The sequence below is a fragment of the Lissotriton helveticus genome, chromosome 10 (genome assembly GCF_964261635.1).
Source record: "Lissotriton helveticus chromosome 10, aLisHel1.1, whole genome shotgun sequence".
Classification (NCBI taxonomy): domain Eukaryota; kingdom Metazoa; phylum Chordata; class Amphibia; order Caudata; family Salamandridae; genus Lissotriton; species Lissotriton helveticus.
In genome coordinates, this window is record NC_136071.1 from 683,967,679 (window position 1) to 684,039,767 (window position 72,089).

Here is a 72,089-nt window from a genome sequence, read left to right on the forward strand (position 1 = left end):
TTGTAGAAGATGACGAGAGTGATGACCTGCAGTCCTCTTCGTCCTCAGACCCCGCTCCACCCCCTCCCAAAAAGAGGAAATGTAAAGAACATTTTGTTGATGCTTCAGCCCTGCCTCCTGTGCTTACTTTTGAGCCGGCGGACATTGTCCACCCTCAGTCCACGGCTTGGCTCCCTTCCCCGGAGGTAACGGAGTACGTTCAGCAGCACATACGTCAACCCTTCGAGAAGGAGGTACGTGCTCGCCTCCGTTCCGAATGCCCACGCCCAGATTTGGCTGATCACTTGGCGGAGACGCCTGAGGTGGATCCTACCATGACAACGTATTTGCGCAAATTTGCAAAAGATCCAAAAAAGGGTCTCGACAGGTCTTGGCGGGCTTGCCAAGACAAGGTTTTGGATCTCTTGGGGCCCCTCACCAAGATGTTAGACCTGGGCTTTCTCGCAAAGAGTACACACAGGATGGTTGATCCTGATGAACTCATTAACTGGGCTCAACGAGCCATTTGCCAGTTGGGTAATGCCAACTGTGCGCTCTCTAGCGAGCGGCGCCGTTCCATCTTACTCAAATTAGACCCTAAGCTGTCCGAACTGGCGACTTCTGAGTCGGGACCTGCAGCGCAGGGTCTGCTTTTCGGCCAGCCCTTTCTTAAGGAACTAACCAACTTCGTAAATACCTTCAGTGGCCTGGATAAGGCACAGGCATCTCTGCGCCGGACCCTTCGTCCGGTTTTCAACAGGGCCGGAAGAAGTAGGGGACGTTCCTCCGGCCGTGGTCAGCAACAGCCCTCCCAGAGGGGGTACCAGTCCCATCGTGGAGGCCAACAGGATTCGGGATATTCCCAGCGTTCCAACTTCTATCCCTCACGAAAAGGTCGTGGCCAATTTAAAAAAGGACGTGCTGGTGGTTCCTCAGGCGGATATCACGATTCCGCCACTTCAGGTGAGAATTCTTCCTGCATGCAGTGTTGTTCTGGGGGGCAGGATTCGCCATTTTCTAGAGAACTGGCGCTCAATCTCCAGCGATGCATGGGTGCTGGACACGGTTCAGGGCTTCAAGCTCGAATTCTATCAGCCTGTTCGTCAGTCCCATCCTCCCTTTCCTCTCCGCTTCTCAAAGCAAAGTCAAGAGTTCATCACAGACGAACTCCGATCTCTGGAGCAGAAAGGGGCGATTGTGCCGACAGTACGCCATCCTCGGGGCTTTGCCAGCTCAATCTTCCTGGTAGACAAGAAGGGAGGGGGATCGAGGTTGGTCCTCAATCTGAAGGAGTTCAATGCGGGAATAGTATACCGCCACTTCAAGATGGAGGGCATCCATCTGTTGAGGGATCTCCTGAGGGAACGGGATTGGATGGTCCGTCTAGACCTCAAGGATGCTTACCTCTCTGTTCCGATTTTTCCGCCCCATTGCCGCTTTCTTCAGTTCCAGTGGCTGGGGATTTGGTATCAGTTTCGGGTCCTTCCCTTCGGCCTTTCTTCAGCACCGTGGTGCTTCACGAAACTGTTGCGTCCGGTTGTAGAGTCCCTCCGCAGTCGCGGGGTTCGCTTGATCATTTATTTGGACGACATCCTCCTCCTGGCGGACTGTCCAGTCAAGCTTATGACTCATCTGTCGTGGACCATCGATCTTCTTCAGTCTCTGGGTTTTTTGGTCAATGTTCCCAAATCTGTACTTCTTCCTACTCAGGTGATAGATTTCTTGGGGTTCCAAATCAATTCCCTCTCTTGCCAACTTCTGTTACCTCGTCAGAAGATTCGATACATCAAGAGGGAATTGACTTCTGTTGTCTCGAGTCCGACGGTGTCATTGAGATCGTTGGCACGAGTTGTCGGTCTTTTAGCATCCTCTCTGCAAGCCATCTTTCCGGCTCCGCTGCATTATCGAGCGTTGCAACGCCTGAAAATTCAACATCTTCAGAGGGGCCTTCGTTATTCCGACCACATCCCTCTGTCGGAGGATGCGAAATCGGAAATGAAGTGGTGGTTGACTCACATGGAGGCCTGGAACGGCAGAGCCCTCTTCGGGTCCTCTCCGGAGATTGTGATCGAGTCGGATGCCAGTCAGTGGGGTTGGGGGGCCCGCTGCGGCTCGGTCATGACGGGGGGCCGGTGGTCCCCACAAGAACTTTCTCTCCACATCAATTGTTTGGAGTTGCTGGCGGGATCGTTCGCGATCAAATGTCTATCTCCGCTTCAGTCCCGCTGCTGTATCCTTCTCCGGATGGACAATGTATCGGCAGTCCGTTACATCAACAAACTCGGAGGGACTCGTTCGAGGTTGTTGGCGGAGATCGCCAGGGAGTTTTGGCATTACTGTCTGCACAACAAGATCACTGTTATTGCGGAATACCTTCCGGGTTGTCGCAATGTTGTGGCGGATTGGAACTCCAGATACCTGAGGGATTTCAGCGACTGGAGACTCCATCCGCGGGTGTTTCGACAACTTCAACGGACTTGGGGCCCTTGTCAGATCGACCTCTTTGCGTCCCGGCTCAATACCCAGCTTCCCCGGTTCTTCAGTTGGAGACCGGATCCGGAGGCTCTGGCGACGGATGCTTTCCTTCAACCGTGGCCGCCCTCCCTCTGCTATGCGTTTCCCCCGTTTATGATGATCCCCAGGGTTCTGGCCTACGTGACCCGTTTCCAGGCGGAGCTGATTCTGATCACTCCTCTGTGGCGGGCTCAACCGTGGTTCCCTGTTCTGCTGGAAATGACTTGCGCATTGCCATTTCTTCTGCCTCGGAAGCGGAATCTCCTGTTAGATCCACTTCTGAATCCGCATCCCCTAGTTCAGTCAGGCTCTCTCCTTCTCCTGGCGTGGCGGATTTCGGGGAACGTTGGGCGGTGTCAGGCCTTTCAACGGACGCTACCAGACTCCTCAGCAACGCCTGGGCCCCGGCTACTCACAAACGTTACAGAGGTTCATGGAAACGTTGGAGTGATTGGTGTGCTCAACGACAAGTTGATCCAACATCGGCTGATGTCTCTTTGATTGTCAATTTTTTGGCTTCCCTGTATTCTGCCTCTGGCTTGGCGTACCGTACCATCAACAATTTCCGCTCTGCTATTTCGGCGGGCCATGTTCCTATTGATGGTAAACCTGTGGGGGAGCATCCTCTGGTGTCCAAGATCCTTAAAGGTGTTCGTATGGCTGTTCCTCCGCGTCCCAAATATGTTGCTTTATGGGACGTTTCGGTTGTTTTACGTTTTCTGGAAGCCTGGCCTGTCAATGCTTTGCTGTCTCGCAAACAGCTTTCGGCCAAGCTTACCATGTTGCTATGTTTACTTTCTTGCAAACGGATTTCGGATGTTCATGCATTGGATCTTGCTGGACGGAGTTTTACTCCGGAAGGGGTTACATTTCGCCTTTCCAGGCGCACCAAAACTAATACTGATATTATCTCTTACCCTTCTTTTCCGGCTCGTCCGAACCTTTGTGTGGTCCAATGCCTTAAAACTTATGAGGTGAGTACTTCCAATCTTCGTTCTGATATGCAAGGTCAATTGTTGATTGCATTGTTGAAGCCTTTCCGCCCGTTACCCCTGCTACATTGGCTCGCTGGGTACGGTGGCTTATGGGAGAGGCAGGTATTGATGTTTCTGTTTTTGGTGCTCATTCTGCTCGTGGGGCCATGGCCTCTAAGGCCTTTTCTTTGGGAGTCACCTTAAGTGACATCATGAAGGCTGCTGATTGGTCGACTGATTCTGTGTTTAAGACCTTTTACTTTAAACCTGTACCTACGGTTGCTTCTGTGGTGTTGGACGAGCTTTGAACAAGCATAATCGGAGCCTCCTGTCCTGCAATAGAATTCAAAATTTGCAAACATTCGTGACAAGAATTTTCAATTCTATTAAGGACTAGGAGGCGAGGATTATCCCACCCATGGATTGTACATTGTGTATAATGACACTGGTTTATGCATTATTCTGTTTTTCCACAGTATCTATTGCCTTCTTTTCCCACCCTTGTTTTGACATGTTCCTGTTATACTGGACGTGTATTACGGCTTTGTGTCTCTTTTCAGGCTCTGATCCAAAGTGATGTCTCTCCGGTTCACCGTAGGAGTACCTGTTTTCTTCTCTGAAGATTGTTCCTGTTCTGCCTTCGGCTGTTTGGGTTCTCAACTGCCGTCTTTTCCATGGACTGCCTTTGCTGTTACATTGACTGTTTCGAACTCTTTTGCTGTTTCCTGGATTCTCCTCACCAAAGAAAGAGGATGTGGTATTGTCTGTGTGCCTATTTATACTACGAGACTCTATGGTTATCACCCAAGTGTTTCTGGGTAATGTAGTTTTTACTTGGCTGCTGGGCATTTCAATAAAGAAATGAGACTAGCATAATCCTCGCCTCCTAGTCCTTAATAGAATTGAAAATTCTTGTCACGAATGTTTGCAAATTTTGAATTCTCCATGCTTTTATATGGAATTTCACATTTCTATTTCTCCGCATGGTTTTCTAATTCGTAAACGGTTTTGTAGCGCCACCTACTGTTCATTTAGAAATATACAGTGATGTACCCAATTTACAAAGTGAGCTTTACTCATCTATGAAAAATGGAGTATAAATAAAGTTAGACTATAGAAATATAAAAACAAACTTTAAAACATTCTTAGCTATTTGGTCGCTGAGAGGCAATGAGGCAGTTAGTTACAGGAAAATGTGGAGCAAAACCTTCTACTCTACGCCCCGGAGAAAAATGGCGGTTATGCTGATAAAGATCGGAGAGAGGAAATACTCTCCGCGCAAATCTAGAACTCTAGGTCGGTATGAACGACCCAGCGGTCTACCAAGTGTGGCAAAAAAGTGGGCGCACCCACACGCATCATGTCATGCAGCGAGTCAGAGAGGTTACCAGGTCACCTCTACATTCGAAATCTATTTCCAAAATTAGCAAAAGGGTATGAACTGAACTTCCAAATGGACACCGAAGACACCCAAAGGCCCATTTGTATGGAGAAGAACAGAGGACGATCACGGGAACTAAGAAATATGAGCACATCACCCCGGCTCTTAAAGATCTGAGATGGCTTCCTATTAACCTACGAGCCAGCTTCCGCACAGCTTGCCTCACACACAAAGCCCTGCATACAGGAAAACCGGAATATCTGGCCAACAAACTCAATAGAGCCGGTCAGTCTAGGAACCTCAGAAGCTCCAACACGCTACTACTCATTCCTCTGAAATCACAGAAACGCAAAACATCTAGCAGGTCCTTTGCGGGTAATGCTCCCAAGATATGGAACTCCATCCCCCCCACATCAGGATGACCGCCTCCTTCCCGAAATTCAAGATACTACTCAAAGCCCTCTTTCTTGAGCGGGCTGGATCGTCACAAGAACCCCTCGTCTTTGATAGATCACTATCTCTATGCTCCCAGAGAGAGCCGGATGACTCACCCTTGATCTCCGCCATGTTGTGCGCTCTTGCTGATATTGTATAGACTTTTACTTCCCCCTGTTCTCCCTGCCCTGCTTTCGACCTACTTGTCTTGTTGATGCTTATTTGTATTCGATGTGAAGCGCTCCGATACCTTCGGGTCCAGCTAGCGCTATACAAAACTTAAATAAATAAATAAAATAAAATAAAAAATGCCTAGATAAGATATGCTACTGGAGGTAGAAAGTTTAATCACCTATAATTGATCACAGCCTATGATCCTTGTACAGGGGGTGGTCCCTTAGCAATCCCTTCTAACCTCATCACAGGAACCAAACCCCATTCATTCTATGCAACGTAGACCTGTCATTCATACAGTCACTGAGCACCATGGTTCAAAGCATTAATCTAACTGTACATGTTATGGAATATCTACCCACTAGGGTAAATAGATTCACCGGGTAGAGTTAAGGAGGGATCTGGTAAAAATGCCCTGGATTACTATCAGGGGCAGAGAAAAGGGTTTCAACTCTCTAGGTAAAAGCTACTTTTACCACAGGGACCAAAATTCTCCTCTCCATTGTGTGCATGGCCTTGTCCATTCATGTGCTTCAATGGCAATCCCAAGAAGCATAAAAATAGATGTACTCTCCGGAATGATTAGCAACAATGACGGTATCAGGAAGGATTAGCAGTAATGACCGTATTAGGCAATCTTTAAAAATCAACCACATCTGTCATGCCTCACAGAGCGACTCTGAGAAAGTTGGGATGGTGGGGCAGACTGACGAATAAAACACCACTGTGGTCAAATGGGGGTCTGCCTCAGTTAATGGCCTTGACTGGTTTCCGAGGGTGGGACAATATAGGGATTTCCACCCTGGGAGATGTGATGCGGGGTACAGTCCTGAAGTCTTTTCAAGATCTTCAACAAGAATACCAGATGCCCAAGACCTAGTTCTTTCGATACCTCCAATTTCGGCATGCCCTACTCCCTAGTGTTACAGGACTGGAATCCCTCCCTGAATTCAGTCCCACTGAAGCGAAACTGTTTATGGGAATCTTACAAGATCACAAAATCTCCAAAATGTATCAATCATTAGTAACGAATAGCCCACCACACTTGATAAACTTAGGGTGGTGTGGGAGGGAGATCTTGGCCCACTAGACGGAGATGATTGGAACAATGCAGGGAGAAAGGGTTTACCCATCTTGAATTTTGAGAGTAAGCAAACCCCAAGGAACCCTCCTCATAACATTCACAGAATCTGTAGAAAATCAGAAGAAGACTGGAGCTGCTGTCTGTGATCCAAGAGGAGCCCTGAAGGACTGGATCAGCTCAGTTTGTAACCAGGATAGAGAAGTGATCTCCAATGGTCAGTTGCCCCACCTCCTATGTGGCTAGAGGGAGAAAAGCTTTAAGAGGCCTATTACCTTAAGTGCCAAACTAACCAGACCTGGACTGGATTCTTCCTGACACCCAGAAAGTCTCTACGTGCCTTCTCCTCAAGTCCTTGGGCCTTAGGAATGTACTTCTGTGGTTGTTTGACCACCAGAAGAAAGTCTGAAAACGTTTGGAACTTTTCCAGCCAGAAAACCTATCTGACTGACAGTTTTACAGCATCAGAGAGGATTGATGTAAAATAAATAAACATAAAATATATTTCCAAAAACAAATAGAAAATATTTTTTAAATTATATACTTACATAAATGAATATAACTAAAAACATGAAACTAACATACACAATTAAACATAAAATTATATAAACACGTATGGCAATTAAGCTATTTAAAAAATAGATTTAAAATACTTTTCCCTCACTTCCTCTAAAATTCCAACGACAACAAAAACAAATTATGGTAATAAAAGAAAAAATAACAATTCACCTTATTTTAAAAGATACTAACACCATAAAATAATTATCATACACAAATCTTAAACATAACATCATTAAATAATATGGAACTTATTAAAATGATAAATAATTAAAACTGCAAGCAATTATGCAGCACTGCACTGCATCATTCTAAAAGTGCAGGAATGCGCCGTATATATACAAGAATACAGTGCATTCCTTTACTGACACATGTGCTAAAAAAAACAGCCTAACGCCATGTTGCAAGGTTGCCTGTGTATGGTTGATTTTGTGCATTTTGTGCAGGAATGGACACCTTTCTGCACAAAATCAATCAATGGAGGCGATTCCCTCCATCTATGTGTGCTGCATAATGCAGAACACATAGAAAGAGGAAAAACAAGAAGAAATAGGGATATTCCTCCCTAACGCCACCTCTGGGATGGCACTAGAATCTGACGCATCATGAGGTCTGCGATACCTTGTAAATCTGAAAATGCTTCAGATCCAATGGGTGTTGCAAGGGAACGCCCACAGCAACATTCATGAAACACCCCTTTCACGCAATGTTCTTTGTGAAAGGGGCACAAATTTACAAGGCCCCGATAACGATAAGCCACGTAAAGTGGCTTTGCATGGCCTTGTAAATATGCTGCGGCACATCGCACCACCAGAGCGCCAAGTAAGTAATGCTCCGGTGGTGCAAAAGTGCCACTAGGGCCTTGTAAATGAGGTACTTTATTGCTTGCCATCCTTTCTTGAATGAATTCATTCACCCACGCCTCACCCATCCAACTATTCATTCAGAGAGCTTTGCAGCCCTGGCTCCTTCCATCCATTCAATGATTGGACAAAGTTCGATTACAAAAATAAAACGCACTATATTTACAATTTTATTCACATTTTTCTTGAGGAAGGAAGCCCCGTCACCACCCCCAGACCTCCCCAAAACCCTCACTTGCTACATGCAGCAGTAAGGGAGATGGTCTGACAACATTTTCTAGGACTGCTTTGGGTTACAGCCCCTCCTAAAAAAAAAGAACCTCCCAAAAAACAAATAATATAAAATAAAAATTAAAATATATTACCAAATCAAAAAAGACACACTAAAAGAAATTAAACATATTAATCATAAAAGTGATATCAGCTTATAAAACAGCCAATAAAATTCAACAACAAAATTTTTTTTTAATGGTCTTACGTGCACCTATTTAATATACTAATAATATAAATGTCTTTAAAAGTAATTCTTCCCTTCCATAATGTGTCTCACGATATTTTTGACACCACAATATTTTTGACCTAATATTTGTGTTTCGTAATAGTTTTGATAAGATATTTTGACAGAATACCGACAAGGCGAGGTCCTAAATATTTAATCTGTACTCTGACCTGATCGAGGTCCACTGCTGTTCGACTGTCACAAATCTCTTCACAGTATTTATAGGTGTGGCATTTTTGGACATTTGTGCTTTGTATTGCCAGAAACAGATCCACCTCATATGCAAGGCTACTCACTGAAATCATTTTTCCTTGATTCTGATAGACAGGACACCAGAGTGAGAAGTGATGTTAATCATCCCATATAGGTTAGCTTTAAATTGAGAATTCTGGCTGCACGGATGTTCGAAATTTCAAAAGGAAATTAGTACATGTTCAGTTTTATTTATTTTCTTAACTAGTGGTGCATATTAACTAGTATCTTCTTTGCAGAGCAGTTGACTGCAAAGGCTGTTATGGCCACACTCCTGGTGATTTCTAAATGTTCAAGCACTGTGTAAACAGATGGTGAATGAGGGGGCGGGTTGCATCCTCATGCACTGGAAACCATTCCCAACAGGTCCTCATTATAAAGACCGTTCTACAGTTTGCGGACATTTGCAGTGAGCCAGGCTGAGTTTAAACTTGTGCCCTTTCTAGTTAGACCAAGCTCCATCTTGGCTGCTTTCTTGCTTGCTGATGTCTATGTGTGAGCCTGCAAGGAAACAGCAAGCGACATATTAAACATTAGTGTCTTAGGGCAGCAAGTCACCTTGCTGCACTGCCTTGTGTCAGGAATGCACCGTATTTATACAATATGGCATATTTCTGTCCGTTCCCCTTGCGCTAGTGCTGTTTTGGCAGCTTAACGCCAATGCAGGAGGCACGCTTGCACCAGGACCGGACTGGGAACCACAACCGGCCCTGGCAAAGTGCTCGGCCGCCATTCCCCCCCTCCGGGAGGTTGGGGTGCCGCTGATGTCTTTGCCGGGGCCGGTTTTCGGCTAATTTTGGTACAGGGCCGTTTTGCTGCAGAAACGGCCCCGTCACAAAACCGGCCCCCACCCGTGTGGCGCACTGGGGGATTGCCCCGTGCTGCTATGGCCAGTCCGGCCCTGGCTTGCACCATGGTACCAGGGTTCCTTTGTTGTAGGCAGGATCGTTTGTGTGGAGGAAGGGGCACCTTCTTGCACAAAAACAATCCTGAGCTGCCCTTTCCTCTTTCTATATGTGCTGCAACACATATAGAACCATATCGCTCTGGGTTGAAAAAAATATGAGATGAAAAAACACATGTAAAACTAAATGTTTCAGTAATGGTGTTATATCTCTCCGAAAAGAAAAATTCAAGGGATTTCTGGAAACTAGTTAAGGTGTTGAACTGAGCACCTGCCCCAGTTACCAGCTCTAATCTAACAGAGGCCAGCTGCATTAAGATCTTGACAGAGCATTTAAAAAAAAATCCTATAGTAACTGCATTTCATCCTCATAAACAATTTTATGTTACAAGGTCGCCACCACACACCCAGGATTAACAAACACACAATGCTATCCAAATGTGAAGGCAGGATAGGGCCCCTGGACCAAATGGTCTGCTGCAAGTACTTTTGAAATCAAACCCAATGTTTTGGGCTGCTACTTTAACAACAGTATTTAACTGTGCATTGCAACAATAAATGATGCCCGATATGGGGAGGGGATCAATAATTAATCCAATTTTTAAGAATAGCAATCTGCACCAACCCAAAAGCTCCCAATCCCTGGCTGAGGCCAAAAAACTGTGTTCAGACCAATCACAACTAACTGTGCTCAGACCAATCACAACTCTGCATTGCAGCGTTGTGATTGGTCAAGGGAGCCTGTGTGGTGCTTCCTGATCCTGCCTCCTGTTAAGCAGAAGGAAGGAAGCGAGGACACAGAGTACCGAGGAGAGGCGGCAGCGGACGGCCAGCAGGTAAGTTGTTATTTTAATTTTTTTTAACTCCCCCTCACCTCCACTTCCCGACTCACTAATGCCATCGGGAAGCAGCCGCCACTAGTTCCATGTACAATTCAAATGTATTATATGCAGATGATGTGATCTTGTTCAGCCAGACACACATTGGGCTGCGATGATTTACAGATAAGCTAGTCTTATTCTCTTCAACCAATGGCATAACAGTAAATTTAAAGAAAACAAAGACTATGAAAGTTTGTTGTAGGACAAAGAAAAGTTACACATGGTTCCTAAATGGTGAGCACCTGGAGCTGACAACAACCTATGGATATCTATGAGTACTTTTTGATGATAGGGGCACTTTTAAACAGCACAGAAAAGATTTGATGAAGAAAGGTAACGCTTTGATCCTGGCCTTTCATACCCTACAAAGAGCTCTGGATTGACAAGGTTTTTTACCTCTACTGAAAGTAATAATGGCAAAACTTATTCTGAGTGTCACATACAGAAGCAAAGTCCTCCGGGGCAGAGATGCAGCACTTATAAACTCAATCTCATCTAAAGCATTTAAGATTGATGTTCAGCCTCCCTCCAAATGCCTTCCCAGCCCAGAAAAGACTGGAGTATGGTCTATTAAATCGGTTAATAGCGAGGAAAGGTTATTGTGTAAAATCCTGGAAAAGAACAGATCCACCTCAGAAAGTCAACCGTGCCAAGTTATTTGCCAGGAACTGGAAACGAATGAAAGAGAACCTGCCCGCCGTTACCTCGACCTGGCCATTAAAGATCTAGGGATTCACACAATAGGAAAAAATCACCCTCTCCAACCACCTTAAAAAATTATCCACGGTCTCTATGAAGAAAACATCAGTGCTCAAAGACAAAGATTTGCTATCTCATAGATCACATGCCTGGTCAGTTCTTAATGAATATGTCACTTTAATACCAATCTTACTTAGAGGCCGGGTGGTCAATGCACTGAAAAATTGATTTCATGCATTATCGCTTTGTCCTTCGCCCAGGAGAAATCAATAAAAAATCGTGGAAAAAGGTGATTGCAAAGAAGTGTTGCAGATTGGGTAACTCTGGAATAGAAAAATATCATACACATTACTTGGTTATGCCCAGCCTTATTACAATGCTCCGCACTTACACTTTCCTATGATATAGTCTTCTAATGCCTAAATGCTAAAATTACGCATTACGCACTTTGGTTAGATGCAGCTCTCATTAACTTATAGGGCTACACAAAAGGATGCAGCACCAGATATTGCAATGTGTCAGAAATAGGCTTGGATAATCACCTGGCTTTTATATAAAAAAAATTATTTATAATATTTCCAAATTGCTCTAAAATTATCTATACTGAAGGATTTTTAAAGGAAATGTTTTAAAATGTTTTTCTTTAACGAATTCATTGTAAAGGTTTTTAATTAACTGTACAATAAATAATTTGACTTGACTTGATAGAATCGAAACACCAGTCACTCTTTGTGCAGAACTCTGGTACTTGTCAACGGAAGTGGTAGGCACTATACCAAAACTAGTAAATTGCAATACATTGTCACAAACCCTCCATGTTTTACATGGAATTTCACATTTTTATTTTGCTGTGTGGGTTTATAATTCCTAAACGGTTTCCTAGCGCCAACTACTGACTATTTAGAAATATACAGCGATGTACCCAATTTAACAAAGTGAGTATTTTATTCAATTATGAAAAACAGCAATGGATTCTGTATTATAGTGAGACTGTATAAATATAAAAGTAACGAAAGGGTTGAAAAAGGGCGACTGCTGTTTAATGCACGATTCATTACTTGATGGGTGACAATCCAGATAAATACTAACTTTAAAACATTTCTAGCTGTTTGGTTAATGAAAGGTAATGAGGCCGTTACAGGAAAATGTGGAGCAAAACCTCACTTTACGGCCAGCAGCCGGACTTTCCGACCTAGAGAAAAATGGCGGTTATGCTGACAAAGATCAGAGCAAGGACATAATCACCGCTCAAATAGCAAAGCCGCAGAGATCGTTCTAGAACTCATAGATTAGCATGAACGACCCGGTGGTCCGCACCTTTCGGTTAACGAGTGGGCGCGGATAACTGATTCCATGGAACGGACACAGGCCTCCCACTCCCATGGAAGCCAGGAAGTGTACATTGGGTCAGTGAAAGCACCCTCACATCACTTGTTATGCAGAGATTTACAGGGGCGACTCCTCCGCTACGGCAGAGGAGCGTCGCTCCACTGCATTTCAGCACTGCAAAAAAGGAAAAAATAAAATGATAACGCAAGAATATTATCATTTTATTTTCCTGTGTTGAGGCAGTTTTGTGGGCGGGGTAGGGCTATGCAGGGCAGCACAGGGAGGAGGAGAGGTGGCACTCTCTAAGTGCCCATGACTCTTTGGCCAGCCATCTTGGGTGGCCAAACAGTCATGCGCACGTTGCATGTTCTCCACCCAGCCTGTGTGGAGAACATGCCCAGGCTCCCATTCTCTGTTTTAAGCGTGAGTTACACATCACTCAGACCAATCACAACACTGCTGGGCAGCGCTGTGATTGTCTTAGGGATCCTGGATGCCTCTTGCTTCCTGTTTGCAGAGTGGACGGAGGCGGCAGGTTAGTGATCTTATTTTTTTTCACATCCCCCACTCCTCCACTCCCCTCTCCCTGCCCCACTACCGATTCACGGGAGCAACCGCCACTGATGGACTACACTCGGGAGACTGTTTTGGGCCCGGTCAGGCACATTTGAACAACCTTAAACTCAATCCTGGGTAGCTATGAATTCGAGCAGCAAGGCTTATCAAAGGAAATTAGCGTAAAGCATTTGACAGTACCAAACACCGAAATAAGAATGATACACAACAAGAAAGAAACCGACACCAATTTACAAAATAGATGATATTTTTAGGAATGTTTAGAGTCCTTGTTGAGCAAAATCCCCCAGAGGGTTTCAGAGATACAGATTTGTAAAGGTTTGTATTGGTTTTTGTTCAACAGCAGACAAACATTGGTCAATCAAAAGTGTACAAACGTTTGAAAAGTTTGTGAAAGGTAGTTCCTTCACTCTGGCCCAGCTTGGATGATCAAATCTGACAGGGAGAAGGCCTGGGGACCAGTGGGGTAGTTCTGGACAGTCACCTTGTCAACAGAGCCTTTTAACAGTGCATTTCCAAGCTTTATGGCACAACAGCCATAGACATTATTGGAGAGGTCCTGATGCTGAGAATACAGAATGAAAAGATGCTCAAGGATGCTCCGGTTGTGGTGCGGTCAACGGGGTTGCCCTTGAGGTAATTCCTTAGTCCACCGGTCATGTGGGGCAACTTTGGCCACAGAGATCGGAGTCCCTCAAAGTCCTTTTTGAGACTGTGGAAGGCCAGCTGCGGCTCAGCTACCGCTCTTTCTACACAGCGGTCCTTGAAAAAACCTTTAGTGGGGGCTAGTGTCCCTCTTGGGTAACCAATCTGTACTTTGATGACACTCCTGTGTCCAGCGGAATTGGGGGCAGCTTTTAGCCTTTGAGGATCGGTCTCTTGGGGCGCCCAATGGCAGCTAGTAGAAAATCTCCTGTGACGACTAGCAACTTGTCTGTGTGGGCTTCTTGAGCTGTGCTGACCCTGGTGCTGGTTTCAGTGGTCAGTCCACGGTAACCTTGAGTCACCCCTTTGACCTGGGGCACGACTTTTCCCAGAGCCAAGAGTCACACACATAGTGCTTTCTTTGCTTCACCAGGGGCAGCAGGTGCAGTCCAGCAGATGGTGCAGCCTCTCCTTGTGCTGTCCAGGGAGCAGCAGGGCAGGCCTTCTTCGGCTTCAACTCAGAGTCCAATACTCTCTCCCAAAGGGACATCCTTGCTGAGCTGAGCCTATCAGAGACTCCAATAACCAGAGAGAGGCCAACATCATACCTCTCCTGCTTTACCTTCCTTACAAATGAACAGACCGACAGCTATCTTCTCAGCTTGAAATCAGGTTCTCCTTTTAAACCATGTCCTCACAAAATTCTACAGTTGGGAACTAATACCATTGCCTCATATCTCACAGCACCTGGAATAAGGCGTAGAATGTTACCCACAACTATGGAAAAAAGTGGCTATTAAGCCATTTCTTAAAAGCCCTAATCTGGACCCTACGGATTAAAAAAACTACCGCCCTATTTCCCTGCTGCCTACCCCTGTCAAAATCATGGCAAAGCACCTGAACTCCCAGTTGATGGCCTATCAAGGAACAATATGAATGTCTCACAGTTTAGGTTCAGGAGTAACCATAAGACCATATCAACAGTCAATATTATCAGAACCATGGCTGATGAAGGGCAGGCTGCAGCATGGATCCTTCTAGATCTTTGTTGCAGCCTTTGACAAAATCTATCCTACCTTGCTTGTGGGTCAGCTGCAGGAACTGGGGGTCTCAGTTTCAGCACTGGAGCTCTTAACATCCTTTCTCAGTGACAGGTCACAGACAGTAATGGTGGATCAATTCTGCTCTGAGTCCATCACTCGGCCATGTGGGGTTCCTCAGGGCTCTTCCCTGAGCCCTACATTATTCAATCTACATGCATCCCCACTGGCTAAGCTTGTAAGGTCTTTTGGGCTACAGGTTCTTTTATATGCTGATCACACGCAAATAATTGTGTTAATTACCAAAGATACGAAGGCTATTTTCACCAACTTAAAAAACTGTTTGCAGGCAGTAGCCTTCAATGTGGGGAAAAACGACCTCAGACACAATGGAGACAAGACAGAGGTCTTGATCTCTGGCAGTCAACCATCCCTTTGGACCAGTTCCTGGTGGCCAGAAATTGTGGGTACATTACCCACTCCCGCAGGCTACACAAAAACCATGGAGTACAGGTAGACAAAAACCTGTGATTTTGTGATTTGACCTTCAGGGCAGGTCAATCGGATAGTCCTAACCTGTTTCTGGGCGATCAAGTCACTCAGGAAGGTTTTTCCATACATCCCCAATCAGGGGCGCAAGCAAGTGGCTCCTGCACTGATATCGTCAAGTCTGGCCTATTGCAATGTGCTCTATTTGGACATCAACAAGACTGCAACAGCTAAGTTGCAGCTGGCTCAAAATGCAGCAGCAAGACTGGTGCTTGCTATTCCTAAATATGACAATCTCAGCAGGGATATCTAAGCTCAACTGGTTACCTGTAAACAAACGAATCATCTTTAAATGTTATGCATTGTCCACAAGCCTTTACAAAACACTGGGCAGGTAGGAATTAAAACCTTTTTTCACTGGTATTTTCATTCCAGACAGCTTCGATCATCTAGCCATAACCGAGTAACGTTTCCTAAATTCCAAAAGGCAAGATGGGGAGGAAGAGCCGTCTGGGTGACCGCATTCAAGCTTTGGAACTCCCTCCCACGTTCCATTTACAGCCTCCAGGCCCATACCTCATTCCGTAAGGTTTTACAAACCTGGCTCTTCACCCTTTAATGGATGCTCAGAGTCTGTAAGATTATTGATTGCTACTTCCGCTTTCCTTCTCATATTGAGGAGCAACCGCTTCAGTGCCTGAGGTTCAGGCTGCCAGGGGTGCCTATGTATTCCCAGAAAGTGCCCTAGGGGTATTCGGTAACTAGCCAATGGGCTACTAGGTCACCTCATGCTTGGTGAGGACTTCTGGCTATGTGTGGCCTCTAGCAATCCCAGAGTGCACTATTCTTTCCCCTCTCAAAATGTCCGAACCCTTCCTTGAATGTTAGGAGCTTGGTAGCCCACCCTAGAGGTGTAGCTACCTGAGGGCTACACGCCCATGGTAAAACCGGTTTGGGCACTGGGCTACCCCCTCTGTCCCTATGTCCAGCCTGTCGACCTGATCAAAGGGCAGCCCCTCAGGAGTGTAAATGCCATCTGCGCCCAAAGGCGGCTTCGCTTTTAAAGCTTGCCTTTTGGGCTAACACTCTGAACAGCTTCCTGCAAAGGGGAGGTAACACCTTGCCCTATAGCAGGCTACTATTGTTCTTAAGCCTGGGAGTCATTCATACAGCTCTCCGGGCAAGCAGAAGGCTGTCGGTCAGCCAGTGCCCCTGTGAGGCCACTGGACATCTGGTGCATAGAGTGGCAACTTTCTAAAAGTTGCATTTCTTTAATAGTGGTATTTAATTTTGCCCATCAGGTGGGGTTTAATGCCATGATTAATTGTATACCTTACTGTACCCTGCTAGGTAGTCTCATTCATAAGTTAGCCAGGCTGAGGGGTCAGCTGGTAACCCTGTGTTAGGAAATGGGGGTGCTAGCCTTTCCACAGCAAAACAACAATTTAGAAGCGTTGCTGTTAAGACATATGTAAAATACATGTCCTACTTAAGAATATACAGATCCCTGCCTTAGGGCTCTATAGGCCTTGTTTAGGGGAGGCTTACTTATATTGTTAAGGGAAGTGAGGGCTTTGCCATCAGTTTAAATGGCAAAGTTGAATTAGCAGTGTTACAACTGTTCTTCCAGACTGCAGTGGCAGGCTGAGAGTCGTTTTGTACTTTGTCACACACAGGGTGGCACAAACAGTGCTACAGCTCTGGGTGGACACTCTGCCTTTCATGCCCTCCGTACCCTGGGTACCATATAGTAGGGACTTATAAGTAAATCAGTCCCTGACAATGGGGGATAGTCAATTCCACATATACTTTGTAATGGGTTAGGACACTGGCACTGAGGTCTGGTTAGCAGGTTTCAGTGCACTCTTTGAGTCTATCAACCAGCAGGATCTGTAAGTCATTTCCTTACAGAGAGATTATTGAGGTTTGGCCTCTTGAGTGCAAGAAGTGACAATAGGCACAGTTATATTAGTTCCCATAATGATGATCCACTTGCTATATCCATAGATACATCAATTTTCTGCTTCTATGGGGCATTTTGCACGGTCCAGTATCAACTTCAAATTGTTCTTTATTCCACATCCCACTGTGAATGTACTAATAAGGACTATAAGTTACCATATAAGCCATTTTCACAAACATTCACGCCGTATAGGGATTAAGGTGTTTTGGCCAATTGAGTATCAAAAATTACTTCAAATTAAGCTATGTTATCTCCCACAGTTCATATCCACTTGCTAAAGCCACAAATAGTTCAAGCATGCAAGATTTCAATACAGGTCCTTTTTAGTCAATTTGAGGCATATTAGAAGCCAGTATCATCGATTTCCGTGAAAATGTGGGCAATTTCCATGGAAATAATGTGACTGCATATGCTGATTGTTTCACACCCCATAGAGAACAAGTACTCCTTGATGCCTGTACGAGATTAATAAGCCATTTCCAGTGTTTTCTCGCCATATAGAGGATACTATGGGCCCTTATTTGCATGCCCCCTGCGTCACTGGAGCAAAACCATTTGCAAAGCTCCGGTGGCGCTGTATCCTGCTCCCTATTTACCAGGCAACGCTAAGCCACTTTGCGTGGCTTAACGCAGTCTAGTAAATATCGATCCCTTTGACTACGTTTTCTACCTTAATGGGGCATACAATGAGTGTTGCTGTGGGAGTTCCCAGCAATACCCATGGCATTTTGACACTGGCCCAGATTTACAAGGAAATGTAAACCCGAGCAGCGCCAAAAACTTACACTTTAGGGGAGGCATAGGGGTGGCGCAACAAGGAGAAATACTTGTATTTTTCCTCGTATTTTCGCTTTTTCTACTTGTTATGCATTCTGCAGCACACAAATAAGAAGTAAAACACCAATAATTACTGTTTTGTGCAAGAAGGTCTCCCTTCCTGCACAAACACAATCATCCCTGCAACGCAGGCACCCTTGCACCTTTGTGCAAGGGTATGTGCCTTGACGCATATCTACTGTTTGTGCACCAGCGCAAGAGTGCGTACAGGAATGCGCCGTATTCTTGTAAATGTGGCGCATTCTTGCACATAGACAATGACGCAGCTTGGCGCAGAAAAATTGCTTGCGGAACCGTGCTGCACCATGGTCTTGTAAATATGTCTCTATGTTTTGGCCGATTGAGTGCCAGAAGTCACTCTAAATGCAGTTATTTTTTCTCGCAGACTCAAGGTCCACTTGCTGAAACCATAACCAGCGAATAGACATGTAATTTGAAAAAGGTCATTGTTTTGGACTGTTGAAGTGTTTCAATAAGTTTGGTATCATCGCTTTTCATCCAATTTTGGGTGATAGCACATACATTGAAAATTATTCCAACAGATGTTTATTTCACAGTCCAAAGTTAATTGCCAGTTCTTTAGACTTCCAAGTGATTCAATACACCATTCCATACACTTTGCTTGATATACATATTGTTGTGTTTTCGCCTACTGAATGCCAGTAATGACTCCAAATGCAGTTATTTTATCTCCCACGCTGATGATTCACGTACTACAGCTGTAAATAGATAAGTATTTGAAAATTCACCACTTTTGGACATTTTAAGGAATTTCATAAAGTCCAAAGCCATCAATTTTCATCAAAAATTGGCGATTTCACTTGAACAGAACATGACATCCATTGTTGTGACCCCAGAGATAGGCTGCAGGCACTAAATGGCTAAGGCAGTAAAATGCCACCGTTCTAATAGTGGCATCTTCAAAATTGAAATTTAAAATAAATCGTACTTCACCATAAGTTAGAATTTTTCATTACAATTCCAAGGGCGACAAACATGAATGAGTTACCTGTTCCCATTTGGAAGTAGGAGGTTATTAAATGTAATACTGTTACTCCAATGTCGTCCTATGGGAGAGGTATGCCTTGCAGTAGTGAAAACTAATTTGAGAGTTTTTCACTACCAGGACATGTAAAACTTAAATGTAGATGTCCAACTTTTTAACAACATTGTGCTTTCCCTAGGGGTGACTTATATGTATTAAAAAGGAAGGTTTGGGTCTGGCAACAGGTTTTTTTGGCAGGTCCAAATGGCAGTTTAAAACTGCAAACACAAGCTGCAGTGGCAAACTTGAGGCATGTTTAAAGTGCACTTAAATGGATGGCACAATCTGTGCTGCAGGCCCACTACTAGCATTTAATTTACAGGCTATGGGAACAGGTACTGCCACTTTAATAGGGATTTATAAGTAAATTAAATATGCCATTTAGGTATAAGCCAATTCCACTATGTTTTAACGAGAGAGCACACACACTTTAGCACTGGTTAGCAGTGGTAAGTTGTGCAGACTCCTAAAACCAGCAAAAGCAAAGTCAGCAAAACAGGAGGTCTGAAGGCAAAATGTTAGGGGGAAAGCCATGCCAAAGATGACGTGTTCATGATCATTTGCCATTTCAGTTCCACCACGAAAATTGTTCCCAGAGACTCTGCACGAAAAGTGAGGTTTTTAGTTTTTCATTCTCCCTGTCTCATGTCCCTTCATCCCAGTTCTTTTAGTACCTTGTAGTTCATAATTTACTGATTTTTCATTTTGTGCCCAATGCCAGGCCCCAAAAATCAACATTTTATTGAGGGAGAATTGTCAGTCATGGTGGATGACATCCTTACATTAGAGCCACAATTGTTTGGAGCCCAAGTCTAAAAGACACCCTTATAACAGAAAGGCAACTGTGGGGCAGAATAGTTGACAGAGTAAATACTGTAGCTAACAACCTGCGCCCATATGAGGCAATTAGGAAGAGGTGGAACGACCTGCGGGCGAGGGTGCGCTCCCCAGCCTCCACACGTTACGAGGAGGCCAACAGGACTGGTGGGGTTTTCCTAGGCCCGCAATACCATTCATGTCCTGGCAGGAGATGAGGTTCTGTGGTTTTCGACTTCGCTTTGTATTTAGCTGCCATTTTGTGTCCAGCCGCCATTTTGTGTTGCCTTCACTCAGGCAGCATGACGAACGTAGTGTTTTTGCTTTTTCAGCTGCTATGCGTCTCTTCTGTTAAAAAGTAAGCCTTTGTCCTTGTTTATGAAACCGATGTCAGGGTCTGGCCGAGTTTGTTAATCCATGTCTAGACTGATTGATCCTTGTCTTAGTTGACTGTTTGGGTCCCACCATTCTTCCCTTACTTTATCTTATTTGACTGGCCTTCGCTATTCTCTCCTTGTATTCTCCTATTACCCAACTATCCTTTGAGGCATGTAGATACGTCCTGCCACCTGCAAATTGGATTACAGGCACTAGCACTGATTAACTTGAGGGGAGGGGAGAACACGGGGTCTGAAAGAGGGGCGTATTCAAGATACTTGATAGCTTGTTTTCAAACTTTTCCTATTTGTCAGTTTTGTATATTTTGGGAGTAGACGTTGTAAATATGTGTGTTATGAAAGATTGTGCGCCACTGAATTAAGACCTGTGTTTTCCGAACTTGTCTTTGCACACCATAAACAACACGCACAATATGGATGATACCCTTAACTCACAGGAATCTCTATTGATGCAATCTTTTTCAGACCTACCGAGGTCGCATGTCAAGGATAGTATGCCAAAATCCTCTTTCACTGGTCCTACAGCGAATACACTGGAGAGTAGTCCCACGCTTTTAACTAATTGTGGAAACAACATAATTTGTGTACAAACATCGTCTCCAGATCTCAAAGCCCAATTAATCGAGAGCCACACTTCGGTAATCCACCTGCCAGAAACTCAAACTCTCAATCAGGCCAGGAACTCTAAGAACATCAAGAAAAAACGTAAAATTAAACATCGCATGAAAAAAATCCATCTTCTATCAGACAAACCGAAACGCTCAATAAGAGATATGTGGCAAAAACTAACTCAGAGGATACCCACTGAACTCACTCCCACGGGGTCTCCTCTGTCTATCTCTCAGGTCTCAGATGTATCCAGAAATAATAAAAACAATTTGGAGAGGATCCAGGTCAATGAGCAGACAGGGCATATAGTTAAGACAGCTACTATTAAAACTCCCTCAATGAGTGAGATCGAAAGTTTGGTTAAATCTCTCTTACAACCTATCAGTCAACAGATTGCCAATATCGAGAAGGCTCTAGGCAAATTCGAGAGAGCGCAAAATGAAATATCGTCTAGCATCCTCAAATTGCTAAAAATGCCGAATACAAGTCCTACCTTTGTCCCAGCGAGCACAACTCTTAACGCAAAAAAACCAATAGCTGCAAAAAATTCATGTAACCCATCAAATAATAATGGTAAACAGACAAAGACACAGCAACAGGGTCCTGTCCCCAATGACCCATTATTAAATTCACAAACAACACACACTCCAGCGACGACTGTAGTTCCGTCCAAAACTAACACGCAAGTAATACATATACATGAGGATGAAGACATTAGTGAATGGGCTACGGAGGTTCTTCCTTCAGAGGCAATTCTGACCTCTGTTGACACATCAAGACACCCCACTATACCAATAGTGAATGCCTCTACTAAAGCAACTAGGGTGCCGCAGCCCAGATCGACCTCGACACGAATACCTACCCATATAAATCTACCACCTGAGTCCAACCCCTATACAATAGTTATGATTGGGGTACCTAAAATGGCGGAAAATAGGGGGGAATCCTATGTAGAATTAAAAAACAAGGTGATGCAATGGCTAACCACCCACAGGCCACTTCCCCCCAACATAATAGGAACTATTTCCCAAGTGAAGCGAGTAGACTGGGTGGGCACACGCTTCAAATCCACAGAGGGTGACTGTATTGTGGTCACTTTTAAAAGTAAAGGAGCGGCGAAATTTATTGTAAATTGGAGGAACTCTGCAACAAATAGCCTGATTCGAACAATGGGCCTAAGCTACTTCTACCCCCACTGTTCAGACGGCCATAGAAATAATAATAAACACTATTATGGCCAAGAAGGGCTTCCTGTCCCGCAACTTTACCCTCAATTTCGGCCCACCCCCTCTGAGTTAAATCAAAGGATGCCTACAGACCCTGATATATATACTAATGCCCACCCATGGGAAGGCAGAACACACAGCCACCTACCCCAAATAATACCTGAGAGACCAGGAACTATCCAATACTCACAGTCACGAGATTACAGATATTTTAACTCGCCCTATAATCACCATCTTGGGTTCCCAACCTCAAATAGATACGACACTCTATACCCTTATGATAATCTGGATGAGGTGGATAGACTGTCATTTATCCCATTCTCTGATCCCTCATTTGTCCAGTCAAATACCCAAGTTTACTCTAACATAATATGCAAGGACAATCCCGTAATAACATCTGACCTCTCAGGTGTTAGTGTACCCAATACAGTAACAACGGCGATAACACTCTCCCCAGAGAGTCTTCCCATAGATTACGCTTCTATTCCTTCCACACCTGAAGCAAGTAGTTCTCTTACCTCTACAGTCCTTCATCCCTTATTCACAACTAGAAGCCAATTGATTGACACAGTAAGTTATGCTATCTCAAAACTGCAGCCTATAACTAATACGATCACAGAGCCTGTGATAGATCTCAACGTGATCCACTCCATCAAAATCCTGTCATGGAACATCGCAGGTCTAGCAGCTAAAGTAACCGACCCGTTGTGGGTAACTTTGGTCAGAAATTATACCATACTGTGCTTCCAGAAGACCTGGCTCGTAGATAACAGCATCTTTATCGAGGGATACCAAAGCTTCTTTGTCCATGCATCTCCCTCATCTAGTGGAAGGGCAAAGGGAGGCCTAGCAATATTCATCAGTCTGTCCCTTCTATCTCAGACAAAAAACATACAGCAGGACAGCAGGAACATTCAGATATTGGAGCTCAGGAAGGGCAATAAAACTTTAGCTCTGGTTAACTTTTACAACTCTGTTACATCACCAGGAGAATGTAATATCGTTAAACTCCATAACTATCTCTACGACATTTCAGCAAAGTTGCCCCGGGATAAATAATCGTCGGCGATTTTAACACACATATCTGTGGCGACCCATCAACGACATCTTTGGGTTCTTTGGGTTGTGGAAATAGGCCAGGTCCTCACTTTGAACACTGCCCCTGAGGAACAAACATGAACACTTTAACAGATGTCTTAAACCTGTGCATCGCCCTGTCTCTGAAAGATGATTCATATATCTTTAAAACACCAACTTACAAAGGCTCAGAGTCAGGTTCTTATATAGATCACATGCTCCTCTCAGCAGAGGTGACAAACCTGGTCTTAAACTTCAACATACTTGAAAGCACTTACAGTGACCACAACCCACTTTCACTTGACCTCCAATGCGGCCCTTTTGTACTCCGGAAAAACCATAAAGACCCTGGAGTTTTAAAACTAGTTAACAAAAATCGCCGCCTGAAATGGTCCACGATAAACAGCGATACTTTGCAAGAGTCTGTTATAAAGAGTTGTGAACATGAACTCAATCTTTGTGTCTCCAATATCACACCTCCCGAATCCATCTTATCTGCCTTTGCCGTGATCACAAAAAGAATTGATCAACTGCTCTCTGTGTCAACAAAAGGATCAATTGCACTACAACCACGATGGTTTGATCACACTTGCTCACTATCCAGTCGAAAACTGCCCTTAAAAACAAACCAAGAAATCTTGCACTTATTAAAGCATTACGTTCTGAATACAAAATAGCCCTGGCATCCCGGAAAAAATTCATAAAGAGGAATACTTGGGAGTCTTTACTTGATCCCTCAATCTTAGGAAACAGCGCGAAGTTCTGGAGCATAATTAACAAGCCACTGTTTGACGATCCTAATGCTACCAACCTCGGAACTGTTATACCTGAGAACGAATGGATCTCCCATTTCAGCTCAATCTTTAAGAGCGACGTCCCACAAACAACACAAGTTCTTAAATTGTCTGAAGGTGCACCATTGCACTTTACAGTCAAGGAAGTTGAAAAAGGGATCCGTGGTCTAACCAGTAACAAGGCCCCGGGCCCGGATGGCCTTCCCCCGGACTTATTCAAATCAAACATACCCTTTTGGGCTCCAATTCTTACAGCGGTTGTTAACGCTGGGGCCGCAACAGGGGTTCCAAAGGCCTGGGGAGCCTCCACCATCGTTCATGTATACAAAAAGGGCGACCGAACTAACGCAGCGTGCTACAGACCAATCTCCCTGATAAATTCAGTCGCCAAAGTAGTGGGAGGGATCTTCTTAAACAGGTTGTCCACATGGGCCAAAAACAACAACATAATGGCACCCGCTCAATATGGCTTCAGACACGGGCACTCAACAACAACTCAATGCCTGAATTTATATCTAATCAGTTGCAAGTACACCCTGGCCCGCAATGGAACACTATACATGGCCTTCATGGACCTTTCATCGGCCTTTGATTGCGTTGACAGAAGTAAACTTTGGGATGTTTTAATGAATATGGGAGTTGAAACTAACTTGATTAATTTTCTGGCTGATCTCCACAATGATACACGTGCAAATGTTCGCTACACCAAAGACCTGAAGGTAACTAGTGATTTTAAAATCAATCGGGGGGTTAGGCAGGGCTGTATTTTAGCACCTTTTCTTTTTAATTTATATATAAACGGTCTTGAGGAGCATCTTTTAACAACTGACACGGACTACCCCTATATAGGAAGAAAGGGCGTTCCTGTTCTGCTTTACGCAGATGATGCCGTTCTTATCTCCAGAACTGCACTTGGCCTTCAAAAACTACTAGATTCCTTTCTTCAATTTATGAATTTGCGGGGCCTGAGTATCAACAACTCAAAATCATTTGTTATGAAGATAGGTTCTGGAACTAAAAAGTCCTACCCATTTTCCATCAATAGGGAAAAAATACAAACAACCAAAACCTTCTCATACCTTGGAGTACTGTTTGACTCTAATCTTGCATGGGGACCCGCAATAAAGAAAAAGAAAGACGAACTAATAAGGACCAATGCAGGAATAACGGACTTTGCGCGAAAAATGGGCAACACACCAGTGGTTGCCCTGATGAAACTATACCAAGCACAAAGTATCGCAGTAGCCTGTTACGGAAGCAAACTCTGGGGCTTTGCCCCTGTGGGCGTCCTTACAATTACCGAAAATAACTTTTTTAAACAGGTCCTGTGCCTACCACAGTGTACTGCTCAAACTCAAGATACCCTGGCTAAAATAAATAAGAAACTGCCTTCAAGATCTGGGCAGGCTGGATCTCTTTTTAACACCCCAGAAAGTATCCAAGAATGATGTAATATACGTAAAGGACACTTTCCTGTTGAATCGCCAGTTTGCCAGGGAAGAAATTGAATTGAAAAAGGATAGTGTTAAGAGTCACATTTTAATTAAGACAAGCTTACAAATTGAACCATACCTATCCTGGCCAACCTCCAGGTATGAACGCTTCTTGATGAGTAGACTTCGTTTCGGTTTATTCCACCTGATGTTAGCCGTACCGAGTGGAGCCCACAGAGGGACAGTGTTGCCACCTTGCGGCTGCGACAACAAGTCTCCGCAAGACATGGCACACTTTTTATTTATATGCTCTTATTACGAGACTCCGCGGAAAATGTTTTTAAAACCCTTGCTTAAAAAATTGAACTTTGTGCAAATAATGCCAGCACTTTTACACCTTCAAATGCTGCACAGTGACCGCACTCCGTTTATATATAACTTTTTAAAAACAGCCCTGAAATTCAGAAAAAGTATGGAAGGCTGACCCCTAACTGAATTATATCACCCCCCAATTAAGTATCTTCTAAAACCTATATATACATTTGACCGTGATATCATAGATTCTCTTTATGATTATCTGACGTATTGATTTTTTTTAACCATGTTATATACATATATGTATTTTAATGAACTTTTATTACTGTATTTCACGCAGTCGAATAAAGAATTTTGATGATGAAGTGGCAGTCTCCTAAGAACATACCATGTACTTCTTGGATAACTGTGCTTAGCTGCAGCTAATAAACTCGATTCTCTACTCCTAACAGAGTGTCTCGTGTCTCTGTCTGACAAGGCAGGTGAACCCGGAGATATTAGGCGTGCCCTGCGCCGCTCGGCCCATAAGGCCCGGTTCTCCAACTGGCACCCAACGTGGGGCGGCTTCAGTGGTAGCGGTTCAGCCCGAGGGTCGTGAGGAGCCTTGCAAGAAAATTCTGGAGGATTCTCGAGCCACGTCAAGCGACCCCTGTATGTCGAAGTGGAGCGAAGGTCTTTTGCAGCGCGGCTACTCCTTTCCAACCGCTGCTGACGACTGCTGCCCTGACTGCCGCCCTGCCTTGGCCCTCTGGTGATGATTGGTATCGCGAGACGTTAGACGGACATCTGTTGGCGTGAGAAAACACTTAGTTAAGTATTCGTGGGTAGCGCCCACCCTTTTGTCTTGTTTTTGTTATTCGACTTGTGCACTTGTCGAAGCCAAGGGGTAAGTACGTTTGTGCTGTGATCATTGCTTTAACCCCTTGAAGTTTGTGAACAGTCCAGTTCGTTACGAAATGCCTGGGCTTAGTACGTTTAGGAAGTTTTGCTGTTTTGACTGTAATAGGGATTCCCGGCTAGAGGATTCTTGTCCAATTCCTCCGGTTGGAACTCCCACTTATGAGCTCTATTCGAAACATGGTCTTGGCCCCATTATTTTTAATGAAACATGGATCCGATATACGAAGAAAGATGGTGTTTTGCAGTGGCCACAAAATGGAAGCTGTGAGCCTGACATATTAGATAACCTAGAAGCAATTTTGTTTAAGAGAAAAGCCTGGCCGGCAATGTTTGACTCTTTCAACCTATGGTGTAAGGAAGCCAAACAGAAGGAAATTAAACAGGCGAAAAGAGATAAGAAAGCGCAAGATATGACGATTTTACAGGCTGCTCAACAGCTTAAGAATAATGAGACTGATCAGATGATTGAAGTCTCAGAAAGACAGCATCGTATGGCAATAGATAGATGTTATCCTGTGTTGCCTACTCCCCCACAGGGTAAGGATCTTGACGAAGATCCCTTAATGTCTCATTTGTTGAGATTACCTCCGCCTTATGTACAAGGTGTTAATGCACCCCCATTACAACCTGTTGTTCAGCAGGCTGTTGTTCAACCAGTTGTTCCGGTTCTTCCACAATTGCCTCTTCCAGTAATTCCACCTCCACCTCCTTTGCCTCCGACGTCTGTACTTCAGTCTCCTTTACCGTCAGTTCCTCTTACAACTGTTAGTTCTTCTCCTGCTGTGCTTAATACATTGTCTCCCGTTTTATTGTCAGATTCTCCTACGGCTCGTCAACGATTAGTCGATACTGTTTCTGGTCTTTTCTCACCTTTCTTTGGGTCTCTTAACTTGACTCCTGTTCTATCCCGAAGGCAATCCCGTAAACAAATTCCAGATTCTGACGAGCGAGTTAGGTAGGACTCTCTCGCTCACAATTGGATAATGAGTGGTCCACAGTATAGCGTGCGCGATATCCTGGATACTTTTCTTCAGTGGAATGCGCCCACGCAGAGATATGTTTTTGATGTTATATGTAATACTCTTATTAAAAGATGGGAAGATATGAATTTTGATTTACCTCCTCAGGGTTTGTTTGACATACAGGCTAAATTTGATAAAGGACTTATTGTGGGTCCCGAAGTTGAGGATGCCATCAAGACACTTGTCACTTTCAGGTCTTCATTTTTCTCTCAAGCTTTTCTTGAACCTGATCCTGCGGTTCGGCATAAAGTGAAACACTATCCTATGCGAGAAGTTCCCCCGATATGGAGGGATGCGGTTCCACAGGCAGGCGCTATTGCAGGTATCCCTGCTCATTTCCAGCGTATATGGGTACATGTCCCTTGGAAAAGATCGGACGTTTTGGCGCTTAAACAGTCGTTACCGGACCCTTGTAAGAATCCTGCTGGGTATTATGTTAATGTTAATGTTATTTTGGAATTTATAAAGCGCAAACTATCGCTCCGAAAAGAGCATCCTGGCGCTATAGAAACGGGGAGGTCAACAGAAGTGAGATCTATATGGCAGCGAGTACATAGGCATCTGACAGATTAAAAAGCCAAGTTTTAAGTTGGTTGCGAAAAGGCGTTTCCTGATCAAGTAGCCTTAGCTCCTTTGGCATCCCATTCCATGGCCTAGTGGCCAGGACACTGAGGGTTTTTCCCCCTTTGGTTTTGTGATGGAAGGAGGGGATATTGGCTACATTACAGCCTGTTGATCTCAGAAGTCTTGGGGGACAATAATGAGAGTATCTTTTAATGAGATATTTGGGGCCGATGTTGTTTAAAGCTCTAAAGGAGGTCAACAAAATTTTGAAGAGAATCCTTTTATGTAGGGGGAGCCAATGAAGTTTCCGAAGCGCCGCAGAGGCAGATGATTTCCTGGGGAGTTTCAGTACCAGACGAGCCGCTACATGTTGGACGCTTTGTAGTTTTTTTAAGGTCGTTTTCTTTACTCCTGCCATGAGACCATTACAATAGTCGAGGCGGGAGAGTATAAGGGCCACCGCCACTGATTTTCTCACATCAATGGGGAGAAAGTCAAAGAATTTCTTCAATGATTTGTTGACATTGAAACAACTACCGGCCAAACTCCTTACATGGTGGTCGAAAGATAATGACGCATCAAAAAGAATGCCCAAATTCCTGGCCGTTTCTACTGAGCTTGGAGGTGCAGTGGCTCCCTCTGGCCACCAGTCATTGGGACTGAAGTTAACATTTTTCCCAATGGGTAGTATTTCTGTTTTTTCGGAGTTACATTTTAAACAGTTATCATTCATCCATGGAAAAACGTCCACAAGACAATTCCGAAAATATTGTTCAGCCGAACCGGAGTCTTTATCCAGTGATACAATCAATTGTGTATCATCAGCGTATGATGTTACCATTATCACATGGGATTCAATCAAGTAAATGAGGGGCACCATATAAATGTTGAAGAGTAATGGGCTCAAAATGGAGCCCTGGGGGACTCCTGAGGTGACACTCTTCTCCTTTGAGTGGAAGGGTCCTAAGGCAATGGTCTGAGTTCTTTCTGATAGGAAAGATTTTATCCAAATTAGAGCCCCGTCTGTAATACCATTTAGTTTCAGCCTATCAAGGAGGATTTTATGGGAGATGGTATCGAACGCCGCCGATAAATCAAGGAGAATCAAGACGCCATTCTTCCCTTCATCCTGTACATTTCTGATGGTATCCGTTAATTCCATGAGAGCCGTCTCCGTGGAGTGTTTTGGACGGATGAGGGTGCAGAATATTATGTGACTCCACAAAATTTGAAAGCTCTTTATGAACCATATGTTCGGTAATTTTACCAAGGACTGGAAGCAAGGAAATGGGGCGGAGATTAGAGAGGTCTGAAGGATTTTTATTTTGCTTTTTCATTAGGGGTCTAACTATGGCCTTTTTCCAATCCCGAGGAACAACCCCGGAGCTGAGTGATTCATTCACTATTTGGTTAATTAAAAGGATTAACCACCTCAACTATTTGATGAAGGATGAAAGGAGGGCAGGCATCAGACGGTGATCCCGATTTACAGGACATAATGGCCTTGTGCGTTTGTGCAAAGGTTACAGGCTTAAACATCGCAAAAGTATGCGGCCGTGAAGGCACGAGGTCACTAGTACTCACTCTACTGGGGCACACAGTGGGTACGAAACCCTCCTGTAGTCGTTTTATTTTGTCGTCAAAGTAGTCGGCAATCTGGTCACAAAGATTTTGTGAAGGAGGAATTTCTTGTTTCACGACTGCCGGGTGGGTAAAGGATTTTACTATATCAAAAACGGTTTTCTGTTTTTGCTGTGCTTTCCGAATAAGTTTTGTATAATAAGCCCTTTTGGCAGTTTTAATATTTGCAAAATAAAAATTCCTATATTTTATATGCAGACTTTTAGCTAATGGGTCATAATTTTTCCTCCAGTTTCTTTCCCCTTTCCTGCACTGAAGATGCGCTTCTGCTAGAGACTTTGTATACCATGGTGCACTTGTCTTTTTGGAGTTCTCCTTATTTTTTCCAGGGATTTTTGGTGGGGCAAGATTATTCGTAGCAAGTTGCATCCAAGTGTGGAACGTTTTGGAATCCTGTGATACATCACCGGAAAGACTAGGGGCCCATGACTGAGCAGAGGCCTTGAGCTGGCTATTTTTTGCAATCAAGGTCCAGTTTTGGCTAGAAGCAGAAGAGGGAGTAGTTTTTACTCTTTTCTGCATATGCCCCGTAGTCACCTCAAATGGCATAAAACAGTGATCGCTCCAAATTTGAGGGATTGGTGGATGGGAAACTAAATGCCAAAAATTGGAACATATCCCGTCGAGCGTATGACCCGCCTGATGGGTATTATTGATTACTTTTTGAGACAAACCAAATATTTCAAGTGTCTGGAGAAAGTTAGCAACCTGTGGATTCTCCTTCACTTCTAATTGTAAATTAAAATCTCCAAGAAGTGTAATGTGAGGATAACTCACAAGCAGTTGTCCTAAGGCTTCACCCAGAGAATCGAGAAAGCCAGAAGGACTGCCTGGTGGGCGATATATTAAGCCTCCTGTAAACGACAGAGAGGGATCAACCTTGATAGAAAAGCCCATGCTTTCCGTGCCTTTAAGGTGAGTAAGGCTAAAAGTGTGGCACTTCAAGGCGTTTCTGATAATTATTGCAACACCTCCTCCTCTACCACTTGGTCTGTCTACCCTGAAAATGTTATAATCGGGAGGTATGGCAATGGCCAGGTCAGGGTTACTCGCCTCATTGAGCCAAGTCTCAGTTATAAAAAGGAAATCTAGGCACACAACCTATGTACACAAATCAGTTCCTTAATATCATCCCTATGGCAGCACATTGATCGAGCATTTATTAGCCCTCCTTTAAGACTGAGTTGGTCACCAAAGGTAGGATGTACCTGAGTTGGGGTCTCCGATGGAACTACAGGCATGAACCAAGAACATGTTCTGCAAGAGATAGGACCCCACATGTGTTCCATATTTATTTCACAAGGGCACCTCTTTTGATGATTAAGCTTTCTGAGCACGTCGGCTGAATAGGCAAGCGGGAGAAATTGGGCAGCGATTCCTGCGCCTGTCGCGGTCTTGGCGCGGACGGGCGCTGACGGGCTCGCCTTTGGCAAGCCACCGGCGCGCCCGCTGCGCTCGCCCGCTGCGCGTTCTCCACATATTGGAATAAGTAAGAGGCGGGAAGTGTGTGAGCGGCGCCAAAGGTCAAGAACCCACCTGAACACGGAAACACTAGAGCGCTAATCTTCAGGCGGGTCAAGATAATGGTCTTGACACTGCGTTAGCGCTTTAGGTAAATTAGCCCCAAAAATTAGATTACTTTAGCCTGCGCACTTTTAAAAACATCCAAAATGACAATTTTCCCAATTTTAAAACGATTCAAATTATAAAGAGCTGTCCCAGACTGTTGATGCGTGTATTTTGAATTTGGCAGATATTGATTTGCTGGTGGGAAATTTAGTCCCTCAGGCATTGTGGGCTCGGATTCATAGGGAAGACCACGACCAAGCTTTAGGTGGTAATTGGGCTGCTATAACTGCTGCGGATACAGCACAAGTAGGTGGTGCTAAACCCGATGATTTGATCACAGAATTGCCTGGTAGAATAATCGCTCTAATGAAAACGATGATGCCTGCCATACGTGTTAATTGGGATAAGTTAGCTGCGTGCAAACAAAAGAAAGATGAGTGTCTCCGATTCCTTTACCCGTTTCGAGGAGACGTTCATCGACCACAGTGGTCAAGATATGAGTACTGAGGGTGGACAGCGATTATTTGTGGATAAATTTGAATTTAATTTACTTCCAGAATTATCGCATAAATTGAAAGATTCCGAGAGTTCGTGGGCCGTTTCTTCGTCTGCCCAGATATTAGCTACTGCTCAGTACTACGAGAATAGGGATAAGGAAGAAAAGGATAAAGTGGAGAAAAAGACTAAAGAGTGAAAAACGAAGGTTCTTTTGCAACAAGCTTATCCCCCTCGTTCTGCTCAGCGTCAATTGCAACAGCCTTCACAGTTTTAAAGATTGTTACAGAAACCTGCACCTTTTGTTCCACGACCTTTGCTGGGTCCTAATCAACGTGCCTATTGTAAAGAGGAAGGTCATTTTAATAGTAGTTGTCCGGTTTTATTGCAGCGTAATGGTGGACTGCCAGGGCCACGAGGCCGTGGTGGTTTTCAGTCAGCACCTAGGGGTAGAGGGCGAGGTGCGTTGTCTCAGGAACAGCGTTCTTTTCCCCCTCAGAATACTATGAATTATTTTGATCAGCAGAATTCTCAGTCTTCACAATATTACAATGACCATTATTGTACTGAAAGCGAAAATCAGGATTTTCATACTAGCTAGGACAGCCATGGACAAAGCAAGGGAGTCGTAACAGTTCCAGTGGATCAGAATGGGCCTTATGTTGACGTTGTTGCATTGGGTGTTTCAGAGCCATTTCTTTTGGATACTGATGCAATGAGAAGTTCTATCATTCACTCCAAACTCCCTGGGGCACCTTTGTCTGGCTTAACGAATGTTTCTGTAGGATTCTCTGGCGCCCCAGTTCGCAACCCAGTTTCTTATCCTTTGCCTATCTCCATTGGTCCTTATGATTTGGAAGCCCCACTCATTTTAACGCCTTCAATGAACAAAAAATCCGCACATGCAGACAAGCGGTTCTTGTTTGTTTCAACCCAGGCCTTCCCCCATTAAACGGGAAGTTGGTCAAATTCCTGAAATGTCTGGAACTGAAACTAAAAAATCTGGAAGACGACACCAGTCCGGACTAGTTGAAAATTGGACAAGACATCCCTCTATGACCACACACCCGCACCAAATTGTTTTTATCAAAGTTCTCTTGTTTTAAAAAATAACATATTTTTCTTACAATCTTTTATCTGAAGGCATGAGCTATCAATGTACTTTTGTAATGGTTTTAATTAACCGAAAACAATAAAAATACTTACTTACGCTCATTTCAACGACTGGTTGCGGTGAGAATTTGTTGGGTTTGGATTTATTGAAACGTCTAAATGCAACATTGTATTGTTCCCCCTCTGTTGTACATCTTACTTTGGGTGACAAACTGGTTTCTCCTATGTATTTGTCTAAGGATCAACTGCCACTTGAATTGCGTTCACTTCCTGCTACCCTTTGGGCCACGGGTCCGAATGATGTTGGGTTGCTCAAAATTCCACCTTACTTGATTACTGTCAAACCCGATGTTAAATTGCCACGCATTCCTCAGTATAAGATTTCTAACGATGGCGAAAGAGCTCTGTTGGCTATTGTTTATGATTTAGTTCAGAAGGGTGTTGTTGAAGAAACAAGAGGAAATGTTTGCAATAGTCCTGTTCTGCCTGTTCTTAAACGTACTGATCCTTCTAAGCCTCCTGTATACCGTTTTGTGATTGACCTTCGAGAGGTCAATAAAATTGTTGTCCCTCAGTTTCCTGTTGTCCCGGATATTACTGCTTTGCTCGCAATGATTCCTGCTTCGGCTGTTTGGTTCTCAGTTATTGATCTTAAAAGTGCTTTCTTTAGCATTCCTATTGCTGAGGAAAGTAGGGATCTCTTTGGTTTCTCTCTTGGAGGCCGAAGTTTTCGATTTAAACGTGCACCTCAAGGCTATTGTGAGAGTCCCTCCATCTATAGTCAGGCTTTGAAATCTCAGCTTGATGCTTTTTCTTTGCCTCCAGGTGCTACTCTTATTCAGTATGTGGATGATCTGTTAGTGGCTGCCGATTCAGAGGATGTTTGTAAAAATGCGACTGTTTCGCTTTTGCGTCATTTGTCTGATTTACATCATACGGTGTCACCTTCTAAATTACAATATTGCCGCCAACAGGTTACCTATTTAGGTCATCTCTTGTCGAAGGAGGGAAGGCGATTGACCCCAGAATGTATTCATGCAATTGCACGAATGTCTGTACCATCCACACAAAGGGAGATGCGTGCCTTTCTGGGCATTACCTCCTATTGTAGACAGTGGATTCCGAATTTTTCTTTGTTGGCTAAACCTCTGCTGGCACTTACTTTGAAAGATACACCCCAACCTCTTCCTTGGACTGATGAATGTCAGAAGAGTTTTTCTGATTTACGTACTGCTTTGTGTTCTGCTCCTGTGTTAGGTACTCCAGATTATAGTAAGCCTTTCACACTCTACGTGCATGAAAGAGAAGGTTGTGCATTGTCAGTTTTAACGCAACAATTTGGAGACAAACAAAGGCCATGTGCCTATTTTTCGGCTACATTGGATCCAGTAGCCAAGGCATTACCTAGTTGTCTCAGAGCAACAGCAGCAGCAGCGATCTCCATTCATCAATCTGCTGGATTGGTATTGGATGACACTCTTGTTGTTATGGTACCACATGCAGTGGATACTCTCTTGAACAGAACGAAAACGCAACATCTCACGAATGCTCGTTTGTCTGGGTATGAGTTGACGCTTTTGGCTAGTCACATACATATCAAGCGATGTAATGTTTTAAATCCAGCAACATTGTTACCCATTCCAGACGAGAAAGATACACAAGAACAACATGATTGTTTTCTTCGTACAGAAGAGGAAACTAAAGGCAGAATAGATTTAAAAGATACACCACTTGTGGACCCGTATGGGATCCTATGGGTAGATGGGTCTTGTTTCAAGCTTCCTAATGGCGAGACGACTGCAGCTTATGCTGTTACTACTTTGTATACAGTAGTAGAAACTGCACGCATTACACAGAATTCAGCAAAAGCAGCTGATTGGATTGCACTGACGAGAGCGTGTGTGTTGGCAAAAGGAAAAAGAGTGACTGTTTACACTGATAGCCAATACGCCTTTGGCGTGGCTCATAGCTTCGGTCGTTTGTGGAAGGAAAGAGGATTCTTTACTTCCCATGGGACTAAAATACAGCATGGTCAGTTGGTAACTGACCTTCTTGAATCACTTGTCTTGCCTATTCAGATAGCGATTGTGAAGTGCAGTGCACATAAAAGGATCACTGATGATGTGGGTCGTGGGAATGCTTTTGCAGATGAGGTAGCAAAAGAGACAGCGAAAGATGTTAAGAGTCGTATGTATGTTGCAGGTCCTGCAAGATGGGTCAGAGAAGGAGGTATGTGTGAGGACACAGTAGAAAGTGTGAAAATGATCCAAGAAGAAGCAACTGAGAAGGAATTGAGTAAGTGGAGAGAGAGTACGGGAATGTTGGACGCAACAGGGTGTTGGACGGAATTGTTAGAACACCAACGTTGGCTGTTACCAGATGCCTATGTACTACCTGTAGTTTCTATGGCGCATGGTCCAGCTCATATCAGTGCGAAAGGAATATGCAACCTTCTGGCTCCAGTATGGCAGAATGAAGGTATCCCCAAATGTGCGGAAAATGTGGTAAAGCATTGTATTGTTTGTTTGATGCATAATCCAGGAAAGGGAACCCCAACTCCGGCAGGTCATTTTGCTCCCCCTACGTACCCTTTTGAGGTATTACAAATAGATCTGTGCCTTTTCCAGATGGATAGAGGCCTACCCCTAAAGGATAATACTGCTTTGTCCACTGCCAAAGTCCTCTTGAAGGAATTCCTCCCGAGGTTTGGTTTGCCGCGCATTGTCTGGAGTGACAATGGAAGTGAATTCGTAGGCCAAAATACGCAGAAGGTGTGTGCGGGTCTTGGTATTAGGCAAAAATTCCGTGCGGCAAACCACCCTCAGTCAGCGGGTTTGGTAGAGTGCTATAATGGCACTCTCAAGCTCAAATTAGCAAAGATTCAGGCCAGCACGGGTCTTGCTTGGCCCGATGCTTTACCTTTGGCACTTCTCTCTACAAGAACGACTGTACATTCTCGTTTAGGACTTAGTCCTTATGAGGTCGTTTTTGGGTGCCCAGCCAATGTCTGGGGAGTCCCTCGACCTAAAAAGTATTCCGATATTCCATACCCATTGTTGGTTGATTACTTGCATGACCTCACCACTAAATTACGTGTTATTCATCAACAGGTTCAAAACGCTTTGCCGGAGGCTTCCTCAGATCCAGGTCATTCCATTCAACCTAGAGATTTTGTTTGTCTAAAGAATTTTCAGAGGAAGAAGAATTTGGAACCTCGTTGGGGGCCGCCGCGACAGGTGCTCCTCGTGACACGTACAGCAGTGAAGGTCGTCGGGAAGAAAAATCGGGTCCACGGCGTGCACTGTAAGAGGGTACCTTTGCCTTTACCTTACGACCAGTGGGTCCGAGAAGGCGTAGGTGACAGTGAGAGTGAAAAAGTACCCCGATTTGTACCTTTCAGTAGTGCACGCCTGGACTGGACAAGTTCTGAGAAAGAAGATGACGACGTGTTGCAAAAGCTGTACCAACACATTTGCGATTGAATACAACGAACCCAGAGACTTTGTTTCGAGACCAAACGATACCTGGCAAGACACGGTACAACCTAAGACCTAGGTTGCTAAAGACAATTGAACTTTGTTTTTCTTTTTTTCTGGTTATACTTTTTAAAGACATTTCTTTTTCACTATCCATCAAGTTGCAGGGTCACGGTATGAGTCTTAGGCTGTGACCTGAGTAGTGACATAGGTCTGCAGGACTTGCAGTGTCATAGGACGGCTAATAACCACAACTAAGTGATCCAGGAAGATTACCGTGAGCAACGCTTTAGAGAATGGATAATAAAGTGGAAGGGAATGATAAAAAGATTGCAACGAAAAATAAGTATAAAAATTTATTGTTTAGTCAATGTGGCGTAGCATTATGTATTTTAGTATGTTTATGTATTTTATTAGCTTGTGTGGGTTGGGTTGTCCACACTATGCAGCAAGCACCCGTTCCTACTTCTGTTTCTTTGCCTTTTTCTACTACTACCTCCCCGCATCAGTTCCATACACTCCCAGATCATGAGCAAATTAGGAGAACAGAATACTTCAACAATTCATTCATCCAGTTGTTACATCAGCATCAACTGGTAGTCAACACTACTGATTGTTGGGTTTGTGGGCTCATGCCCCATAACACAGAAAGAGGGATGCCGTATTTAGTCCTTCCATTTTCATACGAAGGTTCCGCTTGGGCTTATTTAGCAATGTTTTCTAATGCATACCAGAATCAATTTCGATATCCTCCTGGTGGTCCATATAATGGTGGAGCAGATTTTAGTCATAGTCCTTTGATAAAGGGAATAGTGACTATGGCTAAAATTGCCGACATTGGTAAGATTCCCGTTGATGAGAAACGAGCATATGATGGTTGGAATGTGACTCGTTACGTTACTAGCCTCACTGATAAGGCTAGACAAAGAAGATCTTTGCCAATTTGGACCATACCTCATAAAGGTAACTTATGTCTGCAGATAAATGGTCAGAATAATAAGAATAAACAGGAAAAGAGTGTTTGTTCCCATACATACATCTATTCACCCTTGATTTCTTCACCGCTGGTACCATCTCAAGGTACATATTTTGTTTGTCATGATAGAGCCTACACATGGCTTCCCACCTATTTATCAGGAAGATGTTATGTGGCTTTCCTTCTTCCCCCGACATACACTCTTCCTTCAGGTCATCACAGAAAAAGATATGGCAGAGGGGTTATTGATTCTAAAGACACAGCTGACAAGAGGGAGGAGACTTTATCAAAGGGTTTCTTCCTTTCTGGGGTCCAATGGCCAATAGCAGAAACATTAGACAGCTAGTTTGTGTTGTTGAGGCTACGATAAATGTGACTTCCGGAGCCTTGAGTAATTTGACAGCCGAACTTCAGACGGATCGTCTTATGACTTTGCAAAACCGAATGGTTTTAGACATTGTCCTTGCAGATAGAGGAGGAGTCTGTAAATTGATTGGGTCTAGTTGCTGCATTTACATTCCTGATAATGCCCCTACAGTATACCAAGCCATTTCTAAGTTACACGTGATTTCCTAGTCTATTCATCAAGACACAGGAGATTAGTGTGTATCCCCTGAGGCGGAAAGCGGGGGGTCAGGCTGCGTGTTAATTTTTAAACGTTTAGTGATTCAGTTGCACTTTAAAAATACTTACTTGTTTTTAGCTGAAAGTCACCCTTGTTCCTCGCCGCATTTGAACCCTGCTCCCCGCTCAGACAATCAGACTCTGACGCGGTCGGAGACAGGGCTGGCCGCCATCTTAGGGGGAAAACAGGGAGCGCACCAGTTGTTGGGCTGACTCCCGCCATCCTCCGCCCCTACAAAATGAACCCTAGTTTCCGTCCGCACAGCGGGCGGGCACAGCGGGCGCGCCGAAGGCGCTCCAAAGGCAAGCCCGTCCGCGGCAAGCCGGGGCCAGGGGACACGACCACTGCCTCTTTAGAGGGACAAAGGAGGCACTATAGTCCAGACTCTCTTCAAAAACTCCGGACTTTGGTAATAACTAGCTGCTGCCACTCTTTACATCCTCTGGAGTTACCCCAGACTTGCCCCCATTGTAATATAGAGCTCATCACCCCGCAAAGTAAGGATGACTTGCAGGTTTTTAAAATGATTTTGTTAAACTGTAGGTCCCTGCCTAAACACAGGCTGGAAATATCACTGTTGCTGGACGAATATACGCCCGACGCAGTCTTCTTGACTGAAACATGGTTAACGCCAGACTCTGAGCCCGACGTGGTGCAAGCCCTTCCACCAGGCTACCAGATTGCCCGCAAAGATCGTACGCATGGGAAAGGCGGCGGGCTTGCAATTATTTTTAAAGACCAATTTACGTGTCGTTGCTCTCCTGAGACCATCGCTGATTGCGAAAGTATGTCCTTCGCTATTGAATTTTCTCCTAATGACAGCTTCACAGGCATTCTCATCTATCGCCCTCCGGGGCCACTTAAACAGTTCCATACATCTCTACCCTCTTTAGCGGCGGACTTGGTTACGTCTCCTTCCAATTTTACGCTGCTTGGCGACCTTAACATACATTTTGATAATACTTCTGACAATGTCGCTGTAGAACTGACGGCTAGCTTGGCCACAGTTCAGTTGGAGCTACTTGTCTCATCTCCCATGCACGTCAAAGGCCACCTCTTGGACCCTGTATTCAGTAATTGCGCGTACCTTAAAGTGGGCTCCATCAGTCGTCTGCCTTGGACTGACCACTCTTTGATCTCTTTTACCTGGACTTCATCTAAACCCTTACCCTGCACCCCCACTCTGTGGATAATGAGAAACTGGTCCAGACTTCCCTTGAACCAGTGGACCAATACTCTCGCAACCTCCAGACCCTCACTTATCGGGGATTCTTTTTTAAATAACAAGGAGTATTACAAGTGGATTTCGGACTCACTTGACTCCATATTTCCCCTTCATAATATCAACTTAAAAAGACAGCAGAAAACTGCTCCCTGGTACTCGGAAGAGCTCAGAGAGAAAAAGCGCTTCTGTAGGAAGCTTGAGAGGAGGTGGCGCCTGGGATACGCTGCCGCGGATAAAGCCACATACAGGGAGGCTATCAAGGCCTACAAATTAGAAATAAAAGCAACACAGTTGGTCTACTATAGCGAATAAACCATGACGGCTAGGTCACAACCTAAAGAGATGTACCAAATAGTAAAAAGCTTGACTAGGCTTCGACCCTCCCTGGCTGCCAACTACAACCCGCTCTCTCGATGCAACGACTTAGCGGAATTCTTCTATCAAAAAATAAATAACATCTACCTATCATTTCCAGACTTGGAGTCAGACCCCCCCACCCAGGGACCACAACTCCCTGTGGAAGCTGAGCACTTTTGTCAAAATATTTTAGATCATTTTCCCTTGTTAGACTTAGAAACATTGGAACCGCTGTTACGCCAAGTGAAGTCAGGCTCCCCATACGATCCTGCACCCCCTCGTACGTGGCTTTAGCTAGACAGACCATTCTGCCCACGATTATGGAGTTATTGAACTCCTCCATAGCGACCAGCACTGTACCACCACTCACCTGGAAACAGGCCATGGTACGAGCACTCCTGAAGAAGCCTACCCTTGTCCCCGGCAACCTTAAGAACTATTGCCCAATTTCTCTGCTCCCCTGGGTGAGCAAAATCCTCGAGAAACACATTAACATCTGTCTCACTAGGTTTCTCGAGAGCAACCACCTGCTGGATGTCACCCAGACAGGTTTCCGCCCCAAGCATAGGACGGAAACGGCTTTGCTGGCGGTCAGAGAGGAAGCTAGGCGGATCTTGGATCAGGGAGGATCAGTGGCAGTTATCCTCCTTGATCTAAGCGCCGCGTTTGATACGGTGAATCATAAAACTCTTTTGCGCCGCCTCTATCACTTAGGAGTGTCAGGGGAAGCTCTGGCCTGGCTCAAGTCCTTCTTAAGTGATAGGACTTTTCAAGTTTTTGAGGGATCATTTGCTTCCTCAAGCAAGCCGCTGGGCTGCGGGGTACCGCAGGGCTCATCTCTGAGCCCGGCGCTATCCAATGCATATATGAGACCGCTGGCTGAGATCGTTCGTCCATATAGCATTAAGATCATTACATATGCGGACGATACTCAGCTAGTGGTCTCTCCTGCGCAGAGGAACTGCCAGCAACCACAGACTGGTCTGACAACCTGTCTGGAACAGGTTAAGAGCTGGATGACGATGTCGTACCTCAAGCTTAACGGTGAAAAAACCGAGCTTATGCTTCTCGGCCCACCAGCCCTGCCTACTATAGACCAGTTATGGCCCACTAGCATGGGTATGCCTCCTACGCCCAGAGACGACATAAAAAGTCTTGGGGTGTGGATGGATAAAACCCTGACCTTTAATATCCAAGCAACTAAACTGTCAGCGACCAGCTTTGGACTCATTCGGATGCTGAAGAAAATGTTCCCACTTCTACCTTTCGAAGCCAAGCAAGTCGTTATGCAGGGCTTAATTCAATCCCGCCTTGATTTTAGTAACGCCCTGTACTTAGGGGCGCCTGAATACTGTCTGCAAAAACTTTAGCGGATTCAGAACTGCGCAGCACGGACATTGCTTAGTCTCCCACGCAGAGCCTCGGTGGAGCCTGGGTTGAGAACTCTGCATTGGCTACCTGTTAGGGAGAGAGTCAAATTCAAGTCCATGTGCATCTCCCATCAAGCGTATTGGAAAACTGGCCCAGAAATCAACCACTCTTTGATCACTTCCCACTGTTCGAATAAACAGCTTCGTTCCGCTCATGCCTTCTTGGCGACAGTTCCCCGCATCAGAAGATCTAGAGCCGGTGGCCGATCATTTTCCTATAACGCCGCTAAGTTATGGAATTCACTCCCCCTCCATTTAAGATCCAACCCCAACCTGACGACCTTTCGCAAACAGCTCAAAACCTTCTTGTTCAATACTGCAGACTAGCCCCTAGGTCACCACCCTGGGAGGTACCAACCTGGTCCTCAGCGCCTGGACGCCTCAGGGCAGCAGTCGCGCTCAATAAAAAAAAAAAAAAATCGGTCTGTGATGGGATGGTTTTGGGGACTACTGTCCACATGGGGATGGAAAGTGTTAACTTTCCTTGGAATGATTTTAGCCATAATTTTCTCTTGCTGTCTTTGTTTGCAGGGTGGCCCCGCCATCTGTGGTCTTTGTGCCACCTTGTGTGTCCGAAAGCCTGTGTCACAGAAAACAGAGAACATTAAAATGATGTTGCAGCAACAGATCAATGACCTCATGACCATTGACATTGACTCAGACTAACTTGAGTCCTTTGTGTTTTGCCTGAGTAATGGCAAAAGGAGGGACTGAGGTTCTGTGGTTTTCAACTTCGCTTCGTATTTAGCCGCCATTTCGTGTCCAGCCGCCATTTTGTGTTGCCTTCACTCAGGCAGCACGGCGAACGTAGTGTTTTTGCTTTTTCAGCTGCTATGTGTCTCTTCTGTTAAAAAGTAACCCTTTGTCCTTGTTTACGAAACCGATGTCAGGGTCTGGCCGAGTTTGTTAATCCATGTCTAGACTGATTGATCCTTGTCTTAGTTGACTGTTTGGGTCCCACCATTCTTCCCTTACTTTATCTTATTTGACTGGCCTTTGCTATTCTCTCCTTGTATTCTCCTATTACACAACTTTCCTTTGAGGCATGTAGATACATCCTGCCACCTGCAAATTGGATTACAGGCACTAGCACTGATTAACTTGAGGGGAGGGGAGAACACGGGGTCTGAAAGAGGGGCGTATTCAAGATACTTGATAGCTTGTTTTCAAACTTTTCCTATTTGTCAGTTTTGTATATTTTGGGAGTAGATGTTGTAAATATGTGTGTTATAAAAGATTGTGCGCCACGGAATTAAGTGGCAGTCTCCTAAGAACATACCATGTACTTCTTGGATAACTGTGCTTAGCTGCAGCTAATAAACTCAATTTTCTACGCCTTACAGAGTGTATCGTGTCTCTGTCTGACAAGACAGGTGAACCCGGAGATATTAGGCGTGCCCTGCGCCGCTCGGCCCATAAGGCCCGGTTCTCCAACAAAGGTCTTGCAGATCCTACAAAACGAAGGCTTGACAGGAATGCCTGGTGGTGTGGAGTCTGGAAAGTTACACTTCGCAAAATCACAACAAACCTCAATGTTCTGTTTGTTCTCATATCAGCTGTCGCCAATGTGTCCTGCACAGACTTTCATAACATACAAACCTCAAAGTATCGGATCATCTTTATTGCTTCTGTGAACGTATTGTGTTGCATCTAAGTTTACAGGTATCAATCTCCATTACATGTCACATGATGGTATGGTGCCAGTAAGTGTTAAAACGATAAATAACCCATTACCCATATGTTTGTCAAAATGTAAGTATCTGGGCCTTTTCCACCGCATAATTTCCACAGGTATGTTCCACTAACTATTTTGCAAGTGTTGGGAAGTTGTCTTTGAAATTACTACAACTACCGTAATGCCCTGTTACTGTTCCTCTAAAGAATATTGCTATGTCACGTTGTTCATTCTCTCTTTCCTAATGGATTTCAGTACATGGTAAAGTGCCATGTAATGATCCATCCCTTTTCAATGCTCTGTAATGAAAATAGTCTGTGTTGTTTACTAAATGTTGTCCTGTTCCACTCAATCAATAGTATTGAACTCATGACTTTCACTCTTCAAACTGTGTTGCCACAATATTTTTTTGTGTATAAAAATGACTATGCTGAATATAAGTGGAACTTGCAAATATTGACACTTCACTGTTCATATGATAACTAATGCCAAACATCCATCCAAGTAGTGAAAATGTCTGTTTTGCAGTCCGCTAGGTCTTGAAATTGTCACTTACACATTTCCCCTCTCCACTGTGTTGGGCTGAATGGTTGGGAGATGCCAGGTATGCTCCCTAATCACTTCATGAACATTTCAGGACTTCTGATTACCTGCTAATAGAAACAAGTTTGGGTAATATGTTCAATACCACTGGAAGCTATCGTCACAATAATCTCTACCTATTTTGTCTTCTAGGTATCTACATCAAAGATTTGAATGTACAATACACACTTGTTCTAATAAGAATGTTCTCCATTTCTCAATAGGTCAAACTGGCTGACCACGTGGGCAGGTTCCGGCCACTGAAGAAACCTCCACTCCAGCCCAGGACAAGCCTTCATTGAGGACAGCACTGCCTGTGATATGGAGGAACATTAGCAGCCTGGCACATCTGGTCAGTCTGGGATGACGGCTCCAGTGACACTCCATGCGCCCACACAGACACCTCTCACACCAGCTGTGACACCTCTGCAACATTAGACTCCACTTCCTGTGTCCCTCCCACTGTGACATTGATCATGTGCCCCCAAATCACCTGTGATGCTGATACCACACCATCCCCAGCTCACCCAGGACCCAGTCCGATGGGGCACACTGAGCCAAGGGCACAAGGTCGTGAGATCATGGGAGGGTGTTTGTGGGCCAGTGTACAGAGTCCACTAGGGTCACTGACACCCAGACTACCATCAACCAAGTCTTTGGGAGTCTACCATCAGTCTCAAGACATGATAGACCTGGTACTCCCCAAGCTCCAGGAGATGAAGTAATTGCAGAGGGAGCACGACCAACAGATGGAGGCCCATAATTTTATCAGGGTGCTGCAGGACATTAAAACCCACATGTGTAGGGCTATCCCAGCACCATCTACCCCTTCCTGTGGGCCTACCACATCAGATGCAAAAACAACAGTTGATGGACAGAATGCAGAACAATGTCATACATTCACCCCAGTACAGAGATCTGGGCCTAAATCCATCGTTTTTTTGCACTCCACACCACCCCAGTTCAGACATGGCTAAATGCAAATCAGCCTTGAACCTGTGCCTCATGGGAACAGTCCAGCCCGAACTGCCAAGCCATCAGAGCCATCAGCATCGGCCATAGCCACAGGAAGGGAGGCCCTACCACTTGAAGAACCACCTGAACCCCCCTAGCCCCTCCAGCTATGGATATCTGCCCTCTGCCCCAAGGGACGTCCACACACATCATCAGGATGTGAGGATGGGTACCGGCCGAGCATGGCAGACGTGAACTGAGTTAGCTTCGTCCCATACCCTGCACACGAGCTAATTATCCTGTGATCCCTGACTCTGCGGGACCCCCACCTCCGCTTACCCGCATCAGGTCGAGCTTGTGCGGAACGTGGCTGACTTCAGCGGCGGACGAGGCTCCCAAACAGAATAAACAGACAATTGCGGAGGTGCGACCTTGTAACGAGAGTGACGCCGCGGCACACAGTGGGAGGAGGAGCCGCATGGAAAGTGGCGTGAGCAGAACGACGATCGGACGGCGCCCGGGGGTGGGGGACCTGTAACCTCGGGTGAACATCAGCTCTCCTGGGCAGACCCTACGAGCGGCCGAGCATGACCCGGAGTGGGGGTAGCACGAGAGGGAGAGACAACTTCCACCGGGAGGATCGGAGCCCTGACCGCGGAGGGGGAGAGCGAGACCCCGACTCGCGATCGTGGTGAGGCGGTGCCAAGCAAGTGCCCTGCCAGGGGTGGAGATACCGATGAACAGAGGGCAGAATACACAGCGCTCAGATATGGCCTACTGCTGAGTGGGAGCACCGATCGACCTCTGGCCCCTGGGAGCCCAGTGAGTAGCTACAGGCGCCATTTTGAGCGCTGCGGATGGGCGTAAGATGGTCCATTTGATGTAATGGGGTGACCCTGTAACCCTTAGAACCTGGGTGGGTAATAAAGCAATAAATAATGGTTTTGTCGGACTAAAATACACAGTTATATAGTATTCTCACTTGTACTATTCCTGTTATCTGTTCCCTTACTGGGTACACCGTTATGACTGATTGTACCACTCTATACAACACATACTGAACCCAAACATGAAGAGAACAGGAACAAAGTCAAGTTTTTAGTCATATACTTTCGTGTTATTCAAAATAGTAATTAAAATACAAAATTAGGGGGGGCGTGGCCAACCGGGCAGCGAGATGGCCGCTCTGTGAGTGAGCTCCGCCGGCTGCACACAATAATCCTGCACAATCCTGCTTCATGACTTCGAGAGGTCCCGCTTTACATGCGGATCGACTGCGGACACCCAGCTGATCCTTCGGCTGAAGTTTGAAGAATATATGATGATACAACGAATTCCGTTGCAACGCATGCCTTTACCACGCATGCGTTACAACGGAATTCGTTTAGCACGCATAAACCTTTCACCGACTATTTGCGTGGTGACGTCATACGTCATGAAGAGAAAACGGCATATTTTTGCCGATTTCTCATAATCGACTCTGATGCCGACGTGACTTATGGTGAGTTGTTTTATTTGGGGGGGAGACCCCCCCAAGCCCCCCCCTTTTTTTTTCTTTTACCACATATGCCTTTACTACAAACATCGTAGTAAAGGCATGCGTGGTAAAGGCATTAGTTGTAACCACGCATGCGTTGTACAGCATGCGTGGTTAAAGATTTCGTGGAAACGGCTTCGTTGTAAAAGCCGTTTCCCAAGTTTGAAGTGCGCCGGAGGCCGAGAGACGAAGCTGCGACCATGAGCGATCTGGCCGTGTTGCACGCCCGCGGAGGCCCACTGCTATGGACCCCGTGCCAGGAGCTGCTGTCGACTACAGCCCGGGGATCGGGAGGCCTCCAGGTGCCAGCTGGGTGGAGCCGTGCTGACCCCCCTGCGGACTCGCCGATTACAGTAATCGCTCCGGTGAGTCACCGCTACACCGGGGGGAGGCGATTTGCGGCTCGGCTGGCCCTGAACGTGTGGGTGGCCGGGCGCTGGGCTCCCGAGGACGGATATCAGATAAACACCCGAGGCGGAGCCGCCATTTTACTTGCAGACTTGGCACCCGGCGGGGGGCGGCGCACGACCTCAGCTCGGAAGCCGGGGCCTGGATTGCATTCTACACTCGCCGAGCCACCGTTACAGGCCGGCCCTGCGGGGAAGTACATCTGCCTACTCGAGCCCCATATGCTGAAGCGCTGGGACTTCTGCTGAGAGATTCAATTTTCCCGGCTGGGGGAGGGGTGTGGCTCCATTGGCGGCACTATCCTAGCGCCCTCGACCGCCTGCTGTTTGGCGGGGTCCCTCTGTTCCTCCATAGCGCTCCTATGCCCAGTCTTCGGCGGACCCGCCATTTTGTGATAACGTTGCGCGCTGGGCAGCCCTCCTACTACCACACGGTCCTCCCTACTGACCTAAGCCGCCATACGTGACCACGCGATTGTGTGCAGTGTGAACTGTCGGGGCTGTGCTCGCTAGGCCCCCCTGAGCTCGGCTAGTGTGAGGAGGTGACCCTGTTGGACATTGCAGTTAAGCACACGCGGCCCTTTGTATCGAGCACCCCACTACGAGACATGCTCTTAGATCCAAGATGGGAGGGAAGAATGACGCGAGGCAACCCAGGCTCAATTTTGAACAGAAGCAGAAAGCTAAGCAACACGCGGCTGATCAGGATGGGGGTGAGTCTTCCTCGCAGGGGACGGCCGCAGCCGTTGACTTTGGTGCGCTGATGATGGAAGTTAGATCGAGCCTGAAAAGTATAGACACCAAGTTGGATGCCATGTCCTCGCAGCTGGAATCTGTTAAAACCAAGGTGGACGCCCACGAAACTAGATTGGACGGCCTAGAGAATAGGAACACTGAGTGCTGTGAGTTCCAACAGCACACCAAACAACATATCACCAACATTGAGAGGGAACTGGAGTCCCTGCGAGCCAAGGCGGACGATTTGGAGGCACGTTCCCGGAGATCGAACCTTCGCATCACGGGAATTCCGGAAACGGCGAACACTGGAAAAATGGAGGTGTTTGTGGCGGACCTCCTGCATGAACTCTTTGATCCGGATCTCTCACAGGTATTTACGGTTGAGAGGGCTCATAGGTCACTCGGAAAGAAACCGCCGGTGGGCGCACCACCACGTCCTATTCTCGCCAAGCTTCTGAATTTCCAGGACAGGGACCTCATCCTGCGCCTTGCCAGGGAGAGGGGTAAGATCACCCACAAAGGAAATAACATCTCCTTCTACCCTGACTTTACCCCCCTGGTTCAGGCTGCCAGGAAAGAATTCATGCCGGCTAAGAAACTATTAATGCAAGCCGGGGTCCAGTACTCGCTCTTGTATCCGGCAAAACTTAAGTTAGTGCATGAGAACACCACGCACTTTTTTACAGATGCACAATCGGCACTAAAGTTTGCAAAACACATTTGCGGTCCTGGGGCGAGACGGAAATCACCGAGATTGGGAGATGAGTCTGGACAACTCAGTGATAATGATTGAATATGCTGTTGTTATGACCACTGTGATATCATCTGTTTGAATCTCTCCCATTCTGCTTTAATGTTCCGCTCCCCCCTGCACTTTCAGTTGTACTGCTTGCCCTGATTTGGATTGAAGGTGGGTGCTGAGGGGGGGCATTATTCTGTATGTGAGGCTTCTGGTTCGCAAAACATTCCCTATTTTCTGCTGGGATGTCGGTATTCGTCCCTGTGGCGGGATACCTTTTGAGTTGTGGAAGTTGACATTTAAGTGCAGCCACCCTGTGCAAACAGGGGTGTATGCTGGGAGCACCACGCCCCCATGGGGTGTCTCCCACTGTTTCTGTTTCTAGTTTACCAACGCACTATGCGTGTCTTTGAGAGGGATTTTTCACCACCTGATTGGGGGGTTGGTGAAGGCGGGGGGTGGTGGGGGGTGTTGGGATGTTTGATAATTGCTGAGAGGTGGTGCGATAGAGGTTGCTATATACCAAATACTATGTACGGGGCATTGCTGTGCTTCAACTGGGCTGGACTAATCGGGAACACTGTGACGGACACCGGTCTGTGCCTTGCGGCTCCAACTGAGGCGCGTAATGGGGGGAGTTAAATTGTGGACATGGAACATTAGAGGTCTTGGGGACTACAAAAAGGCTAGGCTGATGCATGGGATGCTTGCCAGACATAATGTGGATATCTGTTTTATACAAGAGACGCATATCAACTCCACTCCCTCGCCTAGATTGAAACACTCTAGGTGGGCACAGGTGTACTCCGCTATCTTTTCCAACTACGCTAGGGGTGTGGCGATACTTATCCGCAGAGGCTTAGACTGGAGGGAACATGCCATTATACTAGATAAGGAGGGAAGATACGTCATTGCACATGGCTCACTACAAGGCAGACCCCTGGTGCTGGCAGCTATATACGGCCCGAATGTAGACGACCCGGAATTTTTTTGGAATGTTTGGGCTCAGATCATGCTGTTGGATTGCTCACAGATTGTTTTCGGGGGCGATTTCAATGTGGTGCTTAATGATGAGTTAGATCGTAGAGGCGCGGGTAGGCCCACACATGCTAGAGCATGCCAGGCGATTCTTGATGTGATGGATGAGGGGATGTTGTCGGATGTGTGGAGATCTAGGCATCCTGAGGACGCGGTGGGTACGTGCATAACGAGCCATCATGCGGCCTGGTCCTGCCTGGACTATTGGCTTGTGTCTCCTGACGTGGCGTCATGGGCGGTTGAGGTGGACATACAGGCCAGATCACTCTCAGACCATGCCCCCTGCCTGCTGGAGCTGCGGGTACCCGATGCCCCTAAGAGAGCATTTTCCTGGCGCCTGCCCCCCCATGCACTCACTGACTCTGCCTTCACTGAAGAAATTAGGACAGATATTGTAAAATACTTTGAGGAAAATGAAGGCTCGGCATCCACCGAGGCTATAGTATGGGACGCATTCAAGGCGGTAGTTCGGGGCCAGTGCATCGCTAGACAGGCCGGGGTGTTGCGGGCTATCCGTCATACACTGGCCCAGCTTGAAAGAGAGTTAAAGGAGCTAGACCTGGCCTTCTGCCGGGACCCATCACCAGAATTAGCAGGTCAGATGAAATCCAAACTGATCGCCTTTAATGAGGAGGCACAAAGAGAAGTCAAGTTCCTGGGAAAGCAGGCGGAGGCCCGCAGGTACGGGGAGGGGGACAGGCCGAGTAGAACCCTGGCTAGACTGATTTCTCCGCGCTCACAATCACACTACATACACGCCATTAAGAATAATGAAGGAACACTTGTCGTAGGTCAGGAAGCTGTGCTCGATACATTTACCGGGTTTTACAAGGCCCTATACACCACTAGGCAGCCCACAGTCCCGGCTTCCCTGGACAGCTTCCTAGATTCCATTGCCATTGTTTGGTTCAATGATTTACACCGCCGTTATATGGATGTCCCTGTGACTGTCCAGGACATAACACAGGTAATTCGGAGCATGCCTTCGAACAAAGCCCCGGGCCCGGATGGACTGACGACAGCTTTTTATAAAACGTATGCCGAAGAGCTGGCCCCCAAGCTTCACTCTGTCTTTGCTGAGGCCCTGGAGTTAGAGTCCCTACCGGACTCGATGCGCGAGGCCTTAATCATAACCTTGCTGAAACCAGACAAAGACTGCCAGGTCCTAGACTCATACCGTCCCCTTTCCCTAATAAATATTGACGTTAAGATCTATGCGAAAATCATTGTGGACAGGTTGCAACCACTGTTGCCTATGGTGGCACTTCCGGATCAATCTGGGTTTATACCTGGCCGGGCTACGTCCCACAATCTCAGGACGATATTCTCCATTTTGCACTACTTACATCCCTCTGTACAGGCGGCGGTGATTTTTCTGGACGCAACTAAAGCGTTTGACTCGCTTGAATGGCCCTACCTATTCAGGATTCTTGGTAGGATGGGCTTCAGCCAAAACTTCATAACCTTGATTATGTTGCTATACGATGCGCCCAGGGCACGAGTCAGTGTGAATGGGCTCATATCCCAGCCATGTGCCATATCTCGCGGGACCAGGCAGGGATGTCCTTTATCCCCGCTGCTCTTTGCTATGGCTATGGAGCCTCTTGCGGCCAGAGTTCGACAGCATCATACTGCAAGGGGGATAGGCTTTAGTTCCCGAAGTCTGCTGATTTCACTGTATGCTGATGACATCACGTTGTACGTTATCAACCCTGATGTAAACCTGAACCCCCTGCTACGAGAGTTTGTCCGCTTTGAGGGCTTGGCGGGTGTGTCCATTAACTGGTCTAAATCTGTCGCTTTTCCGTTAACTGACACCACAAGGGAATCACCATCTGACTTCCCCCTGCCCTGGGCAACGGACGCTGTTAAATATCTAGGGATTTGGATAAGCCACGATATGCAGGAGCTGTGGACCCTGAATTTTGGCAGAGCAGTGGACTGGCTGGAGGGGAAGGTGGAACTCTGGAATAAACTCCCCCTGTCTCTGGTCGCGAGAATAGCACTGGCAAAAATGGTGGTCCTCCCCAAATTTTTATACCTGTTTGTAAATATTCCGATACCCTTGACGGCGCACTTCCATGCACGAGTGCGGTCGCTGTTGCTGGCGCTTGTATGGGCTGGTGGCCAGGCGAGAACATCTTGGGCGTTGCTCACGCTCCCGCTATGTCAGGGTGGCCTGGGAGCTCCGGACATGAAATTGTACTCACTATGTGCGCAAGCGCAATTTTTGCACTTTTGGGCTTTTCCCACCCCCTACCAGCCGCACGTTGTGGTGGAGTTGGCTACAGTGGCCCCGTCGCCGCTGAGTGTAGCGCTATACGGCAAGGTATCTTGCCCGTCGAAAGACGTGGAATAAATGTAAATGTAGGAATTTGTAAAGCGCACAGCTACCTCCACCGGAGGTGTCCTGGCGCTGTCCGTATACCGATTAGGAACCCTTCCTGGCTTTCCAGGGAAATGTCCACTCCTGGGCACCACCCAGGTGCAGCCAGGCATCCCAGCGCTTTTGGGGCCGTTGTGGAGACTAAGCAAGCTATTGCCCAGAGTTGCAGCGTGGGACCCATGATCGGAACAGGCGCTGAGGCGAGAATATCCAGTCAGGGGAATTAATGAGCCGGAGCCCCGTCGAGGCGTGAATCGAACCCTGGTCCCTGACAGAACTCTGCATCAAGGTCTGCCTGCTCTAACCATTGAGCCACACTTCTCCGCTGGTCGTGGCGCGAACTGCGAAACAGGGCGAAGCTCCCCCTGCTATACGCACCGGCTATTCCACTACGAGGAAACCCAATGATGCCTTGCTTGCGTGACGGGGGCGGGGTCCTTACACTTCGGGGGCAAACCCTACACACTTTTGCTGACCTTTACCCAAACGGTACCTTCAGGGACCTAGGCTTGCGCACGGACGGCCAACCCGAGTCGTTCTCTGACCTATTCCTGTATCATTCACTCAAGGAATCCTGTAAAGCACTGTGGCCTCAGTTCCCTGAGGAACCACCGCAGCTTCTGGCCCTTCAAAACTTACTTTCGAGACCCTCTCCTAAGCGGCTTGTGTCTCGGTTGTACAACTGCATGCAAGATCAATTCCCAATCACTGTGCCTTCCTCTATGCATGCCTGGAGTGCTGACCTGGAGGCACCCCTGACGGAGGAGCAGTGGGAGTTCTGCTGCAGACAACTTACGGAATTATCGCCCAACTACAGGTTGAGATTGGTGCACTTCAAATTTCTACATAGGTACTATCACACGCCATTGTCGCTGCATCGCATGGGTATCAGAGATGACGCTACATGCTGGAAGTGCGGCTGCGAAGATGCATCCTTCTTGCATGTAGCATGGGGCTGCCCTAAGCTAGAGGAGTATTGGTCCAGCACTTTCGCTGCCATTAATCAAATTCTGCACAGGACCGATGCGCCATCCCCGCTTCTGGGACTGCTGGGATGTGTTCAGGACACCTTGCCCAAACATAGGAAGTTACATGCGTTACTGCTCCTTTATGCCAAGAGACAGGTAGCGGTGCACTGGGGTCGACCGGTTTTGCCTACATTTGATGCATAGGTGAGGGATGTGACATATGGCAACGCACAGCTCGAGCACTACTGGGAAACGTTGCCCACCGCTTCCCGGCCTAGGGACATATGGGAACCGTTCATGCGGTGGGCACGGGAGCGTGCAGACTCCCCTGATTCTGACCGCCAGCAGGAGAGATCTCTGACGATATGGGTTAACATCTCTTGCAATGTAATTGTGATCTCCTGTGGCAGTGTGACCTGAACATGACTGTACTCCATGAGTGTGTGTTGGGGTAGGCGGAGCACTGCTTGTGTCTTTATGCCGATGCTTTTACATACTTTGCTGTATCTCTCCTATGGCCTGGTGACCCCAAGTATGAATCTACTCCCCCCCCCTCCCTCCAATGGTTATTGGCTACTTGTCTGACGTGGTCCCTGCTGCTGTCTGCGCTTTCGCAGAGTGGCGTCTTGCCCGGAAGCACGGATCCTTCCACTTTGGTGACGATATGCCCGTTTGATACTCCTCCTCTGCACCTGAGTTGGTTTTGTTGTTGTTTTTGGGGGGGTGACAAGGGTTTGTAGACATTGATTGATCCGCACTGGTTGCTCTCTGAACTGTGGTGCCTCTATACCCGTACTGCTACTTCGTTGCTTCCTTTACTTTGATGGTGCCTTATATGTCTATTGACCCCAAAAATGTAAGACACATTGCTTTACTACTGTTACATATGCTTACTGTACACATATCTATACCATATATACTGCTAATGCATTGTACACTGTACGTTACGACACCTTGATCGTGTTGCAAGTTGCTCTAATAGCGGCCAGCCTCAGGGTTGTTGGCGTGACACTGTGTAACTCTATAAATCTTTAATAAACGTCTTACACCAAAAAAAAAAAAAAATACAAAATTAGCTGTCCAAACAAACATTAAAGCAAAAAAAACAAAATGACGGTTTGTGTGGTGCGGGCTGTAGAGGGGGAACTGTCATTCTACGCGAGGAAGGCTGACCAAGGGTGCCGCTGGACCCCACACTGTGGGATAACTGGTGTCCGCTGGGGAGGTGCCCTCCCCCCGGCCGCCGCCACGGCCCATAACTGAGAGCGCTAACACGGAGAGCTCAGGCTGCCGAGGAAAGCACAGCCTCGGAGCGCCGAACAGACCCGTCTGAGACTCCGGGGGATCATCGCCCGGCACATCACGCGGAGGGACCATAAATTGGACGGCCACAAGAACACTGAAAGTGATATCACCGTGCAGGCAAGTGAAACGCAGCGTGGTGGCGGCAAGCCCTCTGGAAGCACTGGGGGCTGCACACGGGAGTTTCCCCACCCCCCCTCACCGGTCGGCGCACCAACACGAGCGGCCCATGGGCATACCAGTGCACTGAGGAGTATACCGGGGCGTGTGAAGGGGCACACTTCAAATCACCGGCTCCCTCCAACCGAGACTCTTGTGCTGGGTCAGTGTCATAGGCTCTTCGACCCCTGGGAACGGGGACGGAGCGAACTGGTTACTACAGGGTGGTGAGACACGCGGCTTTCAGGAACAATTAGTACACGAGAACGAGATCAAGGCATGGGGCGCAATAGGCTCAGACAGCCGGATCCAGTGGTGAATACTAAAATGCACGCTACTGGTTCTGAGGACCCTCTAGCTTCATCCAATTGCGAAATGATACCGCCGACGGGCATGGACTCCCAGGAAGCCAAATTGGATTTAATTTTAACGGAAATCAGGGCCTCTAGAGAAGCACTGGAAACACGCATGGATGCGATGTCGACTGGACTGTCCCTACTAAAGGCCGACCACAACAAGCTGGCAGAGAAAGTCACTGAACACAAGATTGCACTTGATGATCTGATACCCCAACAAACGGAACACTCTACGCGACTCGAGGAGTTGGAATGTCAGCTCAGAAGCCTACGGGACAGAGTGGACGACGCGGAAGGACGCTCACGCCGCAATAATGTTCGCATACTGGGCGTGCCGGAACGCAGCGAGGGGTCGAATCCCACACAATTTGTGGAGGACTGGTTGAAAAAAGTGGTGGAACCAACAGAACTCACCCCATTATACAGCGTGGAACGTGCGCATAGAGTACCTCCGCGACCGCCCAGACCAGGAGCACCTCCGTGCCCCCTGATTGCGCGTCTACTGCACTATAAAGACAGAGACTCGATTCTAAAGGCTGCTAGGGAGAACGCCCCTCTGAAATATGAAGACAGGACAATATCTATATACCCAGATTTCACTCCGGCGGTTCAGAAGGCCAGATCGACCTTTCTGGGAGTGAAACATACGCTACGAGATCGCAACCTGAAGTACGCACTCCTCTTCTCGGCACGCCTAAAAATCATACATGGTCACAAAACCTACTTCTTCAACACCCCTGAGGAAGCATCAGAATGGATAGAAGTGACACTAACGACAAACCCCACGCAAGAACCCATGACGGACGAACTGGAGGAAGGACCCACTCACCGAACGGGCCCGGTGCCGGACCCAGGAAACATCGTTGATGGGACGTTTGGTGCGAGAGGGGAGCGGATGCCGACTGGGACGGGGTCCGTTGCGGAGGCAGCACTATTAACAACGACTGCGCTGGCAGCGCATGATGCCCGTGTCAGGCCGGATGCGGACAACCACTCTGAAACACGGACGGAAATCTCGGACTCGGACACCAGTTTGCAATTGTTTCCACGAATCACTGCGAAATGGCGAACAAATTTTGACTGATTACATTGAATATGTCGATTGGTAATGTATATGAATGTATGATTTCAAATGCGGAGGTGGGGGCGGGTGGAACGGGGTGATTGTTACGAATAGGGTAGAATGTAGAGACCTTTGGCAGGCAGATTTTGAGTAAGCGTAGCCGGACTCACCCCCCCAGGCGAAGGCACGCTCAGTTTAATCGCAACCCACGTTGGGTATTGATGTACGGTCTTCAGCTCCGTTTGAATGGGGACCTCAAGGTTGGGAAGTTTAGTACAGTTAAGGCACTTGTAACACACATTGGCATGACTAGCGTATTGGTTGTACCGGGGTTTCTACACACAACAGACCCACATTGCCATGACGACCCCTAACACATATAAGATCTGCACCTGGAATGTGCGGGGTATGGGATCAGTGCACAAGTGGCACAGAATTTTAGCACAATTGAATAGACGGCAGGTAACTATAGCATACTTGCAGGAGACGCACTTAAATGAGACGGAGGGCACTAAACTGCTTAGGAAGTGGAAGGGCCAATTATTCACCACCACCTACTCTGCGTTTTCCCGCAGGGCAGCTATTTGGCAAAAAAATTCTGTCCCATTCAAAATGGTGGAACAACGAGTGGATAAAGAGGGGAGATACGTGTTTGTACAAGGTATTTTGGATGGTTCCTTTATAGTACTAGGCAGTATATATGCACCTAACACAGACCAGATGAAGTTCCTTACTACCGTCAGAGGGGTGCTGTCAGACTGGTCAGAGCACGAATGGATAATAGGAGGGGACTACAACGCGGTCCTGGATCTCTCACTTGACAGGTCCCATCCCCCCTTACACGCAACAGATAGCAGGAAACAAGCCGAAGCACTGGCACACTGGGCGACCTGCTGGGACATGTCCGATGCATGGAGAATCAAGCATATGGCCCACAAAGAATACACGTTTTATTCCCCATCCCACAAATTACACACCAGAATAGATCGCATCTTTTGCTCTAACACATTGCTGGGGTCAATTGAATCGGCCACCCACATGGGAAAGACATTATCCGACCATAATCCGGTAGAACTAACAATACAATGGGGAAGGGTCCCGACCCCAATACCGACATGGCGCTTACAGCCGGGGTTGCTAGAGGATTCACTATTCAGGTCCACACTATCAAATGCTATCACAAAGTTTTTTGTTGAGAACACGCACACGGCTAGCTCCAGGCAAAAAGAATGGGACAAAAACCAAAATGTAAAAAAGGGGTCTGAGGGGAAAATATTTTTTAAAGACCGGCTTTCATCCTATCCCCCAATCTAACTAGCACAAACACACAAGGGATGCTAAGGGTCTCGAGAAAGATGTAGAAAACTATACGCTCAAATGTAGTGTAGAAGGGTAGTCAATGTGAGGAGAGATCAGAACAACAAAAGTTGTGTAAAGAAATAGATGAAAGAAGATAAAGAAGATACCCATCAGCCCACCCATTGGCGGAGTCTCATCATATGGGTTTTTGTTGAAAACTGGTATCTACTAGGTACCTCTCTGTACGTATAGAGGAGTTCTAATATTTGATCCACCAGTGAGAGAGACAGCCAACAGGATATATTGGTGGGTTGAAGGAAAATGAAAAGTTGCAGTGCCCAAAATGTGTATGATGGTGAAAAAAGTGATGTTTAAAAATGCCTGTTATGGTGCCAAAGATAAGACTTTATTAGGGGGGGTCAGGATAACGGCAAGATTAAAAGCAGAGTGATGATAGTGTGTCAAACAAATACTACTATCAGTTGTGGAAATTCAGGAGGTCGACATGTTTCAACCTAACAAGGCTTTCTTCAGGACCTGTAAAGATGACACTACTGCAACAGTGAAAAGAAATATATTGTAATAAATCGAGATCTACTAGTAGTAAATTACTGTATGGTGGTCTCGGATCGAAGTGCGAAAATTCTCTCCTACAACAAAAGACAAATACAACCAAACCAATGTAATGATTGAGAACATCGATATATGTGTGTATATGTACATCAACATTCAACATTTCACATTTTGCGGAAACTCACCCATTAATTGTATGGAGATAGCCTCACCTCGCCTGGCACTCGCTCAGGTCAAAGAGGCCCCGCTCTAAGAAAATGGGGAGGGATAAAAAGGTTATGTATGTAATTACAGACCATTGACTTATGTTAAAAATCCCTCAAATATACCATTTCTTAACTGTAACCTCTGGGGTCGGGCGAGCAAAAAGAGGATGGCGACTTCAGCATGCCATAGAACGCTATTTATAAGATCTTTAGTGAGTCGCCTTGGGGTTATTTGCAGTAATTGTAAATGAGATGATTGTAAAAGGAAGACGACAAAGAAGGGGACCTTTATCCCTTCACCTTGTGAAACGGTATATCTCTATATTGATGTTGTGACCTAGAGATGAGGGTACGATAGTAAAGAACATGCTTTTTAAGAATTGGGTGACTCCAATAGTTGAACTCCAATAGTTGAAAAAATGCCTTGGAGTTTAGATAGATAGTACCCAGAAGAGTAGCAACCAGTGGGGGTGCCACTCGCACAACCCAGCCTCAAATAACTAGTAAGAAGTCCATGTCACATAGATTCTATCACAAAAAATGTGTGTATATATCCCAGGGACGCACTCACCCACCTGTCCTTCGGTACTTCCGGCTGCCGTCTGAGCAGAGGGGAAGGTAACCGACATCGTGGCCTGGTCGGGTTAAATAATGGATGTGCGGACCACGCAGGAGACCCAGTAAAACAGAACAGTACCACACCTTCTGTCTGTTGATTGGTTCAGTCAGCGAACCGGAAACCGGAAAACTATGTGGACCAGAAGCCTGGGAAATAATTGAGTTAAATAATCCATGTGCGGACCAGAAAGGAAACACAATAAAACAGAATAGGACGAACTTTCTGTCTGTTCATTGGTTCGTTCGGCAAACCGGAAACCGGGAATCTGTGTGGACCAGAAGCCTAAGAATGGCAGGCGCACCGGAAACCGTCCAAACTAGACGATCTCATCAGTGGTTGGTCGCCTTTCAAGTCTTCTGCAATCGTGGTAGACATAAACAAAGTGTCGGGAGACGACAAGGGAAAGCCCGTAGGCACACGAGCATATTTCCTCCTTTGTTGACGAGAAGATTGCTTTTGAGGATTTTTAAACTTTACGTGTACCTGCTTTCAAAGTTCAGCTTCCTACGTGCAAATTGTATGCCGGTGATGACTCAACCGGGGTGGCGACCTTGACATCGAGGTCACGTGCACATATGCATTGGACTATGTATGTCATGAGTAGAAAAAACGAGCAGCGTGATACCATAGGTCTATGTATGATATGACACCGTATATGTGTAATAAAGTCAGAGAAGAGATGTCAATTTAGAAGCAAGACAATTGTTGGCAAAAAAAAATTTGGGCAAAATTTTTTTTTTGCACAATAAGAAACCAAGAGCAATAAACCAGAGATTTATTGGCGGTAACAAGCAAAAATATGTTGCAAGCAAAAATCATTTCAAGAATGCAAGCGGCCACACTGTATAGAATTAGTGCTTAGTCTTCAATAGAGACCAGACAGTAGTGTAAATTTGTACATAATGAATTACCATACAAGAGAGCCCTTGCGGATAACCTGGTGGTCTAAAGTTCTACCGTATTTTCAAATATAAGGTTGAAATTTGCTACACAGGGGGTACACCTCAAAATGATAAGGATCCATAAGGTCGTGTTTGATAAAAGGTCATTAAAGTTGGATCCACGGAATCTCGTCATTCAGCCCTATAGTGTCACATCTCAGTTTAAAATCCATTTCTGTTCCTTGATGAACAGATAATGTGAAATATTGCTGACATGTTGGGGAATAAATGGCTGTTCAAGAACTAACCATTCCATATCGTCAGTGGAGTGTTTCATCGTCAGGAAATGGTTGGTAAGTTTCGTGGCCTGTTTGTTGCGCCTTATGGTGCTTTTATGTTCTTGTATTCTGAGTTTCACTTTCCAGGACGTCATGCCAACATAGCGGAGGGAGCAAGGGCAGGAAATCAGATAAATCACCCTCTCGCTGTTGCAGTTGGTGTGCCGTTTTAACAACCAAGGGCGTGACGTACCAATGTCGACTGTGAGGCTTTTTCTGGTTTGGGGGCACACTGAACAATTCCCTCAAGGATGGTGACCTTGGACAGGCGAAAGATTCCACAATGTTGTGATGGATTCTTGTGGAGCTGTCCGAGGTCTAGTGTGTACCAGATCATCTCTAAGATTTGAACTTCTCTTGAAGGAAAAAAGCGGAGGTGGGATGTTATCACCAACAGTATTCAAAATACGCCAGTTCCTTCGAATAATTTTCTGTACCAGGGTTGAAGCTGTACTAAAAGTGGTGACGAAGGTCAGTTTCTCCAAGGGAGGTTTGGCAACCGGTAGGGCTAGTAGAGCCTCTCGATGATTATTAGAAGCCCTCTTGCATGATTTTCTAACCAGAGCACCTGGGTATAGTCGTTGTTTCAACTTAGAGGATAAATCTGTAGATTGAGCCTCATAGTCAGACTTTTCGGAACAATTTCTTCGAACCCTTAAAAATTGTCCGAAGGGCAAATTTTCTCTCAGGGAGCGTGGGTGGTAACTGTCGAATCGGAGCAAGGAATTCCTCGACATCGGCTTCCGATACAATTTGTTTGCTAGGTGTCCATCCTTGGGGATAATGAGTAGATCTAAGAAAGGGAGTTCTGTCTCACTGTATTCCACCGTGAATCTGAGAAATTGGTTCTGGGTGTTCAACCAATTTTGAAACGCAAGTATAGAAGCAATGTCCCCACGCCATACTACTAAAACGTCATCAATGTCTCTCTTCCACAACACCGTTTGATGGTAATACGGATTGTTGTGGTCGAGTACATACTGTGTCTCAAAGAGATGAACGTATAAATTTGCCAAACTCGGGGCAAAAGTGCTCCCCATTGAGGTCACGGATGTCTGGAGGTATAGAGAGTCTTCAAATTGGAATTTTTTTTTCATCATGGCAAGCCTGGCTAGCTCCATGATGAAATGGATAGGTGTTATACTTTCCTGGGCACATGTTTCCAAAAGGCCCCTCACAGCCTGCAGGTTTTCCTCCTGCGGAATACAGGTGTATAAAGATTCCACATCGAAACTAACAAGAATGTCAGTCTCGATGTTAAACTCCACTTCAGGTAAGAGACGAAGAACGTCTTTGGTGTCCTGAAGGTAGGTGGGCATAGTCCGCACCAAAGGTCTTAGAAAGAAGTCAACAAATGATGACAAGGGTTCGAGGAGGGACCTAATACCCGAGATAATGGGTCTTCCTGGGGGTGGTCTTGCTGTTTTGTGGATTTTGGGTAGCGCATAGAAGTATGGGGTCACTGGATGTGTGGTGACCAAAAATTGGGCTTCTTGGGATGTAATCCAGCCCTCTGCACTTGCCGCTTCCACCAGGTTTTTGATTTCGATGGTCAGCCTAGTTGTAGGATCTGTGGTGAGCAAAGTATAGGAGTTAGTATCCCCTAGTTGTCTCAAACATTCAGCTCGATAAGTGGTGGTGTCCAGAATAACTATCGCACCACCCTTATCGGCGGGTTTAATCGTGATATTGGTGTCCTTAGATAATGTATCTATCGCCATTTTCTCGGCTCTAGACAGATTTTGAAAATTGTCATTCTTTGACAGGTCCAAGGAACTGATCTCATGGACCACAGCTTTCTCGAAGGCCCCAACCTTCGATGGTACCTGTTGGAGAAAGGGGGTGAATGTCGATTTTCTCTTAAGACCCGTGTTAATTTCAGTATCGATCAGGTCATGTCCTTTTTCTTTGTCAGCAAAGAAAAAGTGGAGCCGAACTTTGCGAAAGAATTTCTCCACCTCGCCACGAAGCTGAAAGGCATCTCCACTATATGTCGGTACAAACCCGAGTCCTTTGTTAAGGACTTGGTGCTCAGTTGGAGTGAGTATGTGTGAGCTCAGGTTTACTACAAGATCCTCCTTTTGTCCCAAAAAATTTTCCCAACAATTGTCTTGCTTCTAAATTGACATCTCTTCTCTGACTTTATTACACATATACGGTGTCATATCATACATAGACCTATGGTATCACGCTGCTCGTTTTTTCTACACATGACATACATAGTCCAATGCATATGTGCACGTGACCTCGATGCCAAGATCGCCACCCCGGTTGAGTCATCACCGGCATACAATTTGCACGTAGGAAGATGAACTTTGAAAGCAGGTACACGTAAAGTTTAAAAATCCTCAAAAGCAATCTTCTCATCAACAAAGGAGGAAATATGCTCGTGTGCCTACGGGCTTTCCCTTGTCGTCTCCCGACACTTTGTTTATGTCTACCACGATTGCAGAAGACTTGAAAGGCGACCAACCACTGATGAGATCGTCTAGTTTGGACGGTTTCCGGTGCGCCTGCCATTCTTATGCTTCCGGTCCACACAGATTCCCGGTTTCCGGTTTGCCGAACGAACCAATGAACAGACAGAAAGTTCGGTCCTATTCTGTTTTATTGTGTTTCCTTTCTGGTACGCACATGCATTATTTAACTCAAATATTTCCCAGGCTTCCGGTCCACATAGTTTTCCGGTTTCCGGTTCGCTGACTGAACCAATCGACAGACAGAAGGTGTGGTACTGTTCTGTTTTACTGGGTCTCCTGTCTGGTCCGCACATCCATTATTTAACCCGACAAGGCCACGATGTCGGTTACCTTCCCCTCGGCTCAGACGGCAGCCGGAGGTACCGACGGACAGGTGGGTGAGTGCGTCCCTGGGATATATACACACATTTTTTGTGATAGAATCTATGTGACATGGACTTCTTACTACTTATTTGAGGCTGTGTTGTGCGAGTGGCACCCCCACTGGTTGCTACTCTTCTGGGTACTATCTATCTAAACTCCAAGGCATTTTTTCAACTATTGGAGTTCAACTATTGGAGTCACCCAATTCTTAAAAAGCATGTTCTTTACTATCGTACCCTCATCTCTAGGTCACAACATCAATATAGAGATATACCGTTTCACAAGGTGAAGGGATAAAGGTCCCCTTCTTTGTCATCTTCCTTTTACAATCATCTCATTTACAATTACTGCAAATAACCCCAAGGCGACTCACTAAAGATCTTATAAATGCGTTCTATGGCATGCTGAAGTCGCCATCTTCTTTTTGCTCGTCCGACCCCAGAGGTTACAGTTAAGAAATGATATATTTGAGGGATTTTTAACATAAGTCAATGGTCTGTAATTACATACATAACCTTTTTTTCCCTCCCCATTTTCTTAGAGCGGGCCTCTTTGACCTGAGTGAGTGCCAGGCGAGGTGAGGCTATCTCCATACAATTTATGGGTGAGTTTCCGCTAAATGTGAAATGTTGAATGTTGATGTACATATACACACATATATCGACGTTCTCAATCATTACATTGGTTTGGTTGTATTTGTCTCTTGTTGTAGGAGAGAATTTTCGCACTTCGATCTGAGACCATCATATAGTAATTTACTACTGGTAGGTCTTGATTTATTACAATATATTTCTTTTCACTGTTGCAATAGTGTCATCTTTACAGGTCCTGAAGAAAGCCTTGTTAGGCTGAAACATGTCGACCACCTGAATTTCCACAACTGATAGTAGTATTTGTTTGACACACTATCATCACTCTGCTTTTAATCTTGCCGTTATGCTGACCCCCCCTAATAAAGTCTTATCTTTGGCACCATAACAGGCATTTTTAAACATCACTTTTTTCACCATCATACACATTGTGGGCACTGCAACTTTTCATTTTCCTTCAACCCACCAATATATCCTGTTGGCTGTCTCTCTCACTGGTGGATCAAATACTAGAACTCCTCTATACGTCCAGAGAGGTACCTAGTAGATACCAGTTTTCAACAAAAACCCATATGATGAAACTCCGCCAATTGGTGGGCTGATGGGTATCTTCTTTATCTTCTTTCATCTATTTCTTTACACAACTTTTGTTTTTCTGATCTCTCCTCACATTGACTACACTTCTACACTACATTTGAGTGTATAGTTTTCTACATCTTTCTCGAGACCCTTAGCATCCCTTGTGTGTTTGAAATAGAATGGGACGCCTTTAAGGTGACCATACGTGGGGTAGCGATGGGTGCGAAGGTGGGCATTAAACAATCTGTGGTGGAAGGACTTACGGAGGTGGAGGGACGATTGGCGATGCTGGAGGGTGAGGCAGTGGGCACGAACGACCACCTCACACAACTTCAAGAGGCTCACATTCAACACGCAGAGCTGCTTGAGGAACTGAGATTAATAGACTATAGAGAATATACGAACAGGCAACACACCCAAGCTGATAGGTCAGGGCCCTTACTAGCACGCTTGGTACTCAATGCACCTGTGGGCACCCCTATAGTGGAGGTGAATGACCAACACGGGACGACGGTTCGGACACAACTGAACATAAACGGCACATTCCAAGACTATTACACGGCACTATACGGTCCACACCCACCGCTGTCAGACACGCACCTTGAGTCCTTCATGGCTGACCTACCTATCCCACAGCTTACGACAGTGCAACGAGAAGACCTGGCGCGACCCATCACGATCGCTGAAATCAGGCAGGCAATCAGAGCTTTGCCACGGAATAAAGCCCCCGGGACTGACGGCTTACCAGCCGAGTTTTATGCGGCATATGTCGACATACTTGCCCCGCAACTACACATCTTATACCGGGATCACTGGAGTCCAGTGCTCTACCGCCCACGACTCTACAGGCACTGATAGTTTCCCTCTTAAAACCTAGTAGGGACGGACTACAACTAGAGAATTACAGACCGCTGTCGCTGCTGAACACGGACTACAAAATCCTTAGTAAAATCTTGGCGACACGGCTGGCCCAATATATTTCAAAGCTTATACACTCAGACCAATGTGGCTTCGTGCCCGGTCGAAGTACAGCGATGAATATGAGGAGGTTGAGTCAGATAATGCTACATGATGATGCGAAGAACAGTGCGGAGTGAATCGATGCATATCTTTAGACCTAAAGCAAGCTTTTGACTCCCTGAGATGGGATTACATGTTCGCAGCCCTTAATAAATTTGGAATACCATCCGAATATATAGCATGGGTAAACCTACTATACCTACAACCCACGGCACGTGTTCGCACTAATAAATGGGTTTCCGGTCAATTTAAGATAGCTAAAGGCACTCGTCAGGGCTGCCCACTGTCGCCCCTATTATTCATAATAGCCCTAGAACCTCTGATGGATAAGCTCCGTACTTTTGCAGCGCAGAGAGGGATAACGAGAAACTCAGTAACACACATAGACTCAGCCTACGCGGATGACATAATACTGTATATAAAGGATATGTCGAGCTGCCTCGACCCTTTGCCGGAAATATTCGAAGATTTCCGAGTAATATCGGACCTTACGATAAATGACACTAAATCATACGGCTACTGTTTCTATGTCACTACGGGAGACACTCCCGTATGATTCCCCCCGCATAGGTTCCAGATGGCGCCCACAACCTTTAAATATCTGGGGATACAAATTTACAGAGATGTCCAGGACCTCCTAGACGGCAATTTAGGAAAGGCGCTCAATACTCTTAGAACACAAGTGCAGTTCTGGAATACACTACCATTGTCAGTGGCGGGGAGAGTGGAAATCTCGAAGATGGTGGTACTGCCTCGACTAATATACTTCTTTACGAATCTGCCGCTCTTAGTTCCAATGCGCATATTCAAATCATTGAACAGGTTACTGACGGAATTGATCTGGGGGTCGGGTAGGCGACAAATTAGCCTCGCCAAGATGCAGCTGCCGACCGCCCACGGCGGTATGGGGGTCCCGGATATGACTGCGTATGGATACGCTTGCCAAATTCAGTGACTAGCCTACTGGCTGGCGGGCCGTAACCTCCACAAGCTCGATATGTCTGTGACCGATAGGGAGAATGGCACCATACACAGACTATTATTACCGAAGGTTAAGATCCCCAGCTCGACGCCACACCTACTTAGACTTGCAATCAGACACTGGAAAAAAGCTGTCAAGTACACGGCGGCGGCGACCTCATATGCGCCCACAATACCCTTACTGGGGCTCCCCCTAGGGACGGGTGCACTATCGGAACGTGAACTCAGACCTTGGCACGACGCAGGCGTCCTGCAAATAGGAGACTTCTTTGTAGATGGCACTGTCATGACACACGCGGACTTTGCACGTACACATCAGACCCCTGGAGCGCTATTCTTACTACATGCACGAGTCACACACTACATCACCACGACTTGGGCACCGGCTGGCGTAGAACCGCCCACGAACCCACTACTTACAATGCAATATTTAATGGGGACAGGCAGTCACTTGACAAAATGGCTAGCAAGTAGCATCAGAGCGGGCAGGGCAATCTCACTCCAACCCACCCGTGAACGATGGGAGAGAGATATAGGCCGGAAATTTAGGGACAAGGAGTGGGAGAAAGTCCTGAAATTTCCTAAAAAGGTGTCACGGAACCCAAAATTTAAATGTATTCAATTAATGATAGTACATAGGGCATATCTCACCCCCCATCGGTTACAGGTCATGTTCCCCGAAACGACAGGCACATGCCCCCGTTGCGGGGCTGACGATGCCAGCCTTCTACACATGTTCTGGGACTACCCCAAAATAGGGTATTACTGGGCAACAGTACACAAGACCTTGTCCAAGAACGCACCTACCAGGCCCTACTCCTCCCCGACATACAGTATATTAGGCCCTACTGAAACGAAGAAAAGCGTCACCACGCACTTCACAGATATGGCCCTCTTATTGGCTAAGAGAACACTTACGATGCGGTGGAAATCAGCTAGGCCGCCGGACCCTGAGGCCTGGTGAAGAGAGGTACTACACCGGGGGAGGGCGGAGGGGGCGGAACTCCAGAGGGAGGAGCGCAGAGGCCTCCGCAAAACTCATATCTCTTTTTTTTTTGTTTAAATATATTTTTATTGGGAATGTGGTACAAGGAAGGACAAAGTTCATCAAATAATTACATACATGGTCAAACATAAAACAGCAATTGATATATTTACACAAATTCTACGATAAAACTTTAACGGGAGGAATGATAAATTACTGGTAAAAGACATTTCATTAAAAGGCATATCAAACCATACAGCAACAATTACTTAAAAAAAAAAAATTATCCAATTCTGGCAGCCCTCCAATTTGTTACCAGGGCCCAAAGACGCTCACCCTTCTCACGCTTTTTATTATCTTTAAATTTGTACAGGCTTGACTCGATATTATGAATTCCCAACAATCTGGATAACCACATCTGAAAGGACAGAGCAGTCGCATCCTTCCAAGCTGCAGAGAATAAAATTCGGAGTACTGCGACAGATATAAACACTAAGGCCCTCTCATCCTCTCCCAGGCCCAAATTAGAGTCATTACCAAGGAGCATTAATGTAGGGGATAGGTCGATGACATGACCTAGCAGCCCCTCCCAAAATTTCATTATCTCACTTTTAACAGAATCCAACCGATTACAGAAAGAAAACATATGTGTTAGATCAGCATGACTTTCATTACATCTGGTGCAATTGTCATTTTCCCTTATACCCCAGGCGTATAGTTTAGCAGGTGTGTGGTACAAATTAAAAATAGTCTTGTAGTGTTGTGCTCGAAGGTTAGAGGCCCGAAATATCTTTTTATTCAGTGAAAGGGAAAGATCCATATCCACATCTGGATCCTCTAGTTTTAAAGCCCAATTAGACTCCACCTTCTCTATATCATCCTGAATTCGTTCAACTAGGCAATCATAGATAGTCTTGATCTTCTTGCAGCCTCTACGTAGTACCTCCAACACCGGAAAGTCGGCTATCGATGAGACCTTAGGTGTAACCGCTCCAATCATACGAGCAACTTGACCATACAACAGCCAGTCACTACCTGGAATACCAAATCTTTCCTGCAATATCTCAAATCCCAAAATCTTATCTCCTTCCAATATATCTATTACTTTTTAGTTGGGGCAGGAGGGACGAGTTACACAATTGTACGTATGGATTACATTTTGGGACATTAAAGAATTTCATGATTGCTTTCCACGCCTGCCATGCCCCATACAGTGTCTTCAATCGTGTTTTTTATAATAACATCGCTCTAACTCACAGTGCAGCAGCCCTGATGCCTTACCACTCAAAAGCATCTTAAAAATCTGGGGCGGCTCTCGTCCATCAACAGACTCGGGACCTGTGACAGTTGCGGGTACGGCCTGAACTAAGGTAGTCATTTGGATCAGAAGACAGGCCCAATGGTATAACCTTAAATTCGGGAGAGCCATCCCACCCCTTTCTCTAGGTAACGACATTAAATTAGTAGAGCGCCTTACCCTTCCATATTGCCATACAAATCTAATAAAGATGGCTTCCAGATGTTTCATAATTTTATCCTCTATTAGTAATGGGATAGCACGGTATAAGTTCAGCACTCTAGGAAACATAGACATCTTCAAAGCATTTACCCTACCTACCAGAGAAAGATGGAGCACATCTATTCTCTTTAATTCAGTTTCTATGTTTTTAATAAGCGGCAAGTAGTTCTCAGCGACAATTTCAACATTGGCATTGATTTTAACCCCTAAATATGTTGCAGAATCGACAAATCTATGATCAGTTTTAATAATATTCTTAGAACATATAATCTGAGTTTTCATTTCGTTTAATAGGTACCCAGACTCACTACCAAACACTTTAGCCATTTCCCCCAAAATAGGGAGAGACTGTTGTGGATCAGTTGTTAACACAGCAAGGTCATCGGCATACGCCAAGATTTTATTTGGGTAGCCATTACAAATCACTGGAGTTATTCCGGGCAGGCCAAAATGTTCTGGATGAGAGGGTCAATGTACAAAGCAAAAATAATGGGGGAACAGGGGCACCCCTGACGGGTCCCCCTCTTGATGTTAATCACCCCTGATGTCTCACCCATGGCCGTCACCCTAGCTAGAGGGTCTACGTACATTGCCCTAAGGGCTCCAATAATGTTAGGCCCGAATCCTCTTCCCAGCAAAACGCCCCAGAGAAAGCCCCAATCAACGCGACCGAACGCTTTCTCTGCGTCAAGCAGGATCATGGCCATCTCCCCCCCCCCCATGGCAGCCAGGGCATCAAATAATGTTATTGCCCTACATGTGTGATCAGTTGTACCCCGACCGGGGACAAACCCATGCTGCCACGGGGATACGAGACTGCCAATGACCCTGCTCAACCTTTTTGCCAGAATTTTTTAATAAAGTTTGGTATCTGAATTTATCAATGATATGGGGCGATATGATCCTGCCATTTCCACCGGTTTCCCCTTTTTGTGAAAAATTACAATATTTGTCTCTTTCCACGAGTCAGGTATCAAGCCAGAATACGTAACCCCATTAAAGAGATCTAGTAAGAGTGGGGCAATTTCTACTTCAATAACTTTATATACTTCGAGGGGAATCCCATCGGGCCTGAGGCCTTCCCAGAGGCTAATTCACGGAGTGCTGTAGTAATTTCAACTAACGTGATATCCTCGTCAAGTTTCTTTCTGATTAATTCATCAAGTTGTGGGCCAGAATCTCGAAGTCCCTCGCCAGGTTTTTTACTAGGTGCTTCATACTCATAGAGCCGCTGATAGTAATTCTCAAATACTCTGAGGATATCTTTAACTTCCGTATATTCTACCCCATCCTCTTCAATACAAACAATGGTGTTCCTTGCCTTTTCCTGCCTTAACTGTAGGGCGAGCGCTCTCCCTGCTTGCTCCCCAGTCTCATATCTTTTAACCCGATTGGTCTGATACTCCCCTATAGCCTTCAAAGTTACCTCTTTTTGGAGAGCAGCTTTTACTACTAAAAGTACATTCTGACTTTCAGAGCCATTTACCCCAGATGCTATATCCTTTACATGTTGTTCTTCAGCTTTCACTAATTCCGTCATTAAAGCCTCAACCTTTCCCCTATCTTCCCTTCTCAACCTGGCAGAGCAACTAATAGTCTCGCCTCTCAGGGCCGCCTTGAAAGTTTCCCAGACCATAATCCTAGAAGTACTGTACCTATTTGCCGCAAAAAACTGTGTTACCCATTTTTTCAAATGATCCGTAAATCTAACATCAGCAAGTAGTTTTTTCTCGAAGGACCAGGAGTTTCTTTTCCTTTCTAAATGTCCTAAATCATATTATAAAATTAAGGGATTATGGTCTGAAACCAATCTGGGGAGTTTGATAATATCAACTTTGGGTAATTCTGACGAGGAGATAAAAAAATAGTCCAACTTTGTATACCTCTGAGCTGGGTAAGAAAAGTACGTGAACCCATAATCCAGGGGAAATTTGGCCCCCCAGACATCCTGCAACCCATGAGAGCCCAGCAGGGATTGTACTGTTTGGAAAACCTTAGGCTTACTCCCAGCATATGGTGTAGAGCCGGCCCAGTCAGCCGAGATAGTAAAATCCCCTGTTATTATCAGAGGGGTATACCACCCAACTAATTCAACTTCTAGAGAATCAAACATTTCGGGCTCGTCCAAGTTTGAACCATAGATTACACATAACGTAAAGCCCAGTTCTAATTCAGCTATTGCCCATCTCCCGTTACTATCTGCTTTTACTTTCTTTACTTTACCCAAGGATTTTCGAATTAAAATAGCAACACCCCGGATTGTAGATGTCTGAGTCGAACATACAGCTAATTCGAAACCACTCAAACAGAGTTGCCTGCGTTTGGCCCAAGGAAGATGGGTCTCCTGAACGCAAAGAATATCTATTTTTTCGTGCTTTACCAGGTAAGCCAATTTCTGTCTCTTTTTCCAGTCATTCAAGCCTCCCACGTTTATAGTACATATTCTAATGTTTGACATTATATTGTGTTTTAAACTCAACAATCAAGTCCTTCCACATATTGTTATTTATCACTTCATAACTTTGCCCTAGACAGTACCGCTTCCCTTTTTCCCCCTTTTTCCACCCAACCACCCCCCAAACCCCACCCTTGCCCCACCCCCTCCCTTTTTACCCCCTTCTACCACCACCCCACCCATCCAACCCCCCCTACTCTCCCCTCTCTGTGGGGCGAGCAGACCTTGTCTGTGCAAATGATGGAGCGCAGTGAAAGCAGTGAGGACGAATATAAACTAATACAATTATCTCCTAACATTATGGAGCCCACCACCAAAATAACCTCTAAACAACAAGGAATCCAAAAAGAAAAACCAATTACCAGTATGTGATTATATGGCCACTCATACATTGCCCGGGCCCATACCGCTGCTACTTGATTTAACTGACCCCTATCACATGGCTTAAGCAGCGACCCTTTACATACTTAGAGATTCAAGGTACTCTTTCACCTTGATCTCAGAAGAGAAAAAAATAGAGTCTTTCCATTAATAATAATCTTTAGCAGTGCCGGGTTTACCAGAAAAGCAAGTTCTTGTCCTGACAGGGCTTAATCATTCCTCTCAGCCGCCAGCGCCTTTCCACCGTGGAGTGGCAGAAATCCGGCCTTACGTAGAATGAAACCCCTTCCGCACTCCGTTTCGCATTTGGCCTTGCAAAATCTGAGATAGCTTAACGCAAAATGAAGTTCCCCAAAAATATCAAAACCGCCCTTGGATAGTCCCCCCCCTTAGTATTCCTTCTCATTTTAAAAGGGGTACGATGAACTCTTTGGATCTCGGTGGACGAATCCCAACCATTTAGCTCGGGGAAAGCCTGACTAAATAACTTAATTATATATGCCTTAATGTCAGAGCCTTCAGATCCCTCAGGAATTCCCAGCACTCGCAAATTATTCCTGCGTAGTCTGTTTTCCATTTCCTCGAGCTTCCAGTGGACGTCAGTCATTTAAGCACCATATGAGCTGACTTTAGAGACTGCCTCAGCCACTTCTGTTTCTGTCAAGACAATCCTATCCTCCAAGTTTGCCACTCTATCACCAGTGGTGGTGCAGACCTTTGAGAGTTTTCTAACTACACACTGCATTTTTTTCATGGAGGTATGGACTTTCTGGTTATCCTTGCGGGTTTCCTCCCTGTGAGCAATGATCTCCTGGTGTATTGTCTCTAAAAATGTAATCTGGGCGAACTCCAGGCCAGGGCTATCCTGCAAGGGTTTATCAGTAAGGTGATCCTAGCTTAGCTCATGCTGGGCAATAGAGGTCATCCCTTTACTTATAGCCCCTGAAACATTTAGGGCCGTAGCAGGTTGATCTGGCTCAGGGTCACTCTCAGAGTCTAAATCAGAGGAACCTACTTCTCCATCCTCAGACCACTCCTGGCCATCTGAAGCTGAAAAGAAAGCCGCACTTGGGACACTCTCCTTCCCATCGCCGCTCATGGCTTCACCACTTGGCGCATCCCCACCCTGAATTTCCTCTTCGGCGTGGGTCGACTGAATTATTGTCTCAAAAGTGGCGCTCGAACATGTATCAGACACTAGAGGCACAGAGCGCTGAGTGCTACCCTGTGAAAGCTCCAAGTCAGCCTGATGTGCCTGGTGCTCCTTTATAATAATATCCTTGGACATGGTTTTATTCATCCCATCTGCCACTGTTAGTATTTCACCCTCATTTAGCTTATTTTCCAGGTCTAGAGAAAGCGTATCAGAGGTATTGAGTTCTTCAGGCGCTGAGCAGTCTTTGGGGGGCGCAGCATCACCTCCATTCGCAGCATCCATCCCACTTACTGTGAGCCCACCATCCTTCCCGGTCTCTTCTGCCCCCTTCTCCTTACCGGCTTTGGCGAAAAGCTCCGCTATTGATGCGGTGGCTAGTCGAGTTCGTGCGCCAGTCTGTTGCTGCTGCTTCTTCTTACAGCGCTCGTCAGCCAGGGGTGTATGCGCTACTCCGGACTCCGCCATTTCTTCCTCCCGAAGTGCCTGCTGTTTCTTCTTGGCGCCCGGAGGTTTACTTGCGAGATTTACTTTTGGGGCCATAACTTTTAGAGAGATGAACCTCTTCTCAAGTATGTAGCAGT